Source organism: Dromiciops gliroides, chromosome 2, assembly GCF_019393635.1.
Source record: "Dromiciops gliroides isolate mDroGli1 chromosome 2, mDroGli1.pri, whole genome shotgun sequence".
In the NCBI taxonomy this organism is placed as follows: domain Eukaryota; kingdom Metazoa; phylum Chordata; class Mammalia; order Microbiotheria; family Microbiotheriidae; genus Dromiciops; species Dromiciops gliroides.
In genome coordinates, this window is record NC_057862.1 from 9,063,412 (window position 1) to 9,135,500 (window position 72,089).

Here is a 72,089-nt window from a genome sequence, read left to right on the forward strand (position 1 = left end):
TATTTGTAACGCCATGCAAATATGCTGTCTTCTCTCCTCTGACATTGCCACCCAATGCATGTCCTCATCTCCTCATACCTGGAATATTTCGATAATTTGCTGGATGCATGAGTCAGAACAATAAATGATGATCAGGTAGGAAAGCTTCAGAACTCATGGATATGGAAGTGGAGCATTTGTGAGGGTCTGACTATTTTTGTGAGTGGCTGAGGTGGGGGAGAGGAAGAACTCATGGGAATCATTTCCCATGAGTTGAGGAATTGTGAAATTATAGTTTTTGAAGGAGTATCAATATGAATGATGGAAGGAATTAGGGAGGAGAGACAAATTGTGAGCCAGATACTGAGCTCGTTGAGGACCGAAGGGGAGTGTCTTGGAGGGTGCTAGACAATAGCTGCTAGAATTTTGATTGCATGGTAAATGTGGATTGAGTGAACTTCAAAGGTAGAGACAATACTGAGGTGGGTCATAGCAGTTTTATAGGTTATTGCTCCAGAAGAAGACCACTCAGAACAATGCTTTATTGGAAGCTGACTGGTAGGATGAATATGAGTACATATTGGTGATGCTGAAGGACTTCTGTCCACTGGAGGCCCTTTGCTGAGTGGCCACTTTGGGTGGTAAGCAGGCAACAAACATGCATTAGGCACATCCTACGTGGGAGGCACTGTGCTGTGAGCTGGGGATTCAAAGCAGAGAAAAAGGAAAGGCAACCCCTGTCCTGAATGGGAGAAGATAACACAGAAGAATGGGTAGAAGGGAGTGGGGATAGAGAAGTGAAGTCCAGCAGAATCATAAGCACAACCAGGAAGAGAATGGGGCAGATTGTTTTCTTTGTAGCGATGAGGTTAATTTTCATTTTTTGGGGCATGTCTGGAAACTCCTCAAATTTTAGAGAGCTGACCTTTTTCTTCCTTAGCCCCCAAGGCTGTTAAATATATCCTGCTTCTCTCTTCCTGTAGGTGGAAAGGAATACATTAGCATACAGTACTCCCCTAATTGCTTGATTCCAATTAATTGCTTTTGTGTATCTGAACATTCATCCTTACCTCTTTTTTGTTCAAAACAGTCCTGAATCTGTGACACTGGAAACAAATTGTAAGCTTGTGTTTGGATTTACAGAAATGCCGACTAAGTACTAAGTGGAGGAGAAGATGTCATTTGAGATTCTCACAGACACTTGACAATGGCTTCCATCCTTGGGCTTTTGTCTCTTTCAAGTTCCTAGAAATGAGAGGATGCTGGAGGAGAAGCCCTAGAGAGTCAGAATGATTGTGCAGGGCCAGGGAGAATATGCTTCTCTGTAGACTCAATGCCTACTTCCCACCAGACTCTCATGGGCACTGCTCACGAAGGATTGGTTCTTCTGGGAAAACTTTCCCTAGCCGGACTACAAGAGGGTATGAATAGTCATCACATTTTCCCATAGCTAGGGAGATGAGTTTCCCTATGCTCTTCCCTAATCAGACCCCATCTGAAATGTTATATTCAATTGTTGGTACCACAGAAAAAGGACATTGATTAGCTGGGGAGTGTTGAGAGAAAGGCAGCTAGGATGATGAAGAGCCTTCTGTCTCTGTTGTGTGAAGATTAGTAGAAGGAATTGGGCATATTTCATGTGAAGGACTCTAGAGGCTGGGAATGATAGCTGTCTTCCAGTCTTCAAAGGGTTGTGACATGGAAAGAGGGGCTGGAAGAAGAGAGATTTGGCCCCAGGGGACAGAACCAAGTACAGAGTCGGGTGGGGAGTTGCAAGGAGGCAAGTGAGAAAATTTTGCCACTTTGTAGCTGTCCAGCACAGAAAAAGGTTGATTTAGGAGGTAGTAAATTCCCCTGAAAGAAGCTCTGTGTTGGAGAAGGGATTTCCTTTGTGAGTGTAGTCTATTTGAACTTTCAAAGTCTGTGATTCTATCAGATAGGAAGTCCCCTTCATACAATGACAGGATGTTGGAGAAGGGGGTCCCAAGGCAACACATGATCTACTTTAAAGAAAACTACTAACTCATCATTCAAGTAGACAGCAGAGCTTGGAAAAAAGACAAGATCTCCTAATTCCTGGACCAGTGCAGTGCTCTTTCCAATTAATTTTTTTTTTTGAGCACTCATTTTGTTCAAGGCACTACTCTTGATGCTAGGGACACAGAGATATAAGATCCTGGAAATGCCTTCAATGATTGTACAGGACCTTAGTATGGCATTTTAGGTTCTGCAGAGTTCTAAATACACATAACTATATTTGAACCTCATGGGAACCCTGTGAATTAAATACTGTAAATATTATTTTCTCCTTCTTACTGAAAAGAAAGCCAAGATCACAAAGATTAAATGATTTGTCCATGGTGATATAACAAGCAAGTACTGGATAAAGAACTTGAACCTACATCTTTCTGACTCCAGGTATAACTTTTCATCCGTGTTACCAACCTGAGGCCAGCTTTAAATTCAGGAAGATGAGTCTGACTTCAGGTCTGGTACTCTATCCATTGGTAGTGTTGCCGAGCTGCCCAGCAACAAACATTTATTGTATTAAGTGCTGGAGATACAAATAAAGACAAAGGATAATTCCTACCCTCAAGGAGTTCATAATCTAAGGGGGGGGCAACATAAAATAAAGTGGCACTTGGAATGGTGGCATGATTACAGGTGCAGCTGGGAGGCAAGTGACAAGATGGCAACTCTCCTTTTTAGGGAGGAAGGAAGAGGGAGGTGATTGGTGAAAAGACCTAAAGGTAGACGTTACTTTAAGCAGCTTGAGTCTGGGGGCTCCAGCACCTTTGATCTCAGGGAAGAAGGATCAGGCAATGGCTGCTGCTCCAGATCTGTGTTAGTGTTTCTACAGGGTTGGAATGCATTGAGGAGTGGACATCCCTGTTCCCATAGCCTAAGGGAAGTGGGAAGGAAACAAAGGTGAAAAGGAAGGGGGCCTAGTTGGATTGGGGGAAGGGCAGCTAGGTGACACAGTGGATAGGAGACCTGAGTTCAAATTTGACCTCAGACACTTACTAGTTGTGTGACCTTGGACAAATCACTTAACCCTGTTTGCCTCAGTTTCCTCATCTGTAAAAATGAGCTGGAGAAGAAAATGGCAAACCACTCCAGTATCTCTGTTAAGAAAACCCCAGGGGCAGCTAGATGGCGCAGTGGATAGAGCACAAGCCCTGGAGTCAGGAGTACCTGAGTTCAAATCAGGCCTCAGACACTTAACACTTAACTAGCTGTGTGACCCTAGGCAAGTCACTTAACCCCAATTGCCTCACTTAAAAAAAAAAAAAAGAAAACCCCAAATTAGGGCAGCTAGATGGCACAGTGGTTAAAGCACTGGCCCTGGATTCAGGAGTACCTGAGTTCAAATCCGGCCTCAGACATTTGACACTTACTAGCTGTGTGACCCTGGGCAAGTCTCTTAACTTCCTTTGCCTGCAAAAAAACCCCCCAAAAACCAAAAAACAAAAACAAAAAAAGAAAACCCCAATTGGGTCACAAAGACTGAAAATGACTGATCAAGGTGAGTACTAATTAGCTCTCTCCTCACTTTAACCTCAGGCAAAAGCCACTTGTGACAATGAGGATATCTGATGCAAAGCAGAAGCACTGGTGGTGAGAACACTTTTCATGGACAATATATGTTTTCTTATTAAAATTTGTTAGATATAAATGAAGATAAAATGCCAGAGGAAGAATAACATAGATTTATCCGTATGAATCTTCTGACAACAGTCACGCACGTTTTTCTGCTATGTTGTCCTTTATAAAGGTCTGTTCATCAATTATGATGTGTGACCTCTTAAGAGGTTTCATATTTTGCAGATAAGGAAACTGAAACATAGACCAGCAAAGTGACTTTGTAGAAGTCCCACAGTTAGTGGATTTGAACTCAGGCTTCTGCTGATTTCAGTGCATCATTATTACCACTGTTGAATCTCTAAGACTGTAAGGAATATGAGGGTAGGGAACATTTCTTGTCCAAACTTTGAATCTTCTATAGTCCTGAACATGGGCCCTGGGACAAAGTAGGTGTGCCGGAAATATTTGTTGGACTGAAGTGAATACATTCACTTGTAATTTATGTCACATAAAATGTGTTTTCAATATTTTTATTTATTCCAATAAATATTTCCCAAATATATGTAAAACAATTTTTAGCATTCATTTAAAAAAAATTTTGGCTCCAAATTCTCTCTTCCTCATGCCCCTTCCCCACTTCTTAAGCAGGCATACGATGATATTGGTTATGCTTGCAAAGAATGGTATTATTTCTGTCTCTTGTTTTTATACCACCTACATTTCTCCTTTTGTCCTTTTCCCTCTCTTTTTAGAGAGTCATCCCTTATAAAAATAATTTTTTTTAAACAGGAAGAAAAAAGTACATACATCTTTCATTGCATCTCTTCTTGAAGGTGAAACCTCATTTTTAGAATTTTAAAATGTTAAGTTTTCATTGATTTGTGGTTGTTCTGACCATTTATGTGATTCACTTACTATAGTCACTGTGTCTATTGCCTTCCTGGCTTTGCTTACTTCCCCTTGAATTTGTTCATACAATTCTTCTGATGCTTCTCTATGTTCATCGTGTTTCTGGTTTCTTATTCACTGCACATGGAGCAGACTTTGCTTAGCCATTCTCCAGGCCATGGGCATCCTCTTGGTTTCTAGTTCTTACTCACCACAAAAAGGGCTGATATAAATACTTTGGTGTATGTAGATCCTCTTAGTCAAAGAGTATGGACATTTGATTTGCTACGATCACCTTAAAGTACAGTCTGACCCTTTCATGCCTCCAATTAAGAACTCCCAAGGACTCCCTATTGCCTCTCTAGGCCCTTACATTAGCATTTCAAGCTCTTTATAACCTGGCTTCAGCCTACCTTCTTTCACAATGCTCTCCTTGAAGCCTTATTCACTCCTAAAGTGGGGGTGAAAATTTACCTGGAAAATGGAGCTAGTAATAGCACCCATCTCTTCCAGTTGTCAGGATTGGAGATGTTATATTTAAAGAACTTTGAAAATCTCAAAGCTCTATATTTTTGTGGTTATTATTGCTGCTATAATTATTATCATTATTAATATTCAGTGTCTCCATAATGTATCCGTGTGGCCATTGTCATCGATAGCCTGGATCACAGGCCTTCCACCCCTTTTCACCCCTCTCATGTTGTCCCCTTTTGTGATAAATCCATGATGTCATTTTCATCAAACATATCCTCAGGACAGCAGCAGGAACAGGGCAAGTCAGCAGCACTGAATTTGGACCCCAGGCAGACTCTACATGGGAGCACTTCTGAGGAAGTGTTCATTTTCAAAATTGAGCTTTCTTAGCTCATCTCTGATTCCCCAGGAGTGCTTTCCCAGGTGTCACAGAAACATGATCACTTACCAAGTTATTCTAATTAAAAACACTTCTAAGGTATATGCATAAACTATTTATGGTCACATCACACCATCTTCTAGAGAAGAATGGGGGAATACTTAGAGAAAAGAGCATTCACATAATTTGCAGTTAAGACCCAACACCCCTGAGTGTTTGTAAACATATCTGTCAGCCCTGATGCCAGAGAAGTGTACATCTTCTACCTTAAGATTGTTCTGGTAATTAAGACAAACAAAATGGTATCTGGATTAATTCTTGGGAACTTAAATCTTATCATTACCTTCCTCTAAATAATGAGCACATTGGGCAGCTAGGTGGTGCAGTGGATAGAGCACTGGCCCTGGATTCAGGAGGACCTGAGTTCAAATCTGGCCTCAGACACTTGACACTTACTAGCTGTGTGACCCTGGGCAATTCACTTAACCCATATTGCCCAGCAAAAACCCCCAAAACAAACAAACACACAAACAAAATAAATAATGAGCACATTTCCAGGTGGCCTTCAGGAACAATGGATGGGGAGTCAGGGGCAAGTAGATTTGAAACTTGCCTCTGATCTGTACTAGCTGTGTGGCCACAGGCAAGTCACCCAATCCCTCTGAGGCTTGGGTTCCTCATGTCTATAATAGAGATAATAATACCTGCAATATCTCCCTCTATGAGCTATTCTCAGGATCCAATGAGATAATGTATGTGTAGTACTGTGGGACTCCTCACACATGGGTCCCCAGAGTGACTGACTCTAGGTTTGAGTCGTTCTGTGGATAAGCTTCCATTCAACCCAGGCTGAAAAGCTCCCACTGATGTCTTTACTTTTTGCCAACCAGCAAGGACAAAATGGATAAAAGCAAAAGACATTTAAATTCATAGGATAGAAAGATAAGTGTCAAAAAAGATTTCCCAATTTACATATAGGGTACCTCCTCCATTGTTACCACATAGTGGGAAAATAATGAACCCATGACTAACAAACACATTAGGAGGAAACAGGTGGCTGGGGAATATGTATAAAGGGATGCATATGCCATTGATCTGGGCAAATGCAGGAGGGGCCTCATAAAGAGACAGGTGTGTCCTGGGCATGCAAACCTCTGATGCTGTAAAACTTCAGTGTTCCATAATGAGTTTCCAGGTTTCCAAACCAGGCTTCATCTGCTGCTGAGTCATCAGCACATGGGGCCTTTTCACCCTAGAACATCCAATGGTCCCTGTGGCTGGCTCAACCTGTAATATCGCTCTGTGGGGCTGCCCCCTCCTCCCATTGTGGAGTTCCTAGGAGGCTTTCATTTTACAGATTCTATTTCTAACTTTTCCTCCACCTGGGTACCCTCTCCCCCCATCTCTGTCATGCCCAGATATTTCTTGCTAGAAGATCATTTCAGCCCTGGAATGTGGACCTCAGAAGGACCCCTCACTCTGATGGAATGTCTCCTCCCAGAACCTCCATTTAAGGAGTGTACCTAGTCTAGCCATATCTTCATTTTTTATTATTGGCGGGGGGGGGGGGCGGGCAATGAAGGTTAAGTGACTTGCCCAGGGTCACACAAATGTCAAGTGTCTGGGACAGGATTTGGACTCAGGTCCTCCTGAATCCAGGGCCGGTGCTTTATCCACTGCAGCGCCATCTAGCTGCCCCCCCCATCTCTTCATTTTCTACCAGACTGCATGCTTCCTGACTTCTCTATAACTTTCTCATCTCCTCCACCCCTTCTTCTTTTTTTCTTTTTTAAATAAAAATATTTTATTATTTTCCAGTTACATGTAGAGATAGTTTTCAACATTTGTTTATATAAGATTTCCAATTTCAAATTTTTCTCCCTCCTTCCCCCCTCCCCTAGACAGCAGGTAATTTGATATAGGTTTTATATATATACAATAACATCAAACATATTTCTGCATTAGTCATGTTATACGAGAAGAATCAGAGCAAAAAGGAAAAACCTCAAAAAAGAAAAACAACAGCACCAAAAACAAAAGAAATAGCATGATCCAATTAGCATCCATATTCCACAGTTCCCTTTTTTTCTGGATTTGGAGAGCCTTTTCCATCATGAGTCCTTTGGAACTTTCTTGTACTGTTGTATTGCTAAGAAGAATCTAGTCCATCACAGTTGATCAACACATAATGTTGATGATACTGTGTACAATGTTCTCCTGGTTCTGTTCATCTCACTCATCATCAGTTCATGCAAGTCCTTCCAGGTTTCTCTGAACTCCTCCTGCTCATCGTTTCTTACAGCACAATAGAATTCCTTTACATTCATAAACCACATCTTGTTCAGTCATTCCCCAATGGATGGGTGACCCCTCAATTTCCAATTCCTCGCCACCACAACAAGAGAAGCTCTGAATATTTGTACATGTGGGTCCTTTTCCCTTTCCCACCCCTTCTTGTTCAGTAGAATGTCAGTTCCTGGAGAGCAGGGACCATGGTTATTTGGCTTCTGACTGTATTCTCAGCACTTAGCATAGTCCCTGGCAAAGAAAACAAATGTGGAATAAAAGCTTGTTGAGGATTGTCTGGAAGGGGCCGGGCAGGCAGTTCTCACTTCCCCTGGCTGAGCTCCTGATCTGGGGATTTCAGAACCGTGTGCCCACAGCAGGTACCTTCAGGCCTGCCCTCCCCTCCCCCTTCAGTCCCCTTTTGTGTGTCTTCCTTCATTAGAAGCTTGGGAGGAACATCGCCTTCCTCTTTGCTTGTGTCTGTATCCACTGACCCACAGGAAATGCTTAATGGTTGCTTCCCTCCTTCCTCTAGGGATATCACCATTCTCTTTCCTGATTCTTGCCACGGGGTGTCACCGGAATTTGGGTTGTCTACTTGGGTCTGGCGTCTCCACTGGACATCCCCTATGATGTCATGACTTCTGAGCTTTTTGCAACTCACCTCCAGCCATCTCCACCCTAGGGGCAGCAGCCCATGTGTCCATCAAAGCATCACCAGCCAATTAGTCAGTTGATAAACATTTAACAAGCACCTACTCTGTGTCAGGCACTGTGCTAAGCACTGGGATAACAAAAAGAGGCAAAAGACAGTCTCTGACCTCAAGGAGCTTGCAATCTAATGGAGAAGACAAGGATCAAACAAATATCTATGAATGAACTATATATGGGACAAATAGGAAATAACTGGCAGAGGGAAGAATTAGGGGTTTGGAAGGGCCCCTAAATGGAGGGGAGGAGGAGGAGCATTTCCTGAATGGGGGACGGCCAGAAAGTGCCCAGACTCAGGAGACGACTGGTTCCTGGGTCAGCCAGGAGTCCAGAGTCCCTGGGCCCAAGAGGAGAAGGGAGTTAGATGGAAGAAGACTGGGACGGCAGGAGGAGTCGGGCTGGGCTTTGAGTACCCAACCCCTGCCTCCTCTTGATTCCGGCCTTCCCTCTGTCAGTGACTTCCTATTGATCCCGCACACGCGGGGCTTGCTTTGTGCATATTGGTTTGCTTGTTGTCTCCCCCTTAGACTGGCAGCTCCTTGAGGGCAGGGTCTGTCTTTTGTCTCTTTTTGTATCCCCGGTGCTTAGCGCAGGGCCTCGAACACAGTAGGGGCTTAATTGATCGATTGGCTGAAACAGAGGGTTTTGTGTTTGATGCTGGAGACAAGAGGGAGCCGCTGGAGGTTAAGGATTGGGGAGGGGGTATCAGGACAGGACAGGCACTTTAGGAAAATCACGGCAGTGGCCGGATGGAAGATGAACAGAGATTGGGAGAGACTGAGGCGAGCAGGGCTATTGCAATGGTCTATACATGGGGAAATGAGGGCCTGCACCACTCACTGACCTCCGCCCCCACCCCCCAGGGATCTGCTGGTTCTCAGCCTTTTGAAGGTCATCTTCTGCTCTCTGATATGACTGCCAGGGGGGATGCCTAGGAAGTCTCTCAGCAGCAAGAGAAAGTGGCTGCTTTTTTAGTCCATAGGTGAGGTGTAGTTATAGGCCAGGCCGCCAGCCAACAAAAACTAGCAGAGAATGCCCCCGTCAAAGATTAAGCTAATTCTTTAGATTTTAATTTATTTTCCTCCCAGCCAGCCTTTTGATTGGTGGTTAGAAAAGTCCTTTAGCTCCTGCTGCTCAAGAAGGCTCTGCATTCTGCTGGGTGTTGGGCTCTCCTCAATGGCAGATGAGGCATCCTGGGGGTAACGGCATCGCAGCTTATCTCCCACCACCTCTAGCCTGGGGCAGCAGCCCCTCCACTCGCCAGCACACAGCTGCTCACTGCCCGGCCCCAGGGATCCAGGACCCAAAGCTGAATTGCCTCATTCCAGACGGAATTCTGCTGACTCCTCCCTTTTTATTCAGTTGTTTTCAGTTCTGTCCAGCTCTTTCGGACCCTATTTGGTGTTTTCTTGTCAAGGACACTAGAGTGTTTGCCACTCCCTTCTCCAGCTCATTTAACAGAGAAGGAAACTGAGGCCCACAGAGGGAAGTGACTTGCCTGGGGTCACACAGCTACTAAGTGTCTGAGGCCAGATTTGAACTCAGGAAGAGGAGTCTTCCTGACTCTAGCCTGTATGTGATGTACTCTGCTTCCTATCAGCCTCTGACTCTTCACTAATGAATCCCATTTTATGAACACTTTGAGGTTTACAAAAGACTCACTGCAAACTTGTGAGGTGTGCAAAATAAGTAGCATTATTCCCATTTCACAGATGTATAATCCAGGGCTCAAAGAATGTAAATACTTACCTAAGGCCACCCAGTTAGCATCTGGGGTGGGATTTGAATCCAGGTCTTGTGAATCCAAGTTCAGCCTGTGCTCCTTCCATTCCATCATGCCATCTCCTCCTCCCTCCCTGAGCTCGGTCTCCAGTAGTGCCTGCCTTTCGGTGTACTACCCCGGCTTCCTGCCAGCTGTGTCTTTGCCTCCACCTCCAGGGTGGATGGCATTGGAAGGCTTCCCACACACGCAAACCCCGGGATCCTGGCTTTCCTCCCCTCCCCCGCCTTTTTTTTTTTTTTTTTTTTGTGAGGCAATTGGGGTTAAGTGACTTGCCCAGAGTCACACAGCTAGTAAGTGTTAAGTGTCTGAGGCCAGATTTGAACTCAGGTCCTCCTGACTCCAGGGCCTGTGCTCTATCCACTTCGCCACCTAGCTGCCCCCCCTCCCCCGCCTCTTAAGCCAACCCACAATAATGACAACAAAGGATGTTTCTGCATCTTCCTCCATTACGAGTCCTTCCCTCATGATGACCCTATGGGTCCAGCTGGGCCAGCATTAGCATAGATTCATGGCATCATCCCCATGCAAGGGACTTCGGAGGTCATCTAGTCCGGCACCATCATTTTACAGATGAGGAAACTGAGTCACGGAAGCTTTACATGACTTGCCCAGGTGCTGAGGAGGGGTTTTCCCAGAGCCAATCCATTAGGTCATTCTGTCTGTCTCTTGGGGGTGAGACCACCCAGATAAGTCCCTGCAAAGTTGCCAAGAGGGAGAGAACACGGGTGACTGGGGTATTAGAAAAGGAAGGAAGGAAGTTCAGGCTTCCCAGAGGCAGGCCCGGGTCAAGACATGGGAGCTGGAGATCCTCCTCAAGTGTGAGAGGTATCAGATAGGAAGTGTGGGTGGGGGTCACGGGACATAGGGTCTCCAAGGTCAGAGATCGTGTACTTTGCCTGGGGAGCCTCTGAAGGTTTCTTTGGGCAGAGAGTGACAGAGTCAAATACGCATTTTAGTACTAAGCATTTAGTGCCATGTGGAGGATGGGCAGGAGGAGGAAGGGACCAGGGAGAGGGAGGCCAATCAGGGACCAAGGCAATCAGCCCAGGGAGGGATGGTCTGGCCAGGGGTGCGGCCATGGGCGTTGAGAGGGACAAGGGGACAGACGTGTGAGATGTGGTGGGGGTTGAATCGATGAGATCCCGCCCCGATTGTGCACGAGGATGGAGAGAGAGTGAGGAGTCAAGGACGACTCCAAAGTTGGGAACCCGGTGACTAACAGGATGGGCGCACTCCCTTAGTGGGGGATGAATTTGGGGGCAGTGTATAATGAGGTCTGCTTTTCTTTCTTTCTTTTTTTTTTTTAAATAGTGAGGCAATTGGGGTCAAGTGACTTGCCCAGGATCACACAGCTAGTAAGTTTTAAGTGTCTGAGGCTGGATCCGAACCTAGGTACTCCTGACTCCAGGGCTCGTGCTTTGTCCACTGCTGCTGCCCCAAGGTCTGCTTTTCTTATGTTGAGTTTGAGCTGCTTCCTTTTTTTAATAGTATTTTTCCCAATTACATGTAAAGATAGTTTTCAACATTTGTTTTTATAAGATTTTGAGCTCCAAATTTTTCTCTCCCTCTCCTTTCCCTCCCCTCTCCACAAGATAGCAAGCAATCTGATATGGGTTATACATTACAATCATCTTAAACCTATTTCCTCATTAGTCATGTTGTAAGAGATGAATCAGAACAAAAGGGAAAAACCACAAGAAAGAAGAAAGAAAAAACCTCAACAATAACAAAAGTGAAAATAGTCTACCTCAATCTGCATTCAGACGCCATAGCTCTTCCTCTGGATGTGGAGAGTATCATGAGTCCTTTGGCATGGTCTTGGGTCGTTGCACTGCTGAGAAGAGCTAAATCTATCACAGTGGATCATCCCACCATGTTGCTGCTACTGTGCACAATGTTCTCCTGGTTCTTTGAGCTGCCTCCTTGGAGGAGAACCCAGAACTCTCATGACAGCAGGCCCTACATCACACTGCCTCCCTAGAGGGATGAAGAAAAGGATCCGGGGCTCATCCTGGGTGTTCTTCCTTGAATCCTGGGGGTCAGGGCTGGGATGCAAAACACCACTAGAACCCTGAGGGTAAATAGAAGTCATTACCCTCTGGAGACCCCAAACTCCCGGTGGGAGTGGGAGTCTGGAGAGGTATGGCAGAGAGGCTGCTACAGAAGTAAAGGTAAAAACAACAAAACCAAACCTGTGAGAGAAAGAAATAAAGAAGTTGTGACCTTTGTGTGGTCCTCTCTCTATCTCCTTCAGTGTCACTGAGGATTAAACATTCCAGAAACTTTTGTGACTTTCCACAGCCTTTTTGAAATTCACCAACACAACACATTTTTAATACAATTCCATTATTCCATATAAATTGGATTATTATCCCTTTAGAAAGTTGGAAGATTAGTGTTTGTTGTGGTTGTCAGCTAAGCAAGCCTGACTGTATGATTCTTAAAACTTATGTTTTAAGACTTTAATAAGAAAGGATTTCTGAAAATAGCAAGGGATGGAATGAATCAGAGGAGAGAAGGATAAGGTTCATTTCAGAAAAAGGCATTGGCTTCTCCTTGAACGAAGGATCTGGCAAACAGCATCAGCACAAGGCGGGCATTTATTGTCTTCTCTAGTCCACTTTTGCAAAGAAAGATTTCCTTCCTGTAGATGGGCACGAAATTAGTTCACATTAAAGTGATGGAGCTCTGAAAGGCGCCAATTTAACAAACTGGACTTTTCGTGTCATTTGTTATCAACAAAGAATAAGATTGAAGGTCAAATGCTCTTGAAGTGGACTGTCTGGCATTTCTTCTCTCTCCTGGGTAGAAGGATAATTCTTAAATAGATTGGTAAGGACAAACAATTCATCCAAAAATTCACCTGGAAAGGTTTAAGGATTCTAGGGAGTGAGCCAAACCCAAACCACTAGTTTATTTTTAAATAAGAAAATGTATTTATGAAGGCCATGACTATCTTCCATTTGAATATTGAATATTTGCAATTTATAATGATTTCTTTTAAATTGGAAAAAGGGTGCTTTAACAAAAGGAATTTGTAGCAGAGAAATTTTTACTTTTAGTTTCAGCATCCAACTGGTGCAGTGAACAGAGGGCTGGACCTGGAATCAGGAAGATCTGAGTTCAAATGTGACCTCAGACACTTACTAGCCATTGACCATGGATAAGGGTCAACAACCAATGTCTGCCTCATTTTCTTCATCTATAAAATCAGATCATCTGAGCACTTACCTCCCTGAATTTTGAGGATCGAAAGAGATAACATTTATAAATGTGCTTAACATACCTCCTGGGACATGTTAAAAATTCTTATTTCTGTCCTTCATTCTCTGAATTTTTCATATATATATATATGTATATAAATATATATACATAATTTAAGAGTATAATATTCTTAAAAATTTTTATTTAATTAAAAATTTTATTGATATCTTTTTATATCACATTGATTTCCTAATCTATTCTTCATTCCTTTCAATTGCCTTTTTGTAACAAAGAAATAATTTAAAGAAAACCAACTGACGTGGTTGTCCCATTGAAGAGTATCTGCCATATTCCACACTCACAGTCCCTCACCTCTTTCTGAAAGGAAGCATCTATGCTTCACCATCATTTCTCTTGGCTCAAGATCGGTCATTACAATCATTCAGAGTTTGGTCTCTTTTTAGTGGTTCTGAAAGTATTACTGTAGTCATTGTGCATGTGATGCTTCTGCCTTTACTTTCCTTACTTTGCCTAGCTCACAGATGTCCATTCTCTCTCTCTCTCTCTCTCTCTCTCTCTCTCTCTCTCTCTCTCTCTCTCTCTCTCTCTCTCTCTCTCTCTCTCCTTCCTTCTATCTCTTTCTCTCTGTCTGTGCAAAAAAGTTCTGATACATACACACATATATGTCCAGGTATATGTATATCCATCCATGCATGCATGCATGCATGCATCCAGTAACTTTCTATCATTGAACTCCTTAGAATAGGTTAAGGGTATGGATGATTTAGTGATTTTTATTTTACATATGTCCAAACTATTGTCATAACTTCACCAGCAGTATGTTATTGCTTAAATTTCCACAGTCCCTCCAAAATGAACTCTTCCTATTTTGTGCATGTCTGCATTGTTCTATCTCTTGGTGTTCTGATCCTCTTTGTTTCTGTTCCATTGTCCTCTGAATAATAATATTTTTTGTTTCTATGTAATTTTTTTCCTTTTAAAAAACCTTCACAGATGTTATGCTATCACTGCCCTCATTTGGCATGTAAGTGACTTTCCTAAGGTCACTCAGCTGATTAGTGATTGAACCTGAATTATTATCTGTCTCCCAGATCTCAAAATAAGAAGAGACTTCAGAGGGTTTCTAGTACAACTCACACCTTACTGAGAATCCCACCTATGTCATCACCAACAAAGGTCCCTCATTCTCCACTTGAAGCTTTTTCCATTCTAAGGGACTCCCTGAACTTATTGCAATGGCCTCTCAATTCATTCCCTTGGAATCTGCCTCTCTAGCACTTGTACCCATTGCTCCTAGTTCTTTCTTTTGGAGCCCTGCAGACCTGGCCCTGCTTCAAGGAACGGTTCTCTAAATACTTAAGACATCAGTTTCACTTCCTCTAAGTCTTCTCCAGGGTATGAACACTCCCATTTTCTTCACAGACCATCTTTTGACATGGCCTCCGGACTCTTCACTATCCTGGTCTGCCTTGTGATTGACAGTGTATCGAGCATAAAGCTGAGGTGGAGATATAGGGCCAAGGATGGCCAATGGTGACTTGAGCATGAGAAGTAGCATTTGAGGCACGTTGTTAACACATGAAGCCAGAAATGGAGGTTGGGCAGTCATGGAGCAAGAGGAAGTGATAAGAGGTGACCAGTCTGTGTTCTGCCTGGGGTATCCATGAACTACTAAGAAGAAAAGAGAGGGACAGCTAGGTGGCGCAGTGGATAAAACACCAGCCCTGGATTCAGGAGGACCTGAGTTCAAATCCAGCCTCAGACACTTGACACTTACTAGCTGTGTGACCCTGGTCAAGTCACTTAACCCTCATTATCCCACAAAAAAAAAGAAAGAAAAGAAAAAAGAAAAAGAAGAAGAGAAGAGAACTGGGGGAAATAAACATTAATATAGTGCCTACTGTGTGCCAGGCACTGGGCTAAACACTCTACAAATATCATCTCACTTGATCCTCACAACAAGCTTGTGCTGTTGTCACCTCCATTTTACAGTTGCTGAAACTAAGGCAAAGTGACTTGCCCAGGTTCACACAGCTAGTTTCTTTCTTTCTTTCTTTTTTCTTTTCTTTTCTTTTTTTTTCTTTTGCCAGGCAATGAGGGTTAAGTGACTTGCCCAGGATCACACAGCTAGTAAGTGTCAAGTGTCTGAGGCCAAATTTGAACTCAGGTTCTCCTGAATCCAGGGCTGGTGCTTTATCCACTGTGCCACCTAGCTGCCAGAACACAGCTAGTTTCTAAAGTTGGATTTGAATTTAGGATTTTGTGACTCCAGGCCCAGTTCTCTATTCATTGTACCGCTAATAGGGCTTACCCTGGCATTGTTTCCTTTGGCATATCTATATTTATATTTATATTTATATCTATAGCTATACCTATATCTATATCTATACCTATATCTATATCTATACCTATATCTATATCTATATCTATATCTATATCTATATCTATATCTATATCTATATCTATATCTATATCTATGTACATGGTCAGTTAGGTGGCACAGTGGAGCAAGGGCTGGGCCTGGTCAGGAAGACCTGAGTTCAAATCTGACTTCAGACAGTTACTAGCTGTGTGACCCTGGGCAAGTCACTTACCCCTGTTTGCCTCAGGGCAAAAGGAACTAGAGAAGGAAATGGCAAAGCTTTTTAGTATCTCTACCAAGAAAATCCCAAATGAGGTTATGAAAAATCAGACATAGGACTGAAACATTACTCAACTATAACATATATATATATACATATATATGTATATATGTATATGTACATGTCTAAGTGGGTGTGTGTAAGAATAGCTATTTATGTTGGATTGTAGAAAACTGGCCTCCTGGAATCCTGGACAAACATCTGGGAGAGCAGCGTGGGAAGTGCAGGGAATGAGAGAGGTAGACTGGAGCCAAGAACCTGCTCAGCATAATGATCATGGAAATGCCACCAGATGAGTAAATCCTATTTATTTTCTGATAAATAATGAGTGTTATTGTCATTACTGGAAGATATCAGGTTCTCTTCGTGCATTCATTCTTTTGACAAAGAATCCATTCGTCTTGCTTGAATCTTCAATTATCCCGTAACACAGCCTGCAGGCAGCCAGGTTATTGGAATAGACAGCAAACCTGTTCCTTAACCCACTTAGCTACTGACAGTGAGGGAAGCCCCAAACATTCACAGGCATTGCTCAAGAGAAATAGATTGGAGAGGAAAACATTGCAAGTGGAGACTTGTCGAATGTTAGTGGTAGGAAGTACCTTTGGAAGTCAACTAGTTAAAATCAATTCTTTCATTGAATAGGAAACTGAGTTCAGAAGAGGTTAAGTGACTGGCCAACATTATGTATCTAGTCAACGAAGGAGCTGGAACTAGGATAAGTAATGAGTCAACATGGCCAGTGTGCAATGTTGTTGTCGAGTCATTTCAGTTGTGTTTGGCAGGCTATCCTCTCTACCACTTAGCTGACTTAGTATGCAACGGATCCTTAGCAAATGAATTCCAAAATCAAGCTCCCTGAATTCTACCGAACCTATTGGAGATGATCTTTGAAGGGAACAGTGTTTGCAAAGTGATAAGGAACCCATTGAAGAAGGAAATCTGGGTGCTGGTAGATAAGTGGTGATAGAGAAACTGGGTATTTGGTAAATCTGGGCTCAGATCCCACTTCTGACACTTCCTACTGTGTGACTATGGGCTCACCCTTAGCCTCTCTGAGGCATAATTGTTAAATGGGGGTGAGAAGTATAGCACTGACCTCATAGGGTTGTTGTGGTCATCAATGAGGTACCTCATAAATAGGCCTTATAGGGTTTTTTAAAATACTATTTCATTTCCCCCAATTATATGTAAAGACAATTTTTAACATTCATTAAAATTTTTTTTTGAGTTCCAAATTTTCTCTCTCTCCCTCATCTCTTCCCTCCCTGAGACAGTAAGCAATTTGCACAATCAAATCGAGGCCTTTGGCTCCCCGTAGGCCAAACCATACTGTAATGGCCTGGGTGGTGGGGAGTGGGTGGGTATAATGCTGTCAGGGTAAGTCTCCTTAGTCAATCTGAAGGCCCCTCCCAACAAGTAGATGAGATGACTAGGCAGGAGTCTTGGTCTAGAAAAGTTTTTAACCCTTTGCTATTTGACCTCTCAGAATTGTGTTTATAAATGCTTAAAATGGGATTACAAAGGAAGCTAATTATATTGAAATGTGGTTATCTCTCTATCTATCCATCCATCTATCCATCTATCTATCTATCTATCTTTTTTTTTTCTTTTTGCAGGGCAATGAGGGTTAAGTGACTTGCCCAGGGTTACACAGCTAGTAAGTGTCAAGTGTCTGAGGCCAGATTTGAACCCAGGTCCTCCTGACTTCAGGGCTGGTGCTTTATCCACTATGCCACCTAGCTGCCCCTATCTATCTATCTTTAAAGTTCACAGTCCTCAGGTTAAGACACCTGGTTTAGAGGCATTTGAGCAGAGCACCTCTCCACATGGAGAATGTAGTAATGCCCACAACCACCTCCCTCCTTCCCTCCCTCCCTTCCTCTCTCCCTCCCTGTTTCCTTCCCTCCTTTTCTCCTTTCTCCCTCCCTCCTTCCCTCATCCCTTCCTCCTACCCTCCTTCCTCCCTTGCTCCCTCCCTTCTGACCTCCATCCTTCCCTCCCTTCCTTCTAGGATTGTAATTAGGTAAACAGCTACTGGACTAGGAACTATATTCCCTTTCAAGAAGAGATCTTACAGCCTCATGTGGGAAGCTTATTCTCATCCTGATATTGACTGTGATATCCCTAGTGAATGGTGGAGCCAGTGCTTGACTCCTCTGCTGAAAATCAAGGTGGTAGGGATACAAGTGAAAGCAGGACCCATATGCCAGGCATGGAACTGAGATGAGAAGTGAGACCCTGGAGGCCCCGTGCCAGGGGCCATCTGCCAAGACTGGCTTACATTAGAAAGCAGTGACTGAGCAGACGCACAACTATGCAATCATTCATCATTAGCACTAATCAGAATGCAGATATTGTTGTAGGTGCTTGTGATTCAAAGGTCAATAGTGAATGTTATTAAAGAAACTGAGCACCTAATCCCAAGATAGGCAGGGATGGGGATATCTAGAGACGCATTCTCAATTCCAGACAGGCTGATGTTGATGGAGCATGGTAGCAGGCAATATGGCTGTCCATCATGGGACTGCCACTTCATAGATGGAAGGGACCTTACAGATAATGGAATCCAACCTCTGTATTGTTCACCCAGACCCAAATCTACCACAATACTACCTGGAAAGCTCCATGCTGTGCTGTCTGCACTTCAGTCTCCATTTCAGCCCCAGAAATTAGCTTCCTACTCCTTGAACTCCAGGTTGTGATTAGTGAGCATTGAATTGGTCTTGCCCAAACCCAGGCACACCATGACATTTATCATGCACCTCTATGTAGATGTACTCTTCCCTCACCCCCACCATTCCTCAAAAGGACGTGTCAGTCACTTAGCCTCTAACTCCAATTACCATTCCTTCTGACTTCCTTGTCCAGAGTACCCTTCTCTGATGACCACTTCCCTATATATGTTATAGGTAGCAAGGTAGTGCAGTGGATAGAGTGCTGGACCTGTAATCAGAACGACCTGAAATGTTTACTAGTCATATGACCCTATGCAAGTCACTTGACTCCTGTCTGCCTCAAGCATTTATGAAGAATCTACCATGTGCCAGACACAGCACTGAGCACTTCTGTAGGGTACTATGCCTTTAGCTGTATGGCTGGGTCACACAAGGAAATCTGACCTCCGATTCACCCCATGACACAAGGGGAGGTATGTGTGTATGTACATCTTCCAGGCACACTCCCATATTGTTAGCCTGTCCTTGATAGTCTTGAGGACTTTCTTATCAGTAGTTTTCCAGGGAAGTGTATGTGTATGCCTGGCCTCTCTCCTGAACACCTTGTTTGCCCCTCCCTATCAAAGGAAGACCCTTAGGGTGGGATGGTATTGGGGATCAGAATAGATTCATTTGCTGTCCACCAGCCATCACGGACCTCTGCCACCCATGTGTAAGTTGCTTATAATAAATCTTTTTTATTTGCAATACTGGATGTTCTGGTATCATTCTTCAGTACCTCTTTTATCTTGGCTTATGGGGGAACTTAAACTCTCATGCCTTTCCTGGGATCCAACAGCTCTACACATATTTGACCTTTACAACTTTACTCGTTTGACCTTTATAACAAACCTGTGAGGTAGGCACTATTATCATCCCCATTTTCCAAATGAGGAAATTGAGGCTAATCTAAGTGACTTGTCCAGGGTCACAAAGCTAATAAATATCTGAGGTATGAATTGAATTCAGGTATTCATGACTACCAGGTCACTGTGTCACCTCGCTACCTCATCAGTAGTCACTAGATGAAGCTCTGAGGGTAGCTCTGTACTTCAAGAAATTGCATAGGTTTTCCTATAACTGTCTTCCTCACTGGCAAAGTGACTATATTGTTTATTAATATGTGATTTGCAAAAAATCAAGTGCTCCCCAGGTTTCTTATGAGAGTCAGTATGAGGAATCAAACACTCTCTATTGTGAAGATTTCCCCTGTTTTTTAAATTGATAATAAATTAACTGGCTGAGTTGGGCTATAGATGTAAGAAGGATATAAGATCATTAAGATACTACCCTGGGGGGCAGCTAGGTGGTGCAGTGGATAAAGCACTGGCCCTGGATTCAAATCCAGCCTCAGACACTTGACACTTACTAGCTGTGTGACTCTGGGCAAGTCACTTAACCCTCATTGCCCTGCCAAAAAAAAAAAAAGATACTACCCTGAAATATGAGGGTGAGAGTCAAAGTGAAACTGTTAGACTGCAACCAAAAAAATAGAAAAAATGTCCCAGCCAAGAGGCAGTGTTCAAAGGTCAATGAGCAATGGCATTAAAATGGAAAATAGGATCAATAGTAAGTACAGGAATATAACTGGTTTATTTAAAATTTTTTTTCTGCATGTATCAAGTACTCCCTCCCCCAAGAATATTTCATATAAAAAGCAGAATAAAAAATGATTGCATATGACATGATGGCTCACTACTTTCTGATCTATTTTACTACCTTTCTTTATTTTGTTGGTGAGTTCATCCCATTCACATTCATTTCTATGATTGTTAATTATCAATTTCACTCCACCCTAGCCTACTCTCTAATTACAGATTCAGATTCTTTTTTCTGTCCTTTTATACTCCCCATCACAATGTATCCTCTCAAGTTGGATTTTGTTTTGCTTTTGAATAATCTCTCCCCAAATCTACCCTTCCTTTTAATACTTCCTCTCCCTTCACCCTGTTTCCCCCATTTTACCTATTAATTTTTTTTTTTGTGGGGCAGAGGGTTAAGTGACTTGCCCAGGGTCACACAGCTTGTAAGTGTCAAGTGTCTGAGGCTGGATTTGAACTCAGGTCCTCCTGAACCCAAGGCTGGTGCTTTATCCACTGTGCCACCTAGCTGCCCCCTTACCTGTTAAATTTAATGCATTTCTTCATTAAGCTTAATGACAAACTCTATATTTGTGTTCCACCCTCCTTTGTCTAGGTCAGATGAATAAATATGAGGTTCATGTCTCTGTTCTCCCTACCCCTTTATCCATACTGTCATTGTCTTGTTGAACCACTCTCATGATGTGAGAGAGTAAGTTCCAACCCCTTCAAGACTTTAAGGTTTTGAAGAGATATTTGTTCTTTCTCGCCCATTAGCATGTAAGCTCTTCATCATAATATAGTCTCTTCCAATTACTCAAATTTATTTACATTTCTATGTTTTACATTCTATTTACTCTTCTTGACTCCCAAATAATCATTTCAAAGTGTCTACTCAGTTCTGGTCTTTTCATCAGGAAAGCTTGGAAGTCCTCTCTTTCTTAAAAGGCTCATTCCCTTCCTCTTCATAAGATTAAGCTTAGTTTTATCTGGTAAGTTATTCTTGTAAACCTGCTTCTCTTCTCTTTTGGAATATCATATTCCAAGCTCATTTTTTCTTTAAAGTGATAACTTCGAGGTCTTGTGTGATCCTTACTGGTTACAGTTAGGATAAGTGTTAGAGCATCTCTTTGGTACTTGAATTCTTTCTGGCTACTTATAATATTTTTTTTCCTCTTGATCTCCAAGTTCTCAGTTTTGTCTATGATATTCCTGGGAGTTTTCACTTTGGATTAAATGATTTCTTAATTAAATTAAATTTAAAAAGTCAAATCCAGTGGCTTGTTCTCTTTTTTTGTCTTTCTCAGTGGCCTGTTCTTTTTTTTTTTTTTTTTTGGTGAGGCAACTGGGGTTAAGTGACTTGCCTAAGGTCACACAGCTAGTAAGTGTTAAGTGTCTGAGGTCAGATTTCAACTCAGGTCCTCCTGACTCCAGGGCCTGTGCTCCATCCACTGCACTGCCTAGCTGGCCCAAGTGGCTCATTCCTAATCCTCATTCTCATTGACCTTTCTGCATTCGTTGGCACTGTTGAACACTCTCCCCTCTTTGAAGGTCTCTTTTCTCTAGGCTTTGGACACTATCTCCTGGCTCTTGCTTTACCTACATGAACACCTCTCAGTCTCTCTTGTTGAATCCTCCTCCAGATTACCCTCTTTAGCCAAAAGAGCCCCTCAGGGTTCTGTCTTGACTCCTCTTCTCTTCTCCCTCTACATTACTTCATGTTGATCTCATCCACTTTCATGGATTTAATTACCATTTCTAAGCTGATGATCCTCAAATCTATCTCTCCTGCTCCAACATTTCTGCTGACCTCCAATCTTGCATTGTCAACTGCTTTTCAGACATTTTGAACTGGGCGTCTAGTAGACATCTTAAATTCAATATGTCGGAAACAGTACTCATTATTTTTCCCCTAACCCTGTCCCCCTCTTACCTTCCCTATTACTTTAAAACAAAGCTTCTTAAATTGTGGGTTGCAACCCCACATGGGGTGGCATAACTGAATGTGAAAATTTTGGCAACAGTAAAAGGTTTTGTTTACCTATTTTATATACCTATATACCTGGGGTCAAGTAAAAATTTCTGGGGCAAAAAGTGGTTAAAAGTGGAAAAAGTTTAAAAAGCCCTGGTTTAAAAGGAAACGCCACTGTATCCTCCCAGTCCATTAGTCTCACAACCTAGGAGTCATCCTGAATTCCTCACTCTCTCTTACACCCCATAGTCAATATGGTGCCAAGGTCTACTGATGTCACCTTTCTGTTATCTCCCAACTATCCTTCTCTCCTCTGACACTCCCTTCACAATGGTGTAGGCACCCATTACCTCATGCCTGGACTATTGAAATAGCCTGCCTGTTGGGTCTGCCTGCCTCAAGTCTCTTCCCACTCCGATTCATCCACTAAAGTTATTTCCCTAAATCCCAGGTCTTACCATGTGACTCCCCTCCCCTCCTCTTCAATAAACGTCAGTGGCTCCCTATGGCCTCCAGGAGCAAATACGAAATACTCTGACACTTAAAGTCCTTTATAATCTTCCCCCTCCTTCCTTTCCAATCGTCTTACATCTTATTCCCCCACATGTATTCTTTGATGCAGTAACACAGGCTTCTTGGCTATTCCCTGAACAAGACCCTTCATCTCTTAGCTCTGGGCGTTTTCTCTGGCTGTCACCCTTGTGTGGAACACCATCCCACCTGTGTTCCAAATGCTGACCCCCCCAGCATCCTTTAAAAATCTCCTCTAAACCCCCATATTCTAGAGGAAGGCTTCACCTGTCGCTCTTAAGTCCAGTGCCTTCCCTCTATGAATTTTTTCTTCTTTATCCCATGCAGCTTACTTTGTGTATATTTGTTTCCACAAGTCTCCCCCACTAGGCTCTGAGCACCCGGAGGGCAGGGACTATCATTTGCCTCTTTTTATATCCCCAAGGCTTAGCACAATGCCTGTCACATAGTTGATGCTGATGGGGTTGGGTGGGGGGTTTTCAGGAGGCGACCGCTGGATCTTTTTATTTTGACTTTCTCTTTAAATATGGTCGTCAGGGCTCTTTCTTGGTTATGATTTTCAAATAGTTCTATGAATCTTAGGTTATCTTTCTTTTTATCCATGTTTGAGATGATTTTTTTAGAGAGGAAATGCCTTAATTTTCTTTTAACCTTTTTAAAGTAATCAGAGGGTCAACCTTCAGCCATAAAATGGCAGCTTCCTCACTTCACATTTATATATTAACCTGAAATTCTGGGATTTTTCATAAAAACTCTCCATCTCTTGGCCTTTCATCTACCACCTGCATGCTGTTGCATGGACTGTTTCCCCTTGCCTTGGATGTGTTTTCTTTCATCTGCCTCCAGTTTCCTTCCGGGCTCAACTTGACTCCCGGCAGCTCCTTTAGGAGCTTTTTCTGATGCCTGTAGCTGTTGGTTCTCTTTCCTTCAGATTACCCTTGATATTCATTCCTCCCTGTTTACACTGTATCTCCCCAGTCAAGTGTGCACTCCCAGAGGTCACAGACTTAATTTCTATCATTTTATCCTTGGCCCCTAGCACCATACATCACACACAGAGTCTATTTAATAAATGTTGGGTTGGATTTTTTAGTTTAATTTATTCCTTTTGCCTTATATCCTAACCGTTTCTGAATATACTGCACTCCCCATTGAAACCTTTATTGTAGCAGCAACAAATAATGATGCAAATCAATCCAAAAGGGGATCCTGTGTATGAAATACTGTGCTCCCAGATTCCCTCACCCTGGGTCAAGAAGAGCGTAGGTGGTTCTTGGTCTGTTCTCTAGGATCAGTACTGGCCCTCTGGAAGCGACATTTAGCCAGGCTCATTTTGGCTCTCCTTGGTTCATCATCCCACACAGAGGAATCGCTGCTATAAGGACTTGGAAGAGTCAGGAGGACACAGCCCCAGGAGTCCCTTGATACAGGGGACACCCAGCACTCACATGAGGAGGTGAAGAGGAAGAAGTGAGTGAATCCTGTCCCTCTGGGCAGCGTTCAGTGACTCCTGGTCAGCAATGTCTAATTTAAAGGTCTCATAGTCAAAGTGTCATAGGAGAGAAGGAAGAGACTCCAAACACCATTTAATCGATGCTCTCATTTTACAACTGAAGAAACAGAGAGGGGAGGTGCCAGAGTCAGCATCTGAACCCAGGCCCCAAAGCCAGGGTTTCTCCTACCGAACCAATCTGCTGCTTGGTAAACACAATTCTTGAGAAGATGACAAGGATTTGAGGGTTGATAATTTCAGTAGAATGAGACTTTTCTTCCACTTAGCCTGACTTCCACGCACTAGAAGCCAGTCAGGGGTATTGGAGAAGTTTTGAAGCCCCAGAAATCTGCAAATGTGAAGCCAATTATGATTCTGTGCTTGTTAAATTGAGAGGCAAGTGGGCACCCATTGACTGGAGAAGTGGTGAACCAAGTGAAGCATTTGAATGGAATGGAATATTGTTGCATCATAAGAAATAACAAATAAAGAGAAATTTGGAAGAATTTGGGAAGAAAATTAAACAAATGGGTGTATAGTGAGCAGTATGAAAATGAGAACCATGGAAGGTGACTAACTCCTGTCCATTATATTGACCCATTCTTGTTCTGGAGAAGAGATAAGAAAACACACTTCCCTCTTCCCAGTAGAACATAAGGGGGCTATGGGTGTGTGATGCTATATATGACTTTAGAGGAAGTTCCTTGATTATCAGTTTCACCTAACTGTTCTTTGCTACAAAGGAGGATTCAGCAGAGGCATGTTGGGAAATAGCTGCTATGTAAGAAGCAGCAGATAGAAAGAAAACATTAAAAAAGGAAGAAAACAATCCTCTCCCCCACCCCCAACTGAAAACAGACATACTGTCAATGACCAGATTCATTTCATATTCAAAGCCTTTCCGACTTGGTGTAACCAACCCTCTATACTTTGTGTTCTGGGGGCACGGACCCTGCAAACCCAGGGTCACCTCCACACTAAATTGTTGTTGTTTGCCCTTCATTTTTGAAGAGGCATTGGGAGGCGATGTCATAACTTTCAATGAATTGGATTTAAGTGAGGGAGGACTGTGCAAAGTTACCAGCTTCCAGAGCCCTCTGGGTCCAGTGGCAAGATATACATCAGGATGACTAGAGATGCTCTGGGATGTCTAAGGCAATTGGGATTAAGTGATTTGCCCAGGGTCACACAGCTAGTAAATGTCAAGTGTCTGAGGTCAGATCTGAACTCAAGTCCTCCTGACTTGAGGGCCAGTGCTCTATCCTCTGTGCCACCTAGCTGCCCCAGAGCAGCTGAATAAGACTAAAAAGACTTTATTGATACATGTATATATATGTTTATACACATTATATACATGTATATAGGTGTACATATTTACATATACATATATGTATGCACACACATAAACACACACATATATATGTGGAAATCAGACCCACAGAATTCTGTGGGATACCTTTTCTGTGGAACAGAATTTTTCTGAATGAATAGCTTGGAATTCTTAATGGGGAATTATCTGTGGAGCTATAAGACTGTCTAGCCCTAAACCAGGGATCAATCCCCAATAGAAATAAATTTACATTCTATTTCTGCTGTGTGTGTGTGTGTGTGTGTGTGTGTGTGTGTGTGTGTGTAAAATCATCAGACAAGCAAACGATAAGTAAAAACAGTATTTAAATCCAAGAATGACAGGTCAGAAATTTCTTCTAATTTAGTAGGGTAGTTTGGAACAGACTATTTGACATGCAAGCCAGCAAGAGAATTAAGATCATTAATGATGACCTATATCTGGAAAATTGAAGGTCACTGTATCCAGCTTCAGCTTTGGAATTTGGGGAGATGTCAGTATCCTTTGGGGTTGGGATTTCATTCCAGGATGACCAACATAGGGGCCAAATGAAAGATGGATTTCCTTTTGACAATAACTATCAAATAAAGGCATCCTGGCATTGTAGATAGAGCTGGTTCTCAAATAAAGACCACCAAGATTTAAAACCACTTCTAGCAAATAATGGCAGTGTGTCCTTGGGAAAGTTACTTAGCATCTAGTTGTTCCAGGTAATTCTCTGACTGTTGGTTGCAAAAAATTTAATGATCTTCCCTGGTAGAGTTCCTCACTTAGATCTTCCTATCCTGACAACATCACAGAGCTAGTAAATAAACAAATGTATAAAACCCATCACCATCATCATTTTGTCATTATTCACAGACATTTATCCTTGCTTTAAGGTTTACAAAAATGCCATACATGCATTGGCTCATATAGTATTTAAGGTAATCAGATGTTTCTCTGGGCAAATGTCTTTGTCCACATTGCATAGAGTCCCAAAACACTGTTTAGGAAAATTCATAATGATACAAGAGAGCTTTGCATCCTACAAACCACCTGCTGGTTATGGAACCTGAGGAGAGATGAACTCACTATTAGTATTGGCCTTGTCAATATAATAATCATTGCAGCTATTTAGTTAATCTATGTAGCTAGCTATCATAGGGCCTGCAATAATGACATTAGATATGGGTTAGTTTAATTTTGTTGTCAGTTTTCTGTGACTGCTCATTGCTCATTCTTGGTTATCAGGGAGCATGGTCATCTTCTCATAGGTCCTGGCTATCTGCTCAGTAATTTGAATTAAAGAAATCAGAGGGAACAACAGTGAGGCTCCTGGTTCTTTGAAATGTCAACGACACCCCCCCACCACCACCTTGTCTCTGTAGAAGGTAGTCTCACATAGGAGCACATTTCTAGAAGCATTCACAGTGCCTGTGTGAGACATTCTTAAAAATCTGCCTCATTTGGATGGAATAATCTCTTATCTTGCTCTGCCGTTTGGGGTTACCTGGGAACACTGAAAAAGGGAGTGCATATGTTTAGTTGGGTTAAACCCTTTTCACATTATGATGCCTCATCTTTACAGCAAAAAGCAAGCATGTTCATAGGCAATTACACAAATCCCTGGTTTAAAGATGCCCATTGTGTTCTGTAATGCCCACCAGCCGCACAATGGGTAGAAAATCAATGCAAGAGATTGCCTTTTATTTCTCTTGGCTGTATATGGTATGTCCAATGAAAAGTGGCCCATTAATTCAGTAGAGCTGGGAGAAAAGGAAAATGGGGCATTTAAAAGTCTCTCTCTCCCCACGTCTGGAGGTGCTGAATCCCAACATTACCTCCACTTGCTTCAGACTCTCTGATTGTCCCAGCAATTTCCTTGGTCTTTTGTTCTGCTGATTGCTTGACTTCCAATTTCAGGCGATTGTTCTCTCGCCCTCATACCTTTGCATAGAGCACTGTGTAAAACTCTTCTGGGAGAGTCTTATATAGCTCCTCTGCCTACCCACTGGTGGACCAGGAAGCATAGGTACTCTCAAGGGCTTCATGGGGCAGATCTGCAGCGGTACGTAACAGAGAAGAGCATCTGCCCCCAGAGGGTGCCATCATCTTTAAAAGATGGTGCTGAATGGCACCCATCTACCCCTGTGTAAGGGACACAAAGGACTTAGGACTGAATCATAGAATGTTTGAGTTGGGAAAGACCTTTGAGATAGGATGTTGTGAAAAGAACATTGAATTTAGAGTAAAAAGACCTGGGTTTGAATTACAACTCTGCAACTTACTTTGGGAATGAAGAGAGAAAGGGAACAGATTGATGCTTACCAGTTGGGTGACTTTGAACAAGTTATGTCCTACCTTTTTGGCCCCCCAATTTTCTCATCTGAAAAATGAAGGGGTGGAACTAAGTGAAGTCAGTTCATCATTTAGCTCACAGAGAGACTCTGAAGTGAAGACAGCCAAGTGTCTCAGTGGATAAAGCCCTGGATCTGGAGTCAGGAAGACCGAGTTCAAATCCAGCCCCAAACACTTACTAGCTGTGTGATTCTGGGCAAATCACCCATCTTCCTTCCATCGAAGCATCCTTAAGTGGTCCGTTGACATCTTGCTGTTGGAGGAAAAAGAATTCTCTCTGGCAGGGCTCTGTTTATGATGGATGAGCCCCCCAGAGGCTGCTGCTTCCCAAGTCAGAATGCATTCAGCAGCTCTCCTGAGCACTGACTCTTCAGTGGAATCAGACATAAACAGATAATGAGAAGCACCAGCTCAGGTCACTGGGCGGCTTTGAGTCGCCGGCAAAGTCCTTGGCCTTCCGGCCCTTGCTGATTCAGTTAGAAGGCAGCCTTCAATCGCCAGGTAGAGGCAGGGACCCATCTTTTATTAAGGAACCAGAGTCTGAGCCAACTGAAAATTCCTCTGACTGAGGTGAGACCCGCCGATGTTTATGCTGATAAAATGATTTGCACATCATGGAGGCAAAATGAGGTGCTGGGCAATGGCCTTGCTTCCTTCATTTCTGCTCTACTGCTTTTCAGGACTGAGCGTGCTAGACATCAGCTCCTTAGTATGGAAGAAAAGGCGTGAGCGCTCCCGGCCTTCAAGGCTGCATGGAGAATGTCAATAATAACAGCCATTTCTAGAGTCTCTGAGCACCTCAGATACAGGTGATGTCACTTGAGTCTTACCACTACCCCGCAAAAGAGGGACTAGTTATTATTAGCTCCATTTCACAGATGAGCAAATGGAGGCTTAATGAGGGAAGCAACTGACTTGTCCATGATCACACAGCTAATTAATATCGGGGATGGGATTTGAACTCAGGCCTTCTTGACTCTAAATGAGGCACTCTATTCACTCTCATACATTATAGTATAAGATGTTTAAGAAAATGAGAAAGAGGCTGCTGATTACTAAGCAGAGAATCATTTGGCCAATTTCTTTCTTTTTTTTGGGGGGGGGGAGCAATGAGAGTTAAATGACCTGCCCAGGGTCACACAGTGTCAAGTGTCTGAGGCTGGATTTGAACTCAGGTCCCTTGAATCCAGGGCTAGTGCTTTACCCACTGCACCACCTAGCTGCTCTAGTCGGCCAATTTCAATGAATATTAAGTGCCCACCCTGTGCCAGACACTGTCTTAAAACAACAACCACTATCTTTTCTCTCAGGAAGCTCACAGTCTAATGCAGGAGGCAGCATGTAAAGGAAAATGCAAAGATGAAGGAGGCCTGGGTAAGACAGGAGGCAGGATTTTACCTGAGACTTGAAGGATGTCAGAGAAGCAAGAACCCATAGATGAGAAAGGAGAGTCATTGAAGCCCTCATGCTAGCCTCATGAAGATGCTAGCAGCTGGGAGAGGAAGCATCGTGTGTCAGACACAGCAGGGAGACCAGTGTCCCAAGACGCAGACCAAGTGGTGGGGAGGATGGCGCAGGAAGCCTGGGAAGGTAGGAGGGGACGTGTCACGAAGGGCTTTAGAAGCAAAAAGAAGAATTTATATTGGATCCTGGCTGTAATCCCGAGACACTGGAGATTATTGGGTAGGTGTGGTCACACCTATGCTTTAGGGAGGTCATCTTGACAGCTGAGTAGATATATTAGAACAGGGAAGGATGAGTCAAGGAGACCCCTCTAGAAGTGACTGCAATGGCCCAAATGTGAGGCGACGACCTGCACCAGGATGGGGGCAGGGCATGTCGGAGGAGAGAAGGAGGCATGCAGATGAAGAGTTGGCTTGACCATTGATTGGATGTGGAGAAATGAGAGATAGTGGGGAGGTGAGGATGCATGTACGGTGCGAGCCTGAGTGACTGGGTGGAGCGTGGCACCCTCCACAGTCATAGGAAAGTTAGGAAGAGGGAAAGGTTTGGAAATGTTGCATTTAAGATGGTGTAAACATCGAATTGTTTGGGTGCAACATCTGATCTGAAATGTCCAGTAGGCACCTGGAGATGTGAGACTGGAGGTCAGGACAGACGTTCGGGCCAGAGAAGTAGGTTTGAGAATCATGAGCATGGGAGTAATTATTGAAACCATGGCATGGGAGTTGAGATAAATAGCATAGAGGGTCCTGGGAAATACCCACAGCAGGCGTGCTGTGGATGAAGATTGAGCCAAAGAAGCAGAGGAGTAGTCAGACATGTAGGGAGAGAACCAGGAGAAAGCAATGTCAGGATACATTAGGAGGGAGTATCACTGTTGTATCAAGAAAAGAGAGTGATTGACAGTGTCAGAGGCCAGAGAGGCCCCGAAGGATGAGGCCACTGCATCTGGCCATTAGGAGATCAGGGTGACTCTGGAGAGAGCAGTTCTGGGGGGACTGCAGAGTGTAGCGAGGAGAGTGAGTGCAAAGGAAGTAGAAGCTCGTGTTGCAGGCGGCCTTTGGAGGAGGTCAGCCCCCAAAGTGGGCTGAGATATGGGACATAGCTCATGGGTGTGGATGGCTCGAGGTTGGGGGAGCACTGACCACTGGTATATATGCTACTGTTCGTTTATGTTGATGAGCACGGATCTCCAACTAAGACCAAGTTGGGGAGTTCTCCCACTTTGCCCATGGGATCTTCTCTCCTCTGCTTTCAGTGACACGCTCAGGTTCTATGCCATGAGCTCTTCCTAACAGTCTTGGCTGTCAGTTAATCCCTCTCTAACCCAGATAAAAGTATCAGAGGGTCCCAGGACTTAGAACTTGCAGAGACCATAGAGCCCAACTCACTCATACTGAAGTGGCAGGTAGTGGTGGTGGTGGTAGTAGTCATAGTAGCTAGCATTTAGACAGTGCTTTAAGGTTTCCAAGGACTTTTCCCTATATTATCTCCTTCTCAATAGCCCTGTGAGGTAGAGGTTGTCACTACCCACATTTTATAGATACAGAAATGAGCCCTATTGGTCACATGTATAGCCCTAGGGTCAGACAAGACTCAAATCCACATTCCTCCTGACTCTCACCCTCTAGGAGAACGAAATGCTTTGAGGAGCTAAAGGCACAAGTCTGTGAAAATGCCCATGAAGGCGGAGGGGGCCGAATCTTGGGGAGTAGGGCCATGCGCAGGATTCCCAGCTCAAGAGATGAGTCCTGCCCCCACCTGTGAGATTCATTGTTGTTTGTTTGTTTTAGCAGATGGGAACATTGAACCTGAGCATCCCTGGTGGACATGTATGAAACTCAGGAAGGGGCCCTCAGGGGTTTCCTTTTCAAGGTTTCCCTATTCACAGGCACCTAGGTGGCACTGCAGTAGATAGAGCAGTAGCCCTGGAGTCAAGAGGATCTGAGTTCAAATTTCACCTCAGACACTTACTAGCTATGTGACCCTGGGCAAGCCATTTAACCCTCATTGTCTTAAACTCCTGGGACCATCGCCAGTCATCCTGTTTATATTTTCCCACTGGACTCAGGGTCTGGAAGAGAGAGTGAAGCTAGTGACTTTACACAGCCTTCCCTAACTTAAACATACAATTCCGTTCAAGTCATGATGTCACCCTGATGTCCGGGTCCTCTTCAAGAACAAAGGACAAACAACAACAACCCTATTCATGGTCATAGCCTTGGGTCCCTTGAGTTGGAAAAAATTCAGCAAGAAGGAAAAGTATCCTCCAATCCTACCTTTGTATTTTTATCCTCACAGATGCTAGAGAAGGGAGACAAGACAAGGACAATAGGACTCTTTCCCCCTTCATTGGAGGGAAATAAAGTCAATTCATCTCTCTTATCATTTTTGTCTTTTTCGGTACAGTCTCTTAGGAGAACACACACTCATTCTATCATTGCAGATCAACCCCGATGCTTCTCCAATCATTTCTTACTCTCGTGAATTTGTGTGTGTTTTTCCCTGACAGCAGTCTATTTTCTTTCCTCTTTCAGTAGGTTATCACTGTCAAACATCTCATTTCCCATCTAATAAAAAAGCTACAATTCCTTCACCAACCACCCACGTTTCCACATTAGGCTTGACTATAGACCCAAAGATAACCAACCATACTTCCTGAAGCTCCTGGGTTACTTCTGGACATGATGCCCTTTGTGGGCACACAGACAGATGCAGGGTCCAGTTAAAAGAGGAGATTGAAAGGGGAGCCTCTATACCCAGTGAGAATGAGATCATTAATCATTATTAATCATTGCACACTTTATATGTTCAAGGCACTGTTATAGACTAGGCCTAGTATGTCTCCTGCCTACAAGGAATTTACATTCTGGTGGCAGAAATAAGAGCCTGGTGCACTTGAAAATCTGTCCACTGATCAACATGCTTTTATTAAACAACTACTGTATGCCAGACCTTGTGGTAAGTGCTAGGGACTAAAGACGGGAAATGCAGATTGAACCACACTGTTTCTACTTTGGGGCTGTTTTTTTCCTTCTTTTTTGAGGTTTTCCTTTGTGCTCTGATCTTCTTTCACAACATGACAAATGCAGTGATATGGTTAATATCATTATACATATACAACTTCTATCAGATTGCTTTCTGTCTTGGGGAGGGGGGAGGGAGGAGGGGGGGGAGAAAAATTTGGAATAAAAAATCCTATGAAAACAAATGTTGAAAACTATCCTTACATGGAACTGGAAAACAATAAAAATACCTTTATAAAATAATAAAATAAAATAAAATATTATAAGTGAAAAAAAGACAGGAAAGAAATGGTCCCTGCTCCTGCAAACTCACATTCTATTGGAGGATCCAATGCATATCCACACCCATACATATACAGACTATCCATGTACAGAACCAAGTTATCTATCTACTATCTATGATGCTTAAAGACAAAATAGAGAGAGAGAAATTTTGGGGGAGGCGCCATCAATGGGAGGGATCAAGGGTGGGGTCAGCAAATGGTTCCTATGCATGCCCAGCAGTGCAACATGACACATGGCAGGCAGGAGAGACATACTCTGGCTGAGGAGAGAAAGGGGTCTCTCTCTCTCTCTCTCTCTTCCTCAGGTGGTCCCAGAGAATGAAGAAAGGTTCAGAAGAGGTTGGTAAGGCTGCAGATGTCACCAGCTTGGTGGTGCACTATCTTCAATATTCAACTCTTTGCTGTTCCTTAGGCTTTGGAATGCCAGTCAGCTTCTAGCACAGTGTACCCCCAGTCACATGGGGTAAGAAATACTGACCCAGACTCATGGGGGAAGCAAGTATTTCCTGGGGAATCTTCTCTGTTCACAAGGATGTCCCATCTGATGAGCCACATGAAGTTGGTGTATGACCACTGCCCCCTTAGCCCATATGAGGGCTGGTGATGGGCAGCCTCTGACATCCAGGGAGGATGGTACCCTTTTCAGGATTATTGGTAGCACTGGCTCTTTTCCCTGATTCATGGATCAGTGGCCCTATTTTCCAAGTTGTGCTAACAATGCCGTGTGAACTAAACCTTAAAAGTTAAGTGGGGCAGGGAGTGGAATATTACAGGAAAGAGAAAGACCTGAGTGAAGATGAAGAGGCTAGGGTATTACCTGTAATTAAGAGTGATTCCCCAGGTTCTCTGGTACCATGCTATCTGACCCTTCACCTTCTGACTTCTACTTTGCCCCAGCCCTTACCTTCTATTCTGGTACCGTTCCTTCTTATTGACACCTGAACTAGCTCTTCCTCTGGCTTCCTCCAACAAGTTGCTTCCTATCAAGAGGAATGCATCAGTTATACCCCACTCACATTGATACAAGCCTGGACTGTTTTAATAGCTTTTTGGTTGGTCTCCTGGCCTCATTTCTGCCCCACTCCACCCCACCCCTACTCTAATTCATCCTCCATTCAGCTAAGAAAGTGATTTTCCTAAAGCATAGTTCTAATCATGTCACTTTGAGTAGGGACTTACTCAATCCCAGTTGCTCCCTATTACCTCTGGTATCAAATATAAAATATGAGGTTTGGCATTTAAAGATCTTCCCGAATGATTCTTTCCTATGTTTCCAGTCTTCTTACTCTTGATTTTCCTCCATGTACTCTAGAATCCATCAACAGTGGCCTTCTTCCTGTTCCTTCCATGTGACACCCCATTTTCTGATTCTGTTGCTTTCACTGGCTGTCCCCCTTGCCTGGAAGGCTTTCTTGCCTCAATGGTTTTCTTAGGTCCCTTCAAAACTTATTACATATTCCACCTTCTATAAGAAGCCTTTCCTGAGTTGGGGAACAAAGAACAAATTAGAGAAATAATAAAAATTTTCATCAAAGAAAATGACAACAATAAAACAACATATCAAAACTCATGGGATACAGCTAATGCAGTATTTATAAGAAAATTTATATTTTACCACTTTCATCAACAAAAGAGAATAAATTGATGAATTGGGCACACAACTAAAAAAATCTAGAACAGTCAAAACCCAACAACTAAGCCACAAAGTAAAACTTTTTAAAATGTAAAAAGAAATAAAGTTGACAGCAAAAAAAATGAAATTGATAAATAAAACTGGTAAAATGAACAGCTAATATTACTTAAGAGTTGAAAACCAAATCGTTCATGTCAAAAACAAAAAAGGGGAACTCACAACAATTGAAGAAGAAAATATGAGAAACGATTTTGACCAATTATATGCTAACAACCTTGTAACTTAGAGGAAATGGATTATTATTTACAAAAATATAAAATATCTAGATTAGAAAAGGATGTCTAACACTATTGGATCTCAAATTATAGCACAAAGCTAAATATTAAAAATAATTTGGTAGGGGGCAGCTAGGTGGTGCAGTGAATAGAGCACTGGCCCTGGAGTCAGGAGGACCTGAGTTCAAATTTAGCTTCAGACACTTGACACTAGCTGTGTGACCCTGAGCAAGTCACTTAACCCCAATTGCCTCACATAATAATAATAATAATAATAATAATAATAATAATAATTTGGTACTAATTAAATAAAGAAGGTGAAGAACAGATTAGGTACACAACATGCAGAAGTAAATGAGCACCATAGTACTCCTGAAAAAACCAAACAACCTTCTAATTCCCAGTTACTAGGACAAGAACTCACTACTTGTCAAAGATTTCTGTGAAAACTGGAGAGCAATATGGCAGAAATTAGGTTTACACCAACATCTCACACCTTCTACCAAGATAAACTCCATGCAGATCTATGACTTATACCATGTTGTTGTTTGTCCTTCATTCTCAGAGAAGACCATGACATCAGGGTGATGTCCTGACTTGCAGTGAACTGAATTTAAGTGAGGGAGGCCTGTGTCTTTATCCTCCAATGTTGCTTTAAATATCACCTTGTATAAATCACAGGGGCGGCTATGTGGCACAATGGATAGAGCACTGGCCCTGAAGTTAGGAAGATCTGAGTTAAAATCTCATCTCAGACACTTACTAGCTGTGTGACCCTGGGCAAGTCACTTAATCCCAATTGCCTTAAACGTCTGAGGCCATCTCCAGTCATCTTGATGTTTATCTTGCCACTGGACCCAGATGGTTCTGGAGGAGAGAGTGAGTTTGGTGACCTTTCACAGTCCTCCCTCACTTAAATACAATTCAGTGCATGATTGCCTTTGAGAACAAAGAACAAATCACTACATAAGATCAAGGGAGAATTACCTTTCATATCTATGCATAGTAGAAGAACTTAGGACCAACCAAGTGCTATAGAGGATCACAGAATATAAAATGGATAATTTTGATTATATAAATTTAAACGTTTTTGTACCAAAAAGACTAATATAGTTAATATTAGAAGAGAAATAGCAAGTGCCTCTGATAGAGTCTTCATATCCTAAATACGTAAGGAACTAATTCAAATTTGTAAAACTAGAAATTCTTCTTTAATAGATAAATGGTCGAAGGATATGAATAGGCTGTTTTTTAGGGAAAAATCCAAGCTATCAAGAAGTATGTAAAAATGTTCTGAATCACTAATGATTGGAAAAATATAAATTCAAGAAACTCTAAGGTTCGATTTTAAACATATCAGATTGTCAAGGATGATAAAATTGGGAAATGATAAATGTGAATAAGATATGATGTATACAAATATTTTGTGGCATCTTTTTGTGGTGGCAAAGAACTGGGAATTAGGGGGTGTCTACCTACTGGAGAATGACTAAACAAAATATGGCATGTGAATTTAATGGAACATTATTGTGCCAGAAGAAATGATGAAATGGATAATTTCAGAGGAAACAAGGACTACCTCTATGAACTAACTGATGCAAAGTGAAGGGGGGCTTAAGAGAACTATTTTTACAGTGATAATAACTTTAGAAAATCAACTTTGAAAGACTTTAGGACTCTGTATGAATATATAATGATAAACCATGAATCCAAAAGACTGAAGTAGAAGTATGGTATCCTAGTTTTGGACATGGCCGACATGGGGATTTGTTTTGCTAATTATGCACATTTATTCCAAGGATTTCAAAATTGTCAGTTGGGGGAGGGGAAGTAGACATACAGAAAAAAAATCTGTGGAAGGAAAAGGGAAAATGGGGAAAAAAAGACGCCATTGCTGGTTCTCCCTTCCCTGCTGCTCACATTTACACTTCCCTCTGAGGTCACCTCCCATTTATTGATATTGTATGAGTATGTATGCATTGCATGAACCTGCTTATTTACATATTGTCTTCCCCATTAGAATATGAATTTGTCCTCCTCATCTCTACCCCCTACACCTTTCCAGTCTTACCCCTCACTCCCCACCACACACTCTTCTCTCCAGGGACCCTCCTCCTGGCTGTTCTCAGTTCTGATTATTCTCTCTGGCTGCCCCTGCCCAGTGCCTGGAATGTCTTTTCTCCTCTGCTCTAACTACTGACCTCCCTGACTTCCAGCTGAAGTCCTGCCTCTTACAGGAAGCCTTTCCCAATCCCTCTTATTTCCAGTTCGTTCCCTCTTAATTGTTTTCTTTTTATCCTGTACACAGTTTGTGTATAGTTGATTTGCTTGTTGGGTCCCACATTAGACTGTAAGTTTCTTGAGGGCAGGGACTGTCGTTTGCCTCTTTTTTTGCATCTCGAGTGCTTAGCATAGTGCCCGGCACTTAGTAGGTGCTTAACAAATGCTTCTTGATGGACTGACTGAGCTCTGAGAAGTCAGGGACTGTGTTTTTGCCCTTTTGTGTGTGTCTGTGTATGTGGTTAGCCCATAGTAGGTGCTTAATAAATACTTTTTCATTCATATTTGGAATCTTCTAGAGTGGAAGCTTCCAGTGTCTTAACCAGCAGCTTTCTGTCTGTGACAAAAGAGGTAGAAACACAGTCAATAGATGATCAGATAAGATGATATTTGTAAAGTACTTGGCACAGTACCTGGCATGCAGTGGGCACTTAACATATGCTTATTCCATTCCAGATTGTCTCCATCTCTCCCTACGAAGCCCCTGACCTTTGCCAACAGCCTGCACCCGTTTCTTGGGTGGGAGCCCAGGTGCACCTGTGCTGAATTACAAGTGAGAGAGCCTGGCACAACCTGGGCAGGGACCATATTTTTATTCCTATTTCCCCTGCTTTCAGTGCCAGTTATTAGAACCACAGAATCATGAGATTTGGAGCTAGCAGAGCTTTAAAGATTATCTGTTCCAGCCCTCTCATATTGTGCGTGCCCATCATCACAGAGGGACGGACCGCCTTCCTCTGATTGCCATGGTCTGAAGACCCCTGGATTTCAGGTCTGAATCAGGGCTGTCTCATGCTCATCTGACCTCCCCCTAACTGACACTCTGACATGGCTTTGTCCCCTCTTCCTTGTGCCCCAGTTCTCAAGTTAGTCTTTCTACCAACCCCGCATGATTGACAATATGCTGAATAGAGACCTTTTGCTCTCGGCATTGACCGGCCACCCCCTCCTGTGGAAACCTCCAGTCACTCAGAACAGCTGCAATGGATTGGGACACCTGCAAAAGAGGAGGGTGGGATGATAATCTTTTAAGTCTCCTGCCTCTAAAGCTGGTGATTCTGGGGGTTTAATTGCTGGTATCTAGACATGAAAAGCAGAGGAAATTACAACAGTTGAAAATCTGCCCCCACTCCCCCCGACCCTTCCCTCTCAGATTCTGATCTTCAGCCTGTTTGCAGCCCTGCAGTTTTCTCTCTCCTCTCATTACCTGAAGATTGGTGTTAGCAGTGAGCACCTGCCTTATTAGGTACTGACCCAGTGTCTCAAAGTGCCAATCCACCTCCTGGCTACAATTTTGGAGGCTGTACCTAGTCTTCCCGTCTCCCAGGTTACCAGTTAGCATGAACATGTCAGGGCATCCCCTTCCTAAATAATTTCTAAACTGGAAAACACAGAGGAAGGAGCTATGGAAATGCATGTCAGTGGGATTAGGATCGATTTAGTGAAATCCTCCATCTCGTCGCTGAAGTTGTAGGCAGCATCCATCCAATCCCATTACCCCTAATGGAAGCTGTCTCTATCTAACAGATGGCCCTCAGCCCCCTGCACACTAAGTCCTGAAGCTTACTCTTGCAGCAGTTCTCCCAAGGGAGGGAGAGAGCAATCATCCTCTAGAAGGGGTGTCAGGGCAAATCATGAGAAATATATTCCCTGCCCCCGAGTTGACAATCTGAGCTTCATAACAGGCAGGCTGGTCTTTGTGCTGCTGGAATGTTGTTCCCAAGAAGGGCATCACTCTCCTGTGAGGTGGGGGAGCTTCCAGGGAGCTGAGAGGATGAAAGGAAGCTCCTGAGTCATTTCTGGTTCTGTTGTTTGTATTAAAACGAGCAGTTAGGTAAAGACCTGTCATTTCCTGCCTGATCACCATGTCTAGGGCTCAACAGGGAGGCACCATCTGCTTACCAGTCAGCTGATAGGTCATCCTTTGGATGACTTCTGGTCAAACACAAGGAAAGTCTTGGGCAAGAAATCATTTTAATGGGGCTTTGGGGGATATTGACCTTTATTCATACAGGTCCAAGGCAAGTCATTCCATCTGCACATGATATTTTTGTTCCTTTTTGGTAGAACTTCAATTGATGAGGAAGATTTAAGGAGTGTTTTATTGTCATAATTGGAGAAGATTCCACAGGAAATCAATGATGATGCCTGTCAATCTTAGTTGTTCTTAGTGGGTGAAGGCTTCTATTATCAATCAACAAACATTAAGTGCCTACTATGAGCCAGGCATAGTAGGTGCTAGGGATGCAAAGACAAAAATGAGTCTGCTCTGAAGTAGATTACTTTTTCTCTACAGACATGCAAGTGCCCATAAAACATGTATGAATTATCCTCAGTGAAAGATTTTTAGGTGACTAGTAGTACCAAGTAACTAGCAGAATTCAGAGATGTGGGCTGGGTTCCAGACCATAATAAAGTGAATATCTCAATAAAGAGAATCACATGAATTTTTTGGCTTCCCAGTGTATGCAAAAGTCATGTTCATCCTATACTCTAGTCTACTGAGCATGCAATAGTATTACATCTAAAAATGCACATACCTTAATTAAAAAATACTTTATTGCTAAAAAAACCCAACCCTAAACATTATCAGTGACTCAGTCTTTTTTCTGGTGTAGGGTCTCTCCTTGATGTTGATGGCTGCTGAATGGTCAGGGTGGTGGTTGCTGAAAGTTGGGGAGGCTGTGGCAATTTCTTAAAATAAGACAACAGCAAAGTTTGTCACATCAATTGATGCTTCCTTTCATTTGAACACTTAGATGCCATTGTAGAGTTACTGTTGTTGTCCAGTCATTGTTAGTTGTGTTCGACTCTTCATGACCCTGTTTGGAATTTTCATGGCAAAAATATCAGGGTGGTTTGTCATTTCTGTCCCCAGCTTATTTTACAGATGAAGAAATGGAGGCAAACAGGGTGAAGTGACTTGCCCAAGGTCACACAGTTACTAAGTGTCTGAGGCCAGATTTGAACTCAGAAAGATGAATCTTTCTGACTCAAATCCTGGTGTTCTATCCACTTTGCCACCTAGCTGCCTTTAATTGGCCTATTTTCTTTTCTTTTTGTTTTTTTTTTTTTTTGTGAGGCAATTGGGGTTAAGTGACTTGCCTAGGGTCACACAGCTAGTAAGTGTTAAGTGTCTGAGGCCGGATTTGAACTCAGGTCCTCCCAAATCCAGGGCCGGTACTCTATCCACTGTGCCACCTAGCTGCCCCTAATTGGCCTATTTTCAATATTGCTGACGTCTCCAGAGAAGAAGAGAGGTGGAAGAACAGCTAGTCAGTGGAATGGTCAGAATACATTTATCAATTAAGGTCACCCTCTTGTACAGACATGGTTCATGACACCCCAAGACTATTATAAGAGTAACAGCAAAGATCAATGATCACAGATCACCATAACAGATATAATCATAATGAAAAAGTCTGAACTATCATGAGAATATTCTGGGAATGTGACACAGAGGCATGATGTGATCACATGCTTTTGAAAAAATGGAACCCATAGACTTGCTTGATGCAGGGATGCCACAAACCTTCAATTTGTAAAAGACTCATTTTCTTCAAAGTGCAATAAAGCAAAGTGCAATAAAATGGGGTATGCCTGGACGTATATGTCTGTGCTAAATTTAAAGGAAAAATGAGAATCAGAAACTACTTTTAAGTTATAGTTGTCACTTCTGGATTTTATGGTGATGCTATTATCTCATACTTCATTACACAGTTCTTGATCTATAATTAGAGTCATGTCAGACATATCTATTTGCCACTTTGAAGCTCCATACGCCAAGTTCTTTTTCTGTGCTTCAAACCAAAATTAAGTATCATTTTAAAAAGCAAATTAAACTAACTCCATTGAGTTGACAGATTCCCACATCTGATGTAACCTGTGCTGCTTTTGGACAGATTTAGAATGTTTAGGAAGGGAGGGTCAAGCAAGGGAGTAGGAAGGAAATGGTCATAGAATTATGGTGTAATAGAACTGGGGGGGGGTTCTTAGAGGCTACTGAGTCCCAGTCACTTATTAACAGATAAGGAAACTGAGGAGAGAAAAAAGTCAGTCAGTCAACTAGCATTTATTCAAGTACCTACTGAGATATCAGGCACTATGCTAAGCAGGAGGGATGCAAAGGAAGGAAAAAGACAGTGTCTGGTCGCAAAAAGCTCACAGTCTAAATGGGGAGATAACTTTCAAGAGAAAAAAAATCATTTTCCAACAAGGTCCCATTTTACCAGTTAGTGGTTGAGTGAAGATTCAAACCCATGGCCTCTGTCTTCATGGGCTGTTCCTCACCTATTTCCCCATATTGTTTCAAGAGTTAGGAAAATGATCTATCAGAGGACATCCCCACACACCAGGATGTCCACCATTTGAATGGACTGGACTAGGATATTTGGTCAATGACCATCAGAACTGGTTTGTTGGGTTGGCTGTTTGGTTCTGCCGCCGATGGTGTGAAGGAATGAGACTGGATTTCCTGTCCTTCAATGCCACTCCAGTCAGGTGCTATCTAAGTAAGGAGTGCTCCCCTTCTCCAAAGCATAGAACCCTCCAACCCCAGAGCGAGCTGGGCCCTTTGAAGCACCTGGTCCAACCTACACCCAAAGAAGAACTTCTATACCATCCTCAACTAGTGGTCCCATGGTCTCCGCCTGAAGCCTTCCTGTGACGGAGAACTCACTACCTGTTAAGGGAGCCCATTCCATTTGGGCATAACCCTCCTTGTTAGAAAATCCTTACTGGCATCAAGCCTGAATCCACCTCTCTACAACTTGTACCCACCGCTGCTCCTAGTCCTAAGCTTGGTCCTGGGCCAAGCTATAAGGTGGGATCTTTGCTTGTTATATTACATCCATCAATTTCTATTTAAACAATCATGGCAGGGGCATCTAGGTGGTACAATGTATAAAGTACTGGGCCTGGATTCAGGAGGACCCGAGTTCAAATCTGGCCTCAGACACTTGACACTTACTAGCTGTGTGATCTTGGGCAAATCATTTAACCCTTATTGCTCCACCCCCAAAAATAATGAATATGTGTTAACAATTTTAAATAACATTAGTATTAATTATTGATAATTAGTAGCAAAGTAATAGTTAATACTTGTATAGCATATCTCAGAGTTCCTTCTAGCTTAAAATTTATGTGACCTGGGTCCAAATCCCACTTGTTTTACTTCCTACTTATTATATGTCTTTGGGCAAGACCATCATGTAACTTTCCTGAGCCTCAGTTTTCTCTTTTTCTTTTTTTTTCAAGCCTCAGTTTTCTCAATTTTAAAATGAAGGGGTTGAACTAGAGGGTCTATCCCTAAGATGCTGCCAACCTTGTTCATGCTTTCCTTTTCCACCAGGAAAAGAAAAAACATGTATACAGAAGAAGACTAATTAATGTAAATTGCCATTTACATGTTTAATTTAATGTCTGCAAAGTGCTTTACCCACATTATTTTATTGGAGCCTCACAATGGCACATAGTAGGTGCTAAACGGATGGTTGTTGATAGCCTTACCTAGGTCTTGCTGACCCTTGATAATGATATCTGATGTTAAAGTTTGCATTTCCCTCAATTGTCTGATTTTATCTTTGTAGTAACTAAATAAGGCACTAATGGGCATTAGCCCAATTTTATCTCTAAAGCTGAAGGAGGTCACATGACCTGCTGAGGTCACGTAGCCAAGAATGTGGGATGTAGGATTCAAACCCAGGCCCTCTTGACCCCGCTTCCTGTGCCGTGATGGGTGGGCTATTACAAAGCTGTGGAACAATGGAAAGAGCCCTGGATTGGAGTTACCAAATCCCAGGTCTGTTAGCGGCTTCCTCTGTGACCTTGGATGAGGAACCACATCTCCTCCTCTTGGATGTGGCTATCCATTTTCCTCATCTCAGATGGTCCCTTCTAGCTCTAACCCTATGGTCCAGTAGTTCTAAGACCTAAGGAGAAAATCCGTGGAAAGCATTTGGCTTTGCAAACCCTAAAAGAGCCACACTTCTGAGCTCCGATTATCCTAAGAATGGTCAGTCCAAATGCTCGTTCCCAGCCGATGACAGAGAGTGCCTGCTACTTCCTGCTGGCCTCCCTTGACTTCTGCTGTGCTCCTTGGCTTAGATTGTTTCCTTAGCCCCAGCGTGGTATGGACAATGGGCAGCTCTGACTCTCAATGAAGTCTGAGCAGTGGGAGGAAGGAGCATCCCTGTGGTTTTTACTGCTGGTGAACATTTCCAAGGAATATAAAAGGTGAGCCACCCCTTCTATGTCTAAGTCAGGGCTGAATCTGTGCTCAAGCATCAGCCAGCCTTTAAAAATGTGGTTAATTATTAAATGGTCCATGGAAAAGCAAACGATGGGGATCCCTGTTGATGCTTTATCTCCACTGTGGCTGTCTCAGTTTAATGCCAGGCTACTTTACTAACAAGACCAGAATTTCTTAAATAGATGGGTGGCCAAGAAGTGCTAAGGACATGGGAAATCCATTTCTGGGGTGAGGGGAGATCAAAAACTGCTGAATGTCAGAGCTTGAGGGCCCTCAGAGGTCATCTTGTTCTGCCTTGCCCTGAACGAGTCTCCCTCTTTGATAAGAAGCCAGTCAGCCTCTGCTTGAAGACCTACCACAAGGGGGCACCCACCACCTCCTGAGGCAGCTCTCCACTTCGGGACAGTGCTGATTCCTGCCAGCAAACCTGCATTGGCTCTTTGGCAATTTCTAGCCACTGCTGCTGGTTCTTCCTTTTGAGGCTAAGAAGGACCAATAGAACCTCTCCTCTCCATGCTAGCCCTTCCAATATCTGAGGACAGTTTTTGTATCTTCCTTAGGTCTTCTCTTTTCCAGAACAAACATCTCATTCCCTTCAAATGAGCTTCAGAAATACCATACTTATGTCTTTTATTTTCATGCCACAGTTATTTCCTGATAACTCTCCCCTTGAAACCTCCCTTGTAACAAATACAAACAATGGTTAAAACCCCCAAAGGTGATGATATCAGAGAGTATATACAACACTCAGCATTCATAGTCACCCACCTCCCTTCCAACTGGAGGGAGGGCTGTGTCATCAGAATCTACTGTACACGAATCAGACTGTTCATTGTGATTAATCTGAGTTCAGCTGCCTTTTCATGTGGTTTCACTTTATATGATTGTGGTCACTATGTAGGTTGCTCTCCTGTTTCTGCTTTCTTTGTTTGCCCTGTCTCAGGTCACAGGAATCTTCCCATGTTGATATTCATTTCTTCATAGAACATCTTGGGAGGTCTGCAGCATTCAATGGATTGGTCAATCAGCAGGCAACTGTTAAGGCACCGTGCTAGGAGCTGGGGCTACAAAGACAAAAGTGAAAGAATCCCTGCCTTCTAGATGCTTACATTCCACTGGAGGAAACAATGCCTACACAGGGAAGTATGTACAAACATGTGGAGAAAGAGTCCCAAGGCAGGGAATCTGCATGGACAGTGCCCGGGAGATTCAGAAGAGAGGAGTGAAGGTGCCAGACCGAGTCTCCTCCTGGACCCTGGGAAAGATCATGTGGCAGAAAGCTTGCAAGAAGGCCATGCAGAGAGGGCTTCCAGGAAGCCAGCCTGCTGAGTCACTGCCCAGAACAGGTGAAAGAAGGTTGATTTCTCAACAGTAGCAGCTTTAAAAATCCAACCCAGTTTGTTTCAGTAACTGAACTGAAGTCAGGGAATTCTAGGACTCTCTAGCTCAGAGCCTCCCAAGCAAGCCTAATGTAAATGGAGGGGGAGGAGGCCGCAGTGAACCAGAGCAGAAGCAAAGTCTTCACGTCCCCCAACTCATTAGTGAATAAATGGAATTTTGGCCACTGCTGCCACACACACAAGGGACATGTGCAGCCTAATCACATGCAAAGGCTTTGACTTTTCAAGAAGTCCATTCAGTTCTAGTGAGATGTGATATGAAGACAGCTGGAGGGGACAGCTTGCCTGCTGCTCAGCTGGAGGCTGGACAAGAAAGCAGATCACAAGCTCCCCAAGTTGGAAGCGGCCTTGGAGGTCATGTGGCCACCCTTGCCTACTCCCCCTCCTTTTACAGGAGAGGAAACTGAATCCTAGAGATGGGATGAAACTTGCTTAACGTCACATAGTGAGTCCCACAGCTCAGAGTCAACTGAATTTAAGCAACATTTGTTAAGCATCCATTCCATGCTGAGCACTGTGTTGGGCATCAGGGATACCAAGTCCAAACAAAAGAAGAAGAAAAGTCAGGAACACCTGAATTCAAATCCAGCCTCAGACACCTGGCTGTGTGACCCTGAGCAACTCAACCTCTGTTTACCTCAATTTCCTCATGTGTAAAATGGAGGTAATAATAGGACCTACCTCCCAGGGTTGTTGTGAGGATCAAATTATAATAATTGTAAAAGTCTTAGCACAATGTCTGGCACATAGTAAGTGCTCAAGGAACTTATACTCTGCTGGGAGGAGACTTAACTCTTCTGATTTCAAGTCCCAACACCCTTAGTGATACAGTGCAAAGAACACTAGTTTTGGAATTCCAAGGACTGGCATTGAGTCCCAACTCTACCCCAGCAGAGCTAGATGACTCTGGGCAAGTCACTGTCCCCTCTGAGCCTCAGCTTGATCACCCACAGGTTGGTGATTGTAATTAATTATCTTCCCTATGGAATTGTGGGAGAAACCCTGTATGAACCTGAACACTCCCTAGAAATGCATGTTTGAAAGAACTTTATTGTGTCTAGAATTCATGATGTCACTAGGGAGTGAAGACTGTCTCTCCCACTGAAGATTATGGTATTGTCCCACTCTTCTCCCAGCCTTAGCAGGTGGTCTGATGACATACAAGATCATTTCCTGAGAATTGAATGGGACCTCCAAAATCATTTAGCCAAATCCTCTCATTTCCCTGAGGTCCAGGGTGCTGAAGTGATAGGCACAAGGTCACATGGGCAGTATTAGTCTCCCAGCAGAAGGTAAGCTCCCTGAGGACAAGGACTGTTTCTATTTTTGTCTGTATCTGGGGCAGTGGACAGGTGAGAAAGGATCAGATGAGAGAGCTGCTGTGGAGAGAGAAACAATACTTGGAAACAATTCACTGTCCCAGCACCAGCAGAATGCTTGGCCCATAGAAAGGAAAGACAAAAGCAAGCACCAAGCATTTATTAAGTGCTTATTATGCACCAGAAACTCTGCTAGGTGATGTCAGGGGAAATAAGTACAAAGAAAAAAACCATCTCCATACTCAAGGAGACAGCATTCTGTTGGGGGGACAATGTGCATGTTTGTAAGTATATACAAAATAAATATATTCAGAATGTAAACAAAGTACCTACAAGGTGATCAAAGACACTGGTGAGGCCAGGGCATGGTTGTCCCTGCACGTGGCTGGGGTAGATCCCAGTAGTGGAAGGGACTGAGGAATCAGGGGATTTTGGAGTTTGGGGGAGCATTTACACAAATGCCAAAGTCCCCTAGTGTGTAAGATCAAGAGTTGAGGAGGAAAAGAAAATTGTAACAAACTCCTTAAGGAAGGAAGGAGTTTGGGAGCTAGTAGACACTATGATCTGGGAATTTACCCATGATGGGGTGAAACATCATAATAAACTGAGCTTCTAAGAGAAAAAATTAGTACTTAATCTTTATTCTTATTAAATTTAAATATTAAATACCCAATAAGTAAATATTAAATATGTCATAAGACTCATTGAATTGAATCAATTAGCAGGAGTCTGGATTTGAACCCAGGTGACTAAACTAAGGGGTGGCCCCGAGAGTAGAGACAACAGATGGATTTGGGAAAGATTGTGGCGGCAGAATTGACAACACTGGGAAGGATGTGGCTTGAGGGATAGTGAGCAGCAGAGGGCGACGCTGAGCCAGGGAGTGTGGATCTCTCGCTGGTCCCATAGTTAGTCTTTCCTTCATGCCAGAACTTACCTAGGTTTTCATTCCCCTAGTGCAGCCTGTGAGGGGCAGGGGCGCCTGTGTTTGAGGATGAGACAGAGGAGGAGAGGACTTAGCTGGAGATCTGTCATCATGGAGTTTGATAGACACGTGAAGCATTAATGCTTCCCCCTACTCCCCAGACCTGAGGGGTGTGCCAAGACCAGGAGCCTGAGAACCCTGGGAAAAGCCAGACCTCTGGCCTTACTTCCTGGTTAATCCCCCCACAGTCTTTGCCCAGGAAACCAAACACTGTAGATGCCAGCAGCCACCTAGAAACTCCCTTCCCTCATCACTTCCTTCACAACTGCAGCTTGTAAAAAAAGTCCTCCTCACCAAATACTAGACCTGAACTATCAAATGTTTCAGTGCCCCAAACAGATAATAACAGCTAACATTTACATAGCATTTATTTGTAGTGCCTGGCTTTACGACTATTTTATTTGATTCTCACAACTACTCTGGGAAGTAGGTGCTATTATCCCAATTTTACAGATGAGGAAACTGAGGCAAACAGGTGATATGTGACTTCTTCAAGGTCACATAGCTATTAAGTGTCTGAGGCCAGATTTGAACTCAGGCTTTCTTGACTTCTGGCCTGGTGCTTTCTCCAATGCACCACCAAGCTGCCCAATTCATGGACATAACACTAATGCAGGTGTATTACCATCTGCTCTGTCACCGCATCCTAAGAATAACTGGGTCTTTCCATCTACCCTGCAGCTGCCCTGTTGTTGTATCCCTTGATTTGCAGTTGGAAGTTTTCTTATACGTCATCCCTGTAATTAGAATGTGAATTCCTTTAGATCAGGGACTCTTACTTTTCTATCTGTGTCCCCAGCACTTAGCACAGTATTTGGCACATAGGAAGTACTTGATATTTCTTTGATTTTCCATCCACTCACCTATCCTTCTACCCTACCACCCATCTACCCATTGAGCCACTGATCCATCCATGCATCCATCCATGCATCCATCCATCCATCCATCATTTATCCATACACTCATCAATCTATCTGTTTCTTCATGGAGCCATTAAGAATGTGTGTATTTGGAGCAGAAAGGGTTCAATACAGCACAGGCCAGTTTGTACCACACATTGAAGGTGTGGTTACCATAGAAATGATAGGGATCACATACTTAGAGGTAGAAGGGCTCTCAGATGCCATTTACAACAATCCCTTCATTTGATTGCCCAGAGAAATGAAATGATTTGCCCCAGGTCACCCAGGCAGTATCAGAGGTTAAACTTCAACCCATGTCTTGTGACTCCAGAGCCAGTGCTCTTGGGAAATTTGGATTGGCATGGGAACTGGACTTTTTGAGGAGGCAGTGATCTGCCCCCTGCTTGAAGATCTGCAAGCAGAGGCTAGAAGATCACTTGCTAGGGATTTAGTAGGGAAAATGTTTACTATAGATTGGCCTCAGTGACTTCTGAGGGTCCCTCCAACCTCAGAGCTTCCAAGATTCTTTCTACGTGTCTGTGAACTCCATGATCTTTTTGTTTAGTTGAGGGAATGATGCCTATTGTTATGGGTCTGAGTTTCATTTTCTCAAATGAGTTACCATCATTCCTCAAACATGATAAAATGGTTCCCAAATTTAACGTGTATTCAGTGATGTGGGTAACAGGGTGCCTTGAGGGATCCAGGATAACTGTCAATAGCTTATTTTTCTAAGAGAGATGGAATTGTCCCATAGATCCACTTCTGCCTATTCTTCATGCTTTAAACTTATTTTCAAAATATATATTACATTTCTGTGGTGAGCAGTGTCTATCATGACAAATGTTCTTCAATATGATGGTCACGGGAATTGGTGCTTAGCAAACTGAGTAAGTCCTTGGGCATCAGAACTTGCAAACGAAGATGCTTCAAGAAGTTCATGCATGAGGCAGATGGAGGAAGGCAAACAGCACCAGACCTGAAGTAAGGAGACATGGTTTTGAATCGGAGTCCCATTGCTTATCAGATGCATAACCTTGGGCCTCCCTTTTTTCATTAGTCTCTAGACTTTAGTTTTCTCATCTGCAAAATGAGGAAATTGATATTAACACTTCATATTTCACAAGGTGGTGGGGAGGACTTCATGAGGAAATGAATATGATAACATTTTATAACCTTTGAGTGATGTAAATGCAAGTGGCAGCTAGGTGGTGCAGTGGATAGAGCACCGGCCCTGGAGTCAGGAGGACCTGAGTTCAAATCTGGTCTCAGACACTTAATACTTACTAGTTGTATGACCCTGGGCAAGTCACTTAACCCCAATTGCCTCACCAAAAAAAAATAGAAAAGAAAATAAATGCAAGTGGACACAATTAACATTGGTCTAACCCCTCTGGACACCAGGCAGCTCCCTTCTGTCCCATAGCTAGAACCTGGAACCCAGAACCTGGCTGGCTATCTCAAATATGTGCTGTGTATCCAGAGAGATGACTAAACCATGCCAATGGCTTGTTGGATACCCATCCCTAGATAATTCAAAGGATACGTACCAGGACCACACCAGGATTCCAGAATCTCACAGGTTAGGGCTTAGTGTTTGCCTCTCTCCTAGATGATGCCCTGTGGAAGGTCCAAGCAGATTAGGAATTCCCTAGGAATGGTGAGGTCTACAGATGCTCATTTGTAGACCATATTAGAGTGATTGCTTTGAGCCTCAGAACTTCATGGAGATCTTATCCTTGCTCTATGACCACTCAAAAGAAGTTGGCCCAATAGTCCACCTGAGAAAACCTAAGTCAATGGAAGACAACAGTCATCTCAACTGTGAATGTATTTGTTTGGCCAGTCCTTTAGCTTAGCCCAACTGGGACAGGCTCTGCAGGTAGACAGTGAGTTGGGCTCAGAATATTAAAGAGGAGCCAGCTGGACAGTGCTGGGGAAATGTGCAGTGCTTTTAATGACCCCAAGGGACGCCCAGACATCAAAAAACCTTGATCTTTTAGATACAAATGATGCTCTGGGATGAGGCTAAGGCTACCACAACCTATGAAGATGTAAACTTAGCAGTAACTTGGAGGCAGCAAACAAAAAGCTGTCTAGTAGGAAGCAAACACACATCCAATGTTGGCCTCCACCAGGAAGAGGCACTAGGGATGACATTGAGAAAATGCATGTATTATAGGAGTGGAAGGGCACCAGATGGGTGGTCTGAGTAGAGGCACTGTCACCTATAAGAGGAAGGCCTTTGGCATATTGGCTTGCTCTTTAGTGGAAAAGCAACGAAGAATCATAGAGGATGAGAAATCATGGGTGAGGGACCATCTGTAATGAAGGAAGAAATATCTGCATTGATGAAGTGATGATGAGAAGGACAAAGGAAGATGTTAATAGTAATTAGGAGCCATGAAAGAGTTTTGATCATGGAAGTGGCTGGTCGGATCTGTACCTTAGGATGACTATTTTGACAGATGTATGGAGAATGGATTGGAGAGACTGGAGAAAACAATTAGGAGGCTGTTACAGTTGCCAGCTGACAGGAGACCAAAGTCAGGCTTCCCATCTAACTTGGCTTCTGATTATTTGGCAATGTTGATCTTTCTCCTCTTGGCTACTCTCTTCTTCCTAGGTTTTTGGGACATGCCTCCCTCCTCTTTCTACTATGACTTATCTAACTACTTCTTGGACTCCTTTGCTGTATCATCATCCATGTCTCAACCTTTAAATGTAGATGTCCCCCAGGGATCTATCATAGGTGCTCTTCTCCTTCTCTACCTTTCCCCTCATGATTAGTTCTATTGGGTTCAACTATCATCTGTATACAGGTAATTCCTGGATCTATCTATCCAGACCTAACCTCGCTCCTGATCTCCATGGCCATATCTCCAACTGCCCTTTAGATGTTCCTGACTGGATGTCCTTTAGGTGCCCCATCACCAATATGCTTCTCCTCCAAACTTCCCTATTTGTGTGGGGTGCCCCATCATCCTTTGAATTTCCCATGTTCATAACCTTGGAGTCATCCTTGACTCCTTCTCCCCTCCCACTCACTATATCCAATCAGCTGTTGAGTCTTGCCAGTTCTACCTTCACAACATTTTTCTCTCCTTAAAAGTTTTATCGATACAGCTAGGTGGTGCCACGGCATACAGAGAACTATGTCTGGATTTAGGAAGACTCAAGTTCAAATCTAGCCTCAGACACTTTCTATTTGTGTGACTCTGCACAAGTACTTAACCTTTGTTTGCCTTAGATCCCTCAACTGTGACATAGGAATAATAGCACCTACCTCTCAGTGTTATTGTGAGGATCAAAGCACTTTGTACAGTGCTTGGGAAGTAAGAGGTGCTATATAAATGCTTATTTCCTTCCCCTTATTGATGTCCTTTGTTATTTCACCACAGTTATTTTTGGTTCTATCCCTTTGCCCTACACCCCATTCAAGTGGATTTTCTCTTCTACAACTTCTCTTGCATTCATTCCCTTCTCGCAGGATTAGACTCACAGGGCTTCATTGGTTCACTCATGGGTGGTTGTGTTGACTTCTACATGTATACATGGTTTACTCTGATGGATGGAAGTTCCTAGTGTGAGAATCAGGGTCACCCTGGTTCTCACAATGTCTTTCTCAGCAGGGGTGGCACCCTGATTCTCACACTAGGGCAGGGACCATTTCTTTCTTGCTCCCTGTATCCCCAACACCTACGACAGTGTTCTTCATCCATAAAATGCTGTCATTATTATTATAATAACTTTAGTTATAAATAGGATGAGATAGCATTGAGATAGGCTGCTGTGAAAAGAACATTGGATTTAGAGTAAAAAGACTTGGGTTCAAATTCTAACTCTGCAATTTCCTCCCCCACCTTTCTCTCCTCTCCTCTTCCCTCAATATAACAGTGAATGAAGAGAGAAAGGGGACAGACTGATGCTTAGCAGATGGATGGATGACTTCGAACAAGTCATTTCCTACCTCTCTGGCCCTCAATTTTCTCATCTGAAAAATGAAAGGAGAGAACTAAATTAAGTCAGTTCATCTTTTAGCTCACAAAGAGAGCCTGAGGAAAGGACTGTGTAAATAGAGTAGGGGCAGTTGGGCGTCTCAGTACATAAAGCCCTGGGTCTGGAATCATGACAACCAAGTCCAAATCCAGTCCCAAGCACTGACTAGCTGTGCGATTCTCAGCGTTCACTCGACCTTCGTCAGCATCAGTTTCTTCATCTGTAAAATGGGAACAATGGTATCACCCACCACGTAGGGTTGTTTTGAGGAGAGTATGAGTTATTTGCAAATCATTTTTCAAACCAGCACTGGGGATGGTTGGCTTGGATAGGGGCTACGTCCAATGACATGAATCAGGCTTTGTAGTTAAGTATCAAAATGGCGTCCTGCTCAAGTCTTTCTCTAGGGACTCATTTTGACCTGGAGATCAGCCCTGGAGAGCCCAGCCTAAGGCAGGGGAGAGCAGGTTCTGACAAGTTCCTCAGAGGTTTCAAATATGAGAACAGAGATGGGTGATGTGATTGGTTTCTGAGAACTAGCCTAGGCAATTCTGCAGGGCTCCTCACCTGGATCTCTACAGGCAGATGGATTTTTCAGCCATACCAGCTTCCAGAGTGAGCCCTTCTTCTAAGTCACAATGGGCTTGAGATGTGGGCTGGCAGAGTGAGTGTGTCCTTGAAGAATACAGACACTCAAAAGTTAAGTGTTATCGTAGAGGGAAGAAAAATCCCCCGTTTTACCTGAGGGTAAATAAATAAATTCTATCTCTTGCTCCCTCCACACTCCAGCCTCCATGCTTACAAGATCTAAAACACTTAAATGTTTAAAGCCCCAAATTAACTTGGAGATGATACGAAAATGCACCAGTGTCCTTCTCCCTGAGAAGAGGGTAATGAATGACTGGGAGTTCATCACTAGCACACACTCTATGAATATATTGAGGGAGGCCTGTAATTGGTCTGCTTGGCTGGAACTAAGCTTATTCTTTGCTAAATTGGTGTGTAATGGTGGCAGCTGAGAGAGATGAGACAGAGGGAGAGAAAGAGAGAGAGAGATGGGAGTAGAGGGAGCAATGAAAGAGAAGACAGATGGAAGTGGAGGAGACAGAGACATAGAAAGGGGGGAGAGAGAGAGATGAGAGAGAAGGTAGACAGAGACAGAGACAGAGACAGAGAGACATAGAGAGAGAATCCTCTCAGTGGGTTTCCTGGGAGGGAGGCCTTCCTGGGTTTAAAACAGGTGCCAATTGTTCATCTGTTTCCATCCTCTTTGCAGGAGAGATTGTAAGTCTTGTATTTTTAGGGTTGCTGGTAAGAATTGTATTATCAATGTAATGATGTCACTGTTATTGTATTTATGTTTATTCTGGGCTAGGACTTTCCACTGATATGTGCTCTATAGACTCCATTAAATCTCTTTTCTCCAGCCCCCCCCCCCCCCCCCCGCTCTCTCTCTCTCTCTCTCTCTCTCTCTCTCTCTTCTTTTCCCCCTCCCCCCTTTCTCTCCCTTCCTCCTTTTACTTGTACCCCCTTTCTTCCTCCCCCACCTTTCGCTCCTCTCCTTTCTTCTTCCCTCAATTTCTTTAAGGGTACTTCTTTTAAAATAGACTTTATCAATCTTTGTTATTTTCACATAGACTGTATTTCTCCCTGTGTTCCTGCCTTCTCTAAAGAGACATTGCTTATAATAAATAATTTCATTAAAAAAGAGAAAATATTCAGCCAAACCAATCAATACACCAGAAAAAGCACATGCCTTAAGGAAGTGTGCAAAAACCCAAACCACAAGACAAGGTGACACTCTATGGCCCCTCCTCCCTCTGCCAAGAAGGGGAGCTTTCTTCCATTAAGCAGTCCTCCCCTTTGTTATTTTGTCATTTGGGGGGATTCTTCTGTGTCCATTTACATTGGAGGGGGGGAGGAAGGGAATGAGCATTTATTAAGCCCCTCCATGAGGCTAGTTTGCTCATTTGTAAAACAAGGGGGCTAGACCAGGTGCCCCCCCTGGGATTCTCCCAGATCCAGATTAAGGATCCCTGGATAGATAAGGAGAACTTTGGAGAGGTACCAAGTCCTGAGCTCTGTGAAGGTGAAGGCGATCCAGGAGGGCTTCCTGGGGAAGGTGGCATTAGAGTGGAGCTTTAAAAACTATCCACAGTTCAAATTGGGAAGAGCCCAAGCCAGAGTCCCTATCTCCTCTCCCGCCCCGCTCCCCACATGTCTTAGAGAAAAGTTACTCAAGGTAAGGCCAACGTTCTAAGATAGACTCTAACTGCTTAGATAAAGGTTCTTATCTTTCATTTCCCCTAATTAAATAATTACCGCCTTCCTGCTCCTTTAATTTTAAATGTTTTTTTAGCCTCCTCCAGTCCCTGAAGATCCAGTTATTCTCCCATTTTAATGAGATAACCCAGCTTCCCCAGGAGGCTCTGGGCCTGATGCAGCCTCAAAGGAAGGAGTGAGCTACTCCCACATGGAGGGCAAGCCAATGCTCTGGGACCACAGCAGTGGTCTGGCTAGGTTAGACCCCTGCCTCTGGGAGCAGCCAATTGGGAGGGAGTCTCTCAGCTCCCCTGGGGACCATAGTAACACAGACCCCCCCATGTCAGGGGATGCCTGGGGTTGCCCCTCCCCCAAAGTCACCTCTGATAATCCCAAAAGGTCTCTGCCCTCATGCTGTTAAATGATGTCCCTGGGAATCTACCTTCCTGAAACACACTTGACAAGGTGCATTTTCTTGCAAGTACACTAATGCAGAAATATGTTGAATGTGATCTTATATATATCAGATTGCTTGCTGTCTTGGGGAGAGGGGAGGGAAAGGAGGGAAGGAGAAACATTTGGAACTAGAAATCTTATGAAAACAAATGTTGGAAATCCTGATTTCAGGCAGATGGGTGGTGTGGTGCAATGAATAGAATGCTGGACCCAGTAGCAAGAAGACCTCAGGTCTAATCCTTCACCTGATACTTAATGGCTGTGTCACCCTTGGCAAATCACCTAACCTCTCTGGGACTCAGGCAGCCCTCCAAAGCCATGAGCTATCCATAATGTGTGGTCTGTGAAATCATGGGTCCATCACATATTGCAGTACAACATGGTGAGTGAGCGGGGAGTAGATGGGGGGGGTGGATCTTATGGGTGGGATTTTGTGGGCTTAAATAATCCTCTAAGATTGTCAGTTACTGATAAGGGGCTGATCTGCTTTGGCAGAAGGAGTTTCAGCACTGGGGGATCCCCACACCAGGAGATCCTTCCTCCTCTCAGCCTCTCTCCTGTCCACAAAGACCCAGTAAAACCACTCATGAGCCAGGCTCTGCCCCTTATGCCAGGCTTTCTGGGCAAGGGGACCTGCTAGGAACTGCCTTTGAAGAAATACTAATTTAGAGTTAGGGGAAAATCCCCCCAAACTCCCCCAAATGAGGGCAACCCCTCCTTTTAAAGATAAGGAAACCGAGGCAGGCGAGGGGGTGGGAGGGAAGTAAAGGGGACTCCGGATCATAGGGTCACAGACAGCTGGAAGGAACCTTCAAGGCATCTGACTTAGTCCCTGTTCCTCCAGTGAACAAGGAGTCCCTCCCCCACTCCATGCAGCCCTTCGGGAAACTCACATTGATGATGCTCTTTCTCCCACTACACAAAATCCTCCTTGCTCCCCCCCCCCAGTTTTCCTGGCCAAGGTGCACAAGCTGAACCTCTCATCCACCCAATGCCCTTCCATTGAGGGGGGGAGACGGGGCCACTCTGCATGTGCACCACATAGCGAGGCTAACTGTGGAAGCGGGAGCTGCCCACTACTGTGGGAGGCTGGGATTAACCAGCAGGTACTCCCTCCTTAATGTGACCCAGGGGCTCCCTTCCGCACCCCCCTCCCCCAGACAGACATGGATAAGCAGGCCCTGGGCTCCCGGTTCTGCTTCCCCAGGAAGTTGAGATGAAACTGCTTCCCCATAATCAGACCACACTGGGCTGATTTCAGGGAATCTGCCTCTAAAGGGAGGACGGCAGGAAGAGGGCTGATGCACCTGGGGGCTATATCAGGATTTGGGCTCATTTTAAGGAAGCTATCACCTCTTGTGACAATAACCCAAAGAAGGCATTCTCTCTCTCTCTCTCTCACACACACACACACATTCTCTCTCTTATTTTCTCTCATTCTCTCTCTCTCATTCTCTCTCTCTTATTCTCTCTCTCTCTCATTCTCTCTCCTCCCCCCTTTCTCTCTTCCGCTCTCTTTTCCTCCTTCCTCTTCCCTTCCCCTCCCCTTCTCTCCTCCCCCTCCCTCCTCTCCTCCTCCCATCTCCTCCCACTTCCCCTCCCATTTCCTCCTCCCTACCTCCTCCCCTCCCCTCCTCCCTTCCTAGGCTATCTCCAGTTAATCATCCTGGCTTTCTGGGTGCCTTTCATCAATTTAAAATGCTGTTCACAAGAGTAGGCCTTTGCCTTCCAGTGCTGTTCTTTTGTGTTAAATTACCCAGAAGCACTTGAATATTGATAGCTGTTATTGTGGAAATTGAGAACTTCTCCAGATTTCTTTTTCCCCTTTTCAGTCAGCACTTAATGGGAAGTCCCGCCCTTGGAAAAGTCCCCACGGAATCCTCTGGTACCTAGTCCAGCCCCAGCCTTCCTGACTGGGGTATGTAGCGGCTTGTTCCATCCCAGGACACTTCTCTCATTCATTGATGACTAATTAATCCAGAAGTTTCTTATTGGGGAGAGGGGGGTGATCTGTTTCCGTGGATGGAATTTGAATCCTGGGACTGCTCTACACTAGTCATCATAGGTCAAGTGTCATAATATGGGGTGCAGTGGAGAGGACGCCTTGCCTGGAGTCAGGAAGACCCAAGTTCAAATATGGCTTCAGACACTAACTGTTGTGGGAGGAGGGACCCCAACCCTCAAGGATTCCTTAAACTTTAGCAAGGGAGTACTAGCTCTGCCCCTACCTCAGGAATGCAGTGTGACCAAGCACAACCCTGGTACCCTGCAGGATGGGGCACTGCATAGCCTACAGATACCCCATTATTCAAAGACCAGGTCCCAGTTTTCTCCCCCTCCCCAGTTTTACTTTTCCTCTTATTTTGTAATTTCTTCCCCTTTCTTCATTTCATAAGCATGCAAAAGATCTGCTCTTCTCTTACTGTGGGACAGTCTCCATGGTGATTCTGTGCCTAGACCATATATTCCTCTCTCCTAAGAAGTCTTTTTATTTTACAAGATTTGTGATGAGCTTTGAACTCTTTGGGTAAGCTAGCCCCCCCCCCCCCCAGGTCAAATGTTCCCCCAACATAACTAGTTGTACAACCCTCGGCAAGTCGCTTCCCCCTGTTTGCCTCAGTTTCCCCATCTGTAAAATGAGCTGGAGAAGGAAACGGCAAACACCGCAGTATCTTTACCAAGGGAACCCCCCCCCCCCTCCTCGCCATGGGGTCATGAAGACTTGGACACAACTGAATGACAACAAACAACAATTACTTTAATCCTTCACTGATGTCCTGGCATCTCTCCTACCAAACCAGAAATGACATGAGTTCACCCTGGGTAAATGTGGAGAGGCTCGGCACCAGGCTGGCAGCCAGTGAGGACTCTGGCTGTAGCTGTGCCCAAAGCCCACTACTAAATGAGGGAAGAGGCGTGATCTGTGCCAGGAGGTTTGTGCATAAGCCAAGAGGACCCATAAACACCGAGTATCAGGCTTGATTTGGCAGGTCAAGGGGGAGCCATGGAAGGTTTCTGAGCAGGAAATGACCCAATCGGCTTTAGGCAGATTAATCTGTCGGCACAGTGAGCATCACTGTCGGCCCTCATGCTGCATTTGGCAGTGGGTGCACATTCAACATTTGCTAAGCACCTACTATGTGCAGAGTGCTGTGGGGGCTGGGCCTAGGGGGAGACACGAAGTTGAGCTCTGGGACTGAAGGATCCTTTTCGGAGGCCCAATGTCCAATCCCCTCATTTTAGGGATGGGGAGACAGAACCCCAGAATTCTCAGTTAACTCTCAGGTGTCTGTGCAAGAATTAACTCAGCACATGTTAATATCTGGACCCCTCCTCCATTGGTTAGTTTGGGCTTAACACCAACCAAAGCTTAGTGTCATTGGGGAGATTAATCCCCTTTGTCCTCCCTGCCCCTCCCACATGTCAGACACCAGACGTCAAAGATAAATGTTTGTGGATCCCCATGAGTCAGACTGAGCCCCCACTCCCCATCCTGGGCACAGGCTGGGCGGATGGGATCTCTTCAAATTATGCTGAGTCCTGAGGGACAAGAGAGTGTTTCCATGGCTTCCTAGAACAGCATCTGCCCCACCTGCAGAACACCCAGGCAAGGATGAATGTGCTTTTCACAGCCCCAGGGGTACCATTGCAAGCAGGCGTCGCTTTAAGGAAAATCACACTAGACAAATCCCAACTGACTGCCCAGGGGGTGAAGGCAACCTTGGGGCTTCAGAGGCTCTGCCAGCCCAGCACAAGCCTATGGAGGTCCCCCGAAGGACTGAGCATAAAGGCACCTAACAGGCTGCAGGCCCCTTCTTGGGGCTGTGCCCCCAGAGTCCGCTTTAGCAAAGCCATCTTCAATGGCTGACTCCCAGTGGTCAGCACCAGCTGCAAGTCCTTCAGAGTCTGGCCTTGGGGCCGCCTCCCCAGCCAGGCACTCCCTGACCCTCCACCCAGGGCCTGGCGTGCACCTTTCTGCATTGAAGGTAAACAGCCCAGGAAGAAACTTTGCTTATTGTCCATGTCCCCAGCCCTCTTACCACAGCTATTCCTCAAAGATAGTCATCACTGAATAAATATTGAGTAAGATCTAGAGTCAGAGGCAAAGGTTCAGACATTTACTACCCGTAGGACCTTGGGAAAGTCACTTCATGGTCTGTGGGCCTCAGTTTCTTCATCTGTAAAAAGTGTGTGTGTGTGTGTGTGTCAGACTCAAATAGGAATGGCACCACCCTAAAGATGGCTGTGGGCCTCATACTGGCTTAGGGTTTCCCCCCCATTTTTTCCATTTTATGAATTTGATTTTCAATTCAGGGAACAAAATGAGCAATTCTATCACACAGGACAATAAGAAAAGATGATTGCATATAGAACTGAAAATCTACCATTTAAGGCTTGTTGTTCCCTCCCAATATCAAAGGTATGATGCAAATGACTTTTTTTCTCTCCCACTTCTGGAAGAGAGTTAGATACAAATTAGGCACATTAGACACAAATAGGTGTATGTTTATGTATATGGATAATGTATATAGATATGCATATGCACACACACAAATAGATATACTATATATGTATATGTTCATTCTATTTATCAGTCCTTTCTCTGCATGCAGGTAGCGTCTCTCTTCATATGTCCTTGATTTTTTTTTTTTTTTTAGTGAGGCAATTGGGGTTAAGTGACTTGCCCAGGGTCACACAGCTAGTAAGTGTTAAGTGTCTGAGACCGGATTTGAACTCAGGTACTCCTGACTCCAGGGCCGGTGCTCTATCCACTGCGCCACCTAGCCGCCCCATATGTCCTTGATTTTTAATTTGTGTATTCATAATAGTTAAAATGACCTAGATGCTGAAAGTTGTTCCAAAAACAGTATTGTGGTTATTATAGACAATGTTTTCTTGGTTCTGTTCATTTCAATCTTCATCATTTCATGCAAGTCTTTCCATGTTTTTCTAAGAGCACCGAGCTCATTGTTCCTTACAGCATAGTAGTGTTCCATCACAACCATACACCACAACTTGATCAGCCATTCCCTAATTGATGGGCATCCCTGCAATTTCCAGTTCTTTGCCACCACAAAGAGAGCTGCTATGAACATCCCATTCACACTCAGTTATTATTGTTAGTGAATTTCCTCCATCTTATTTTTATTCATGATTTTCTTTCTCAGCCTCTCTTTTTACCCAATCCCTGTTATTTTATCTTTTCCCCCACCCTCTCACCCCCCACTTCCCTCCCCTCCAAGAATCCCCCATCCCTTCCCCCCAGTCCCAATATAGCACCCCTTCAAAAGCCCCTCCTCCACCCTATCCCACAGTTTTCTTATCTCTTTACATGTTAAGAAGACTTCTACATCCTTCCAGATGTACACGTTGTTAACCCAGATGAGAATAAGCTTTCAACATTACTAGCCCTCTATCCCCACTTGCTTCCTGTGTATTAATTCTTCCTTTCACACCCCATTTTTATAATGTAATTGCTCCCTTTGACCTTTTCCTACCCAATTCTGGTTTTTAGAATCATTCCATAAACAGAACTCAGCCCCAACTTTTTTTCATACTACCTTTGTAATTATTAATAATCAATATCTTGGTGGGGCAGCTAGGTGGTGCAGTGGATAAAGCACTGGCCCTGGATTCAGGAGGACCTGAGTTCAAATCCGGCCTCTGACATGTGACACTTACTAGCTGTGTGACCTTGGGCAAGTCACTTAACTCTCATTGCCCTTCCTAAAAAAAAAACAATTGATATCTTGGGGGACCCAGAGATCTCCCCTTCATTCTTAGTACTCCCCTCATTCAAAGCTAAGGTCTCCTTTAGAGATTCCATCAAATTCCCTCATCTGGGTCAAACCCAACCCAACCCAAGCTGAAGGACCATGAGATTCAACACACCCAGGTAGAAACTATTTTGAGTGGGGGTGGGGAAGTGATCTTACATTTTTTTTTTTTGTGAGGCAATTGGGGTTAAGTGGCTTGCCCAGGGTCACACAGCTAGTACTATCTGAAGTCGGATTTGAACTCAGGTCCTCCTGACTCCAGAGCCTGTGCACTATCCACTGTGCCACCTAGCTGCCTGGATCTTCCATTCTTTCTGTGATGCCATCTTTCCCAAGAGATGAATGAGTGACCTGAGTCCCACTGCCCAGACTTCATTTTAATATAACCTGTCTCCAATCGTGTTAACCAATTAGCTTTGTTTGCTTTGTGATGGACCTTCTATAGTTGGAAGGGTATATGAACTGAAACCCCTCTGCCATTAGGAGTCTTTAGTCAAATAGATGACACCAACCTCCTTTTATTAATATCCTGCTGCCATATGAACAGAATGATTAAATTACCCAGGAACTATGTCTCTCATATTTTTAATCATCACAATTTTAAGAATACTGATAAAAAGGGGTGAAACAGGGATGTCCATTATCACCTCTATTATTTAATAGTGTACTAGAAATGTTAGCTTTAGCAATTAGAGAAGAAAAAGGAATTAAAGGAATTAGAATAGGCAAGGAGGGAACAAAACTTTCACTCTTTGCAGATGATATGATGGTATACTTAGAGAATCCTAGAGAATCAACTTAAAAATTACTTGAAACAATTAACAACTTTAGCAAAGTAGCAGGATATAAAATAAATCCACATAAATCATCATCATTTCTATACATGACCAACAAAGTCCAGCAGCAAGAGATAGAATGAGAAATTCCATTTAAAGTAATGGTAGACAATATAAAATACTTGGGAGTCTACTTGCCAAAACAAACCCAGGAACTCTATGAACACAATTACAAAACACTTTTCACACAAATCAAATCACATCTAAATAATTGGAAAAATATCAATTGCTCATGGATAGGCTGAGCTAATATAATAAAAATGACAATTCTACCTAAATAAATTTATTTATTCAGTGCCATACCAATCAGACTACCTAAAAATTATTTTATAGAGTTAGAAAAAATAATAACAAAATTCATCTGGAAAAACAAAAGTTAAAGAATATCAAGGGAAATAATGAAAAAACAATTCACAGAAAGGTGGGTTAGCTGTACCAAATCTGAAGCTCTACTATAAAGCAGGAGTCATCAAAACTATTTGTTACTGGCTAAGAAATAGAGTGGAGGATCAATGGAATAGGCTAGGCACAGGAGACACAGTAGTAAATGACATTAGTAATGTACTGTTTGATAAACCCAGAGACTCCAGCTTCTGGGATAGGAATTCAGTATTTAACAAAAACTGCTGTGAAAACTGGAAGATAGTATGGCAGAAATTAGCAATAGACCAACATCTTATACCTTATACTAAAATAAGGTCAAAATGGGTACATGATTTAGACATAAAAGGTGATACCATAGGGCAGCTAGGTGGCACAGTGGATAGAGCACTAGTCCTGGAGTCAGGAGTACCTGAGTTCATATCTGTTCTCAGACACTTAACACTTACTAGCTGTGTGACCCTGGGCAAGTCACTTAACCTCAATTGCCTCACTAAAAAAAAAAAAAGTGATACCATAGGTAAATTAGGAGAGGAAGGAATAGTCTACCTTTCAAATCTTTGGAAAGGAGAAGATTTTATGACTAAACAAGAGATAGATAATATTATGATATACAAAATGGATGATTTCGATTACACTAAATTAAAAAGTTTTTGTACAAACAGGAGCAATGCATCCAAAAATAGAGGGGAGGCAGAAAGCTGGGAAACAATTTTTATGGCCAGTACTTCTGATAAAGGCCTCATTTCTAAAATATATAGGGAACTAAATCACATTTATAAAAATCCAAGTAATTTTCCAATTGAGAAATGGTCAAAGGATATGAACAGGTAGTTTTCTGATGAAGAAATCAAAACTATCTATTGCCATATGAAAAAATGCTCTAAATCACTATTGATTAGAGAGATGCAAATTAAAACAACTCTGAGGTACCACCTGACACCTATCAGATTGGCTAATATGACAAAAAAGGAAAATAATAAATATTGGAGAAGCTGTGGAAAAATTAGAACACTCATGCATTGTTGGTGGAGCTGTGAACTGATCCAACCATTCTGGAGAGCAATTTGGAATTATGACCAAAGGGCTATAAAGCAGTGCATACCCTTTGACCCAGCAATATCACTTTTGGGTCTTTTCCCCAAAGAGATCATAAAAAAAGGAAAAGGACCCACATGTACAAAAATATTTACAGCTGTTCTTTTTGTGGTGGCAAGGAATTAGAAATTGAGGGGTTGCCCATCAATTGTGGAATGGCTGAACAAATTGTGGTATATGAATGTAATGGAATTCTATTGTGCTGTAAGAAATGATGAGCAGCAGTTCAGAGAAACTTGGAAGGACTTGCATGAACTGATGCTGAGTGAGATGAGCAGAACCAGGAGAACATTGTACACAGTATCATCAACATTATGTGTTGATCAATGGTAATAGACTAGATTCTTCTTACTAATACAATGGTACAAGAAAGTTCCAAAGGACTCATGATGGAAAATGCTCTCCAAATCCAGAAAAAAAGGAACTGTGGAATATGGATGCAGACCGAACCAAACTATTTCTTTTGGTTTTGGTGCTGTTGTTTTTCTTTTTTGAGGTTTTTCCTTTTTGCTCTGATTCTTCTCTTATAACATGACTAATACAGAAATATGTTTAATGTTATTGTACATATATAGCCTATATCAGATTACCTGCTCTCTTGGGGAGGGGGGAGGGAGGAGGGGGGGAGAAAAATTTGAAATTGGAAATCTTATGAAAACAAATGTTGAAAGCTATCTCTACATGTAACTGGAAAATAATAAAATACTTTTATTTAAAAAAAAGAATACTGATAACATTTTCATATATATATAATAAGCAAACAGTTTGACCTTAATCAGCACCTTATAAATAGTCCTTAATGTTTTCCTTATATTTCTTCTGGATCTTTTGTATTGAATTTTCTGATGAATTCTGGTATTTTTGTTACAAATACCTGAAAGTCTTTCAGTTGGTCAAATATGCAGTTTTTTCCACTCAGGCCAAACCTCAGCTCCTGAGGAGCTGAGGCAATGAGGGTTAAGTGACTTGTCCAAGATCACACAGCTAGTAAGTGTCAAATGTCTGAGACTGGATTTGAACTCAGGTCCTCCTGAATTCAGGGCTGGTGCTTTATCCACTGTGCCACCTAGCTGCCCGCCTCTCACACTGTCTTAGGAGGAGAGCTGTTTTGCCCCATTATTTTTGCTGCTCCAGTTCATTTAGTGATGATTTTCTTTCTGTTTGTCGAGTTTCCTCCACAATCTGGAGAGCCTGAAATTTCTGACCTACTCCGCCATCTTCCCAGAATCCCCATCTAACTTAGTTTTAAGATGTCGTGTTACCTACACTTTTTTCTATTATTTTATTAAATATTTTCCAATTCCATTTTCATCTGCTTTGGGCTGTCTTGGGAGTGTTGTCAGCCACCTGCTGCCCACGCCTCATGCGTGACACCTGGTGACCAGGTGATGTCTGAGGTCTATGAACCTCTAAACTCAGGATTCTGTGGAAACCTCCACTGACCTTTAGGATTAAAATGCAAAAAATTAATGGTTGTCTCTAGTACACAGTGAGGATTCCCTCGTCACCAGGATGGCTGTAGGATGGTGAATTCATCCATCACAGAGACCTTCAAAGATTTTTCAGGGTCACAGTGTGGTTTCCACCAGAGGTTTCAGAGGGCATACTCACAGGGAGGAAAACAGGGATCCTCAAAGTATCTAAGACACCCACTAGATGGAAAGGGGGGTGCTGGCTGCCTGTTCTATCAGGAGGTTGCAACAAAGTCTTTATATAGTGCTGCACTAAAAGGCTTGAGCCAGGAGCAAGGTGAGCTGGGTGGTCTGCTGTGGGGATCGGGGTTGGGGGAGGATTTCAGACTTGACCTGAGGGCAAACTACTATGTGTGCCTTTGACCCTGACCTTTGGAGAAAGTGGAAATCAATTCAAGAAAGCTGGACACTCAGAGACTGACCAGCTGGAGCCTTGACAACATCCCACCTAGAGCTGAGATGCTGAATTCTGTCATTGAAGGTTGAGCCAAGTGCTGGTCAGGCAATCATGGGGGTGAGCCCTGGGGATCTGTGCCAGAGATAGTCTGAGATGTAGAACAGGCTTGGTAGTGAGAGAACCTTGGGGACTTCTGGGGGGGTGCTGAGATACTCTCTTTTAATATTCTCCCATTGTTACTCCCTTGCCCTGCCCCATTACCTAGCAGAGAATGGACTTCCGGGCAAGCCTACCTAGCCACTCCTGCCTCCCTTATCCTTTCTTTTGGCTGGGAGGCCACTTTTAAACCTTATTTTTGTAAACAATATTGTTTCCAGTGTTTTTTTTCAGTGGATGAGCGACGATATATTAAAATTCAGATGGCCATTTGAATCTGTGCCAGTTCTGCAAATTTGAATGCTCACAAGGAGATTGGGAATGGAGGGAGGGTGCCCGGAAATGAAACAGATGAGAAATATTGACATTTTATAAACCCGCTTTAGATTTTGCCAATGCAAACTGACTGGGGTTTTGAGCAGCATATTGGAGAGTCCAGCGCAAGAGAGGTTGAAAGAGAATAATATTCAGGGCTGGACTCCGGAGACCGGAGGGGATCTGAAGCCCCAGGCTACATGGCAGTGAGGCATGGGTAAGCCTACTTTCACTTCCAAACCCCAGGCAAGCTCGTTTGGGGGTGCACCAGGGTTTAAAAGAAAGCTCTGCCCTTGAGGGAGGTGTGAGCTGAAAGGAAGCCACACCACCAAGGGAGGAAGAGGGCGGGAGCTCCCCACCCCCACCTCTGCTCCTTGCTCACCATCACATGAGCTGCATGCATTTAAATAAGGGACCCCAGTCCCCATGTTTACCTATTTTCTTTGGAGGTCTTCAAGCACAGCCTGGGGGACTTTGTCTATGATATGGACGTGAGGAGTCCTTTTTAGCAGGGGTTGGTCCCGTCTAGCTCTCAAACTCTGTGATTCCATGACATAGAAATACCCCTGTAGTCATCTTCAGATTAGAGCTCATGGTCCCACTCCCTTATTTTCTGATGAAGACACTGAGGATAAATGACTCTGCTAAGGTCACACAGATGATGAGTATCAGAAGGGGGAAACGATCCATTGCAAAAGAAATTCTGCGTGTACCCACTCACAGATGCCTTCCCACCAACACACCCATTGTTTAGAGCAAGTTAACACATTAAAGACGTGTTTTCATAATGGGTACAGCATACTTTTCATGTGATCCATCCCACCTGTCTTTGGCTCAGTAGAGAAGTCTTAGAGGATTGCTTATAGCTCAGAGAGGCTGGCCTAGGTTTACCTATAGGCACACCGGGAGGAAGCAGAATTTGAACACAGGTCTTCTGAACCCCAATCCAATGCTACCCACAATGCAATTCTGCCTCTCCAAGGGAGTGCTCTATGATGAACTTCTGTTCTTTGCTTCCTTTCGATACTTCCTAAAGTGACTTGTAGAACTCTGCACTGGAGTTCCTAGGCTGGCAATCCCCACGGATTTGTTGGTGATTGGTTCTCCTACAGGTTGTTTTGAGATCTAATTAATCACCTCCTCTATTACATTAGTTCTCTAACAGGGAGGATAACCATATTTTACCTCCTTTGTCTCTCCATTAGTATTAAACAGAATTACCACTTGACTTTAGTGTTGTATACACAGGGAGGCTTCTGTGGCTGAGATGGCAGAGACCACGTTGAGACAAATCTGACCCTCTCTCTAGCCAATGGAATGGGAAGGAACAAAGAATCTTCCCTGAACTGGTTTTCTTTCCATCAGGCTCTTTTCTTTTTCTATAAGGAGTAAGGTTGGGATATACTCATGCTTTCAGAAAAAAACAATAAGGCGTCCAACTGAGAGAGTGAGTGAGGTTTGACCACCCAAGGGCCGTGGGTGAATGGCAGCATGATCCTGTTTGCCTTCACAAGGTTTGTTTATGGGGTTGGCCACAGAGGAGAGGGCTGGACTTGGAGGCAGGAAGACTTGGGTTCTCATTTTGCTCCTGATACTTTCCAATCATGTGATGTTGACCCATTCATTTCCCCTCCCTGAATATCAGTTTCCTCAACTGTAAAATGAGAGGTTTGCCTCTAAGGTCCCTTCCAGCCTTGAATCTTTGTTCCTATCACCTCTCTGAGCCTCAGTTTTCTCATCTGAAATATAGAGAGAATAATAATACCTGGAACACCTAACTCAGAGTTGTGAAATCTGAATGAAATTATGTGGGGGAAATGGGCTACAGACTTTGAAGTGCTGTATTTATGCCAGTTAGGTTTATTCTTAGAGCATTTGCCGAGTCATGGAGGGCTTGTGAACTCCACTGGTGGAAGCAGGGCTCATATTCAGGAAATTATGGATGCTAGAAGAAGAGGGGATGGAAATGGTGGCAGTGGAAAGTTGGTGCCCCAAGGCTCAGCACCTTTCCCTGGGGGAACTGGGCTGATGAATGTCAGGAGATGGAGCTCATGACCTCTTCCCATGCATACTGTTAAATAAACCTAGGGGACACATCTCTTGTAGGGGAGCCCTGGAGATCTTGGCTTCCTCTCAGATTCTTTCTGTAAGGAGTGTCACCTGGGACCCTTGCTTCTGGAAGAAAGCCAGAGGCACATGGAAGTGGAAAAGGCATGCAGCTACCACAGGAGAATCCCTAAGCCTTCCCATCTCCTCCACAACTTCCCACAGCAGGGGGAATGAACCAGAGGAATATTTGTTTTTGTCACTATCTTCATCTCTGACCCTGTCTCTGTCTCCATCTTTACCTTTGTTTCCATTTCTATATAGAAAAACATAACATGGCAGTCCCCCAAACTAAGGCATGGTGAAGAGACTCCCAACCTTTCTCATTTCCCTACTACTTGCCTTTCTTTTAAAAAAATCATTATTAAATTTTATTTTAAATTTATGCAATAAAACAAGCATTTCCATAAAATAGTATAATAAAAAGATGATTGCACATGAAACTGCAAATCTATGCATAACTTGCTATTACTTTCAAATACACAACAAAATTATCATGTAAATTTCTTTTTTTCCTTCCCTCCCCACCCATCCTAGAGATGGCTACCATTAGATCCAAATAGGTATATGTATGTACAATTATTCTATACCTATTTCTATTTAGCAGATAGCAGATCGCACCTTTCTTCACACATCCTTTATAGTTAATTTGGGTATTTATAATAATTAAAATAACTTATTCAATGTCATTCTTAAAACAATATTGCTGTTACTGTATACAACAATTTGGTTCTGCTCAATGCATTCTTCATTATTTCGTGCAAGTTTATCCATGTTTTTCTAAAATCATTGAGCTTATCATTTCTTATAGCACAGTAGTGTTCCATCACAATCATATACCACAACTTGTTCAGCCATTCCCCAATTAATGGGCATTCCTGTAATGTTTCCTTCTTTGCTATCACAAAGAGAGCTGCTATAAACATTTTAGAACATATAGGTTCTTTTCCCCTTTCCCTAATTATCTTCAGAAATAGACCAAATAGTGGTATTTCTGGGTCAAAGGGTATGTAATTATGCTCTTTTGGCATAATTACAGACTGCTTTCCAAAATGGTTGGTTTAGTTCACAATTCCACCAACAATGAACATGTTCCAATTTTTTCTATATCCCCTCTAACATTTCTTACTTTCCCCTTCTATCATTTTAGCTAATCTGTAGATATAAAATGACATGTCAAGGTTGTTTCAGCTTGCATTTCTCTAGTCAATAATGATTTAGAGCATTTTTATGGTTATAAATGGTTTTGATTTCTTCATCGGAAACTGCTTGCTCATATCCTTTGACTATTTATTTACCTTCATTTAATTTCATTTATTCTTTCATTATTTATTTTGTTTTATTTTTTCCAAGTGTATGTAAAGATAGTTTTCAACATTCATTTTGGTAAGATTTTGAGTTCCAAATTTTTTCTCCCTCCCTCCCTTTCCTCCCCCCTCCTCAAGACAATAAGCAATCTGATATAGGTTAAACAGTACAATTAAACATATTTCTACATTAGTCATGTTATGAAAGAAGAATTAGAACAAAAGGAGAAAACCACAAGAAAGAAGAAACAAAAAAATTGAACATAGTATGATTTGGTCAGCATTCAGACTTCATAGTTGTTATTGTTGTTCTTTTCTGGATGTGGAGAGCATTTTCCATCATGGGTCTTTTGGAACTGTCCTGGATGGATCGTTGTGTTGCTGAGAAAAGCTAAGTCTATCACAGCTGATCATCACACAATGTCACTGTTACTGTGTACAATGTTCTACTAGTTCTGTTCACTTCATTCAGCATAAGTCCATGTAAATCCAGGTTTTTCTGAACTCTGCCTACTCCTCATTTCTTACAGTACAATCGTATTCTATTACATTCATATACCATAACTTGTTCAGTCATTCCTCAATTGATCGCCTCGATTATCCAATTATCCTTTAGTATCCCCCCGATTTCCAATTCTTTGCCATGTTTGACTATTATTAATTGGGGAATGGTTTATATTCATATAGATTTGACAAAATTCTTCATGTATTTTAGATAATAGACATTTATCTGAGAAACTATGAAATCCTTTCCCCCTCTAATTTTCTACTCTCCTTTTCATCTTAGTTATATTTGTATAAAATGTTTTTAATTCAATATAATAGAAGTTATTCATTTTATACTTAACTTTGCTCTCTATCTTTTGTTTGTTCATAAATTGTTTGCTTATCCATAAGTATGATAAGGAATATGTTCCATGTTTTAAAATTTTTTTTTTTTGTAAAATTTCTTTATATCTGGGTCATATATTCATTTTGACCTTATTTTGGTAAATTGTGTAAGGGATTAGTCTATGACCAGTTTTTGCTATGCTGTTTTTCACTTTTCCCAACAAATTTTTTTTTTTTTGGTGGGGCAATGAGGATTAAGCGACTTGCCCAGGGTCACACAGCTAGTAAGTGTCAAGTGTCTGAGGCTGAATTTGAACTCAGGTCCTTCTGAATGCAGGGCGGGTGGTTATCCACTGTGCTACCTAGCTGCCCCCATTCCTAAAAATTTTTACCAAATAATGAATTCTTATCCCCAAATCTTAAGCCTTTATACTTGTCAAATAGTTATTATGTTTATTTGCTGCTGTAAATTGAGTGTCTCTTCTATTCATTGATAGATATCCATAGATATACTCTAACTATTTCTTAGCCAATAGCAGAGAGTTTTGGTAATTACTGCCGTATAATGTAATTTAAGGTCTGGTACTACTAAAACTCCTCCCTTTATATTTTTTCATCATTTCTTTTGATATTCTTGATTTTTGTTTTTCCAAATAAATTTTATTTTTTTTTCTAATTCAGTAAAAAAAATGTTTAATTTAATTGGGATGGAATTAAATAGGTAAATTAGTTTGGACAAAATTGTAATTTTATTATATTGGCCCTGCCTACCCATGAAGAATTCATTTTTCTCCCTTGATTTTCAGTAACCCTTCCTTATATCCATTTTTTTAATTATCAAAAGAAAGACATTTTAGAGCTTCCCATGCATATGCACAAACCACTTTATCCTGGAAGCTCATTTCATCCCTGGACTTTACATGTTGGTTGTATACTCTGTCCCTTCATCCTTTCCCTCTAATTGGGTGACTCCTCCCAGAATCTCCATTTTAAGGAGGGCCCCAAGCCATCCATGTCTTTGTTCTTCTCCAGTTACATTCTTGACTCTCCTCTCAGACTATTCTCTACAACACTCTTGCTCTTAATACTTTCATCTCTTTCCCCCTTCACTTTTCAGCTCCCTTTTGTGTGTTATATTTGCTAATTAGAATGTAAGTTCTAGAAGAGCAGGTAACTATTATAATTTCTGTTTGTCTTTCTATTTCTAGTACTTAGAAAGGTATCTAGCACATAGTAAGCAATTTATTGATGTTTGTTGACTTGAGATTAATTAATCTTTCATAAATAAAACTTTACTTGGTATACCACATTTTTAGTATCATTAAATTGTTTGCAAAGAGGTTCAACATCAGGAAAAAATTCCCAACAATTATAATGGCCCCCTAGTGTCAATGGGGTACCTCAGAAAGTGGCAGGTCTTCCCAGTGAAGGCCCTCAAGCAGAATCTGGACTTATCAGTTATAGCTTGGGTTCTTTTTTAAGTGTAGATTGAGTCAGATGGCCACTGAGGTCCCTTCAAATTCTCCAATTCTGTAATTCTTTGAGTTGTGTATTGGAACACAGTCAAATAAATGAGTGAGATGCGTGATTCTGTTCCTTGTCAAACAACAGTTTAAAATGACTTGAATAAAGTTATGAGGAGAGAAGGAGAGAACATTTATTAAGTACTAATATCATGCACATTTTAAGGTGGAACTGAAGTGTAGCTGGAAAAGGATGACCACAGTAGTGAACAGGCTGGAGGTTCTGCCACAAGAGAATGAGTTGAAGTAATTGAATGATTGGGCTCAAACTCCTTCATTCATTCCCTGGTACTTGAGGAATAATTAATGGGTGCTCTCTGCAATATTTGATACTGCCCTCTTTCTCCCCCTGCAAATACTCTCTTTCCTAGATTTTCTTTCACACCCCCCCCCCGACAGTTCCTTCTTTGTCTCCCTTTCAAGATCCTTAGCCATCTGTTCCCTAACTGTGGGTGCCTCTGAAGCCCTGTCCTTGGCTCTCTTATCTTTTCTATACTCTCTTACTTAGTCATCTTATCAGCTCTCATGGGATTAGTGGTGATTTCTAGGCAGACACCCCTCATACTGTATAACCAGCCCCAGCCTCTCTTCTGAGCTTTAGTCTTGCCTCACTTGGATGTCTCATGGACATCTCAAACAACCTGTCCAAAATGAGGCTCATCATCTTCCCCTTTAAACCCATTTTCCTCCTAATTTCCCCATTTCTGTGGAGGGCACAACTACACTTCCAATCAGTTGGGGTCACATACTGAGAGTTATCCTTGATGCTTTCCCATCCTTTTGAGCCCTTATACAGCAAGTTACTCATGTTTGCCAATGTGCCAATTTTTAATCAGGTTTTATTGGTCAGTTTTACCTCTATATAGCATCCATCATTATTTGAATTCACACCCCACCCTCCTTATCTCTCACCTGGACTATTAGAGAAGTTTCCTAATTTGACTCATCTTAGAATCTCTTCTCATACCAATCCAACTTTTTCTTTTTTGTTTTTTGTTTTTTTTGTTTTTGTGAGGCAATTGGGGTTAAGTGACTTGCTCAGGGTCACACAGCTAGTAAGTGTTAAGTGTCTGAGGCTGGATTTGAACTCAGGTCCTCCTGAATCCAGGGCAGGTGCTCTATCCACTGTGCCACCTAGCTGCTCCCCATCCAATTTTTTCAAAGCTGCCAAAATAGTTTCTTAAAGCACCAATCTGATCACCACACCCCTTCTCTGAGACCATCAGAGGCTCCTAAATATCTCTAGCTTAACATATGCACTTTTTGTTTGACATTTAAAGCACTTTAATTTCTGGCTTCATCCTCCCTTTCCAGATATAGTCAATTCAACTCAATTAAATGAGCATTTATTAAACACCTAGTCCTTAGGCAAGCAATGTACTATGCACAGGATCCTGGAGACATCAATAGAACAATCCTTTCC